The 72,089-nt window shown below is 41.5% G+C and overlaps 4 protein-coding genes and 1 long non-coding RNA gene across 5 annotated transcripts; all 5 read left to right on the forward strand.

The window, feature by feature from the left end:
• Positions 1-3,000: 3,000 nt before the first annotated feature.
• On the forward strand, positions 3,001-5,356 carry LOC104214108 (probable galacturonosyltransferase-like 1). The gene is made up of 3 exons (XM_009763732.2): positions 3,001-3,548; positions 4,101-4,656; positions 4,900-5,356. Exons 1-2 carry the CDS (start codon positions 3,015-3,017, stop codon positions 4,653-4,655), a joined length of 1,089 nt encoding a protein of 362 aa, XP_009762034.1. The 5' UTR covers positions 3,001-3,014; the 3' UTR covers position 4,656; positions 4,900-5,356.
• A 540-nt stretch (positions 5,357-5,896) lies between these two features.
• Positions 5,897-7,316, forward strand: LOC138886398 (uncharacterized). Its single transcript, XR_011405117.1, has 2 exons — positions 5,897-6,369; positions 6,452-7,316. It is a non-coding gene; the product is annotated as an uncharacterized lncRNA (long non-coding RNA).
• Positions 7,317-19,626: 12,310 nt separating this feature from the next.
• LOC138885634 (uncharacterized) lies at positions 19,627-22,341 on the forward strand. Its single transcript, XM_070166603.1, has 4 exons — positions 19,627-19,715; positions 19,993-20,108; positions 20,462-21,219; positions 21,751-22,341. The coding sequence occupies exons 1-4, from the start codon at positions 19,627-19,629 to the stop codon at positions 22,339-22,341; spliced, it is 1,554 nt and encodes a 517-aa protein (XP_070022704.1).
• A 7,804-nt stretch (positions 22,342-30,145) lies between these two features.
• LOC138885635 (uncharacterized) lies at positions 30,146-32,860 on the forward strand. The gene is made up of 4 exons (XM_070166604.1): positions 30,146-30,234; positions 30,512-30,627; positions 30,981-31,738; positions 32,270-32,860. The coding sequence occupies exons 1-4, from the start codon at positions 30,146-30,148 to the stop codon at positions 32,858-32,860; spliced, it is 1,554 nt and encodes a 517-aa protein (XP_070022705.1).
• A 7,804-nt stretch (positions 32,861-40,664) lies between these two features.
• Positions 40,665-43,379, forward strand: LOC138885636 (uncharacterized). Its single transcript, XM_070166605.1, has 4 exons — positions 40,665-40,753; positions 41,031-41,146; positions 41,500-42,257; positions 42,789-43,379. The coding sequence occupies exons 1-4, from the start codon at positions 40,665-40,667 to the stop codon at positions 43,377-43,379; spliced, it is 1,554 nt and encodes a 517-aa protein (XP_070022706.1).
• The last annotated feature ends 28,710 nt before the right edge of the window (positions 43,380-72,089 follow it).

Genomic DNA, 72,089 nt, shown 5'->3' on the forward strand with positions numbered 1-72,089 from the left:
AAAGAGTTCAGGTAAACGTGGGATATTATTTGTTGATCTACTACCTGCTCATCTGTACTCAAGTTCACAATCTCTTTTTTAATCCGTTGCAGAATATAGTTTTCATTCTAAAACTATTTCGTTTTTCACTTTTATTCTTCTTCTTTTTTTACACTTTGCTGAATCTTTTTTATTTTGTTTATTGTTAAATTTTAATTGAAAAACATGGTTGTGATTTCCTTTATGTTAAACTGAATTTTTGCTTCAGAACTTACCGTTTTAAAAACTTTATAGAAGAAAACTTAATATCTTAAATTGTTCAACATATATTTTCTATATAAATATCAACAAAAGGATTAAAGCAAAGAAGGTTGTGATCGATTAAGTAACAATCTTTATCTATCTGTCAAGTTGCTTCCTTTTATTAGTGAATATAAAGAAGGTGAATAATGAACTATTATTTCATGTGACTTCGTTCCTTATATATTGTACTCAAAATTTGATGTTTAATTTTTTTTTTGTTGTTGTTGTTGTTTATAGGTTTTGGAGAGCACCATACTTCTAAGTTAACTTCATGGGAAAATTTCTTAGAATAGTAGTGTCATTTGGCCTTAAATCATACTTGGGTCCCAATATTGGCTCCAATGGAATTTATATGTAATTCGATCTTTTGAATTCGATCGCTAAATTTAATTGGCAATATACATATGTTTCTATTATTTCTCTCCGCTCTTTCTTCCTTTAAATTGATTCGCGCATCGCGCGGGTACATATACTAGTTTATTTTTACAGAATTCGACTTTGGTAGCTATTTTGTTTTAATCAGATCTTAAATTCTGTTGAATTAGTTCAAATATATTATCAATTATAATTGAAATGAGAATCGTAAAACTTCTCTTGTTCTTTTGGCCTTCTTCTTTCGCCAAACGAAGTGAATATAAAAGCAGGGAAAACAAACAACTGAGACACCCAAAACGATCTGTTAATAGAGCTACAGTAGAGGCTAAAAGCGCAAGCATGTGAAGGGCACATGCTATTTCAATCATTTGTTCATCGTCCTCGCAATCGCCAACAAATGGCCCTATTTTTAAACAACTCATTCATTAGTGCTGATAATTTTTCATGTGTGAATATACCTTTATCAATAAGTGGTAACATGGATCTAACTAGCCGGAATAAAGTGTTGATAGAAAGGGTTTTGTGGTTGAGAATTGATCTTTCTTTAGATCGTTGTTCCCTCAATTATATATGAGGAGATTTATTCTTGGGTTGCTTTCTCTTACCGAATTTATGTTATATGTAAAAATTTCTTATACGATTAGTGTCATTTAATTTTATTATAAGAGGTCAGTAACGTTTGTATTAAGTGAACAATTTCAGCTTAGCATAAGCACAAACATCTCGCTAAATGGTCATACAACTGTGAAATGTATAAGGAGCTAGGGCAACATATAATTTCAGCTCAGGACGAACATAAAAATCTTGTTCTATATTAAATGGGGCAGCATTTCAGCATTTAATTAAAAGCGTTTGGTCACATGGTATGAAAAGGTGAATATGGCCCTATTAATGACTTACTTTCCTCACTAGTAGTTTCTAGCTTCTTTCTATCATGATCAGCTATATTGACTATTTAACCAGATGTTTGGACGTGTGGATCCCCCTTTATATCTGGTATGTCAAGTAACTTTATTCATTAGATATTCGCAAGTGATGCTTCAATATTATTTGATTAAAGGTAGATGCATGGAGTAAGCTTGGTGAGCCCCGCGTAATTCGTTAAAAAATAAGTGTATATATATAAGTAGATTTTTATATATAGATCTGCAGTAACTATTTGAAGTACTATGGATAGAGATCCGCCTTCTATAACAACCCTACAACTAAAAGTCTGATGAAATCTCACTGTTACAAAAACGTTGAGCAGCTCTTTAATTTCCTCAAACAATTGACATGTGTTGCATGGTTTTACCTTTTCCCTGTTTTTCCTTTTACTTTAAGTTTTAAAAAAAATATATTACACAAACCATTTATAAAATACTAAAAAATATTTCTTTGTGATAAAAAGTACTACAACACGTAACTTGATAAATATGATAACTAATTTGGTATGTATAGCAAATTAAACTACACCTAACTATTTAAATATTTTAACTTATTAATTTTGTTGTAATGTTTGAATTGCCTGAATAAGAGGGTAAAACGTACGATTAAAGAAACGAGGCAGATGTGGAACTACCCTGGAAATGGATGGCTGAACTAAAGAACCCTTAAAAATACAAGTATTTGCTTATCTCTAAAGAAAACAAACCGTATTGACAAGTACATTATGTAAGGCAAGAAATACGTGTTGGCAGCGACATTGCCGCCACATGATACCAACATTTACGCTTTCATCTCCCAAGATTTTCCTACAAGTCAAATATTAGTCTTCTTTCTCATGTCTTTCCAAGAATTTTTTTTCTAATATCTACCCTCTAGGTATTGAATTTAAGTAGTATGCGTAATAAATACTCATACATCATGTCCCTTATAATAAGATAGTTACATGTAAACTTTCATGATAAACATTATTCTTATTTGGTAACCTGGTAAGATTGGTACTAAATGTATTATCACAAGTTAAACTATAGGGGATAATCATAATATGAAAAGTCTATACAAGATCATTGAATATAACTTAATTTTATTGTAGCAATCATTCCTTATATTTACTTGAGTTTACATTATATATTCTCTGGCGATGTAAAAGAATATTTTACACCATTCGGTCATTTATAAGGTAATTATAAGTAAATTTTTAGGATAATCACAATTAGTTAGTAACCTGATAAACATGATAACTAAACTGCTATAATAGGTAATATTATACTTATTAGTTAGTAAGTATATATAGCTTAGATGCTATTTACTTTATTTACTAGGAGTAAGATGATATGTAGAGCCCATTTTGGGATTGACAGATACACTAGGCCTTTGATAGTTTGATATATATATATATGTGCCTGTCTATGTGTTTGTGTAGCTTCTCCATAATGCCAAAACTTGGGAGTTTCAAGATCAAGGCCTTTATTTCTCTTTTATGGACCATCTCCTTTGATGCACTTAGTGCCGGCGCTATCAATACCAAGAACTTGCATTTCAAAGAAGCCCCAAAATTCTACAACTCCCCAACTTGTCCTTCTCTTCACTTCTCCTCCACCGACACAAATAATGCTACCATCAACTCCACCTCCAATGGAATTTGCTTTGAAAATGCAGTAAATGTAGCCATGACTCTTGATGCAGCTTATCTCCGAGGGTCAATGGCTGCGATTCTTTCTGTTCTTCAACACTCTTCTTGCCCTGAAAATGTTATCTTCCACTTTGTTGCTTCTTCCTCCGCTGACACTAATTATCTCAACATCACAATTGCTAATTCATTCCCTTATCTTCATTTCACAATTTATCCCTTCCAAGATTCCGGAGTGGCAGGATTAATTTCTACATCCATTCGTGCTGCATTAGACTGTCCTCTTAATTATGCTCGAAATTACCTCGCTGATCTTCTTCCTGGATGTATCCAAAAGGTTAGTTTACCTCGATTTAGACCTTGTTCTATGTTTTAATTAATTTCTTTTTGAATGTTGTTTATTTTCTATGCTGAAATTAAAATGAGTAGCGAAGGGAAATTTAACCCTTAAAATATTATTGCTGAAATTAAAATTCGATCTTTGAAAACACTTAGAGGAACTGGATTTATATCGAGACCAAAGGTCGTTTGTAATGACCGAAATGATAAAATGCGAAGAAAAAAATGCCATCGCTAAAAGGAGGTATATGGCAAGAATTCAGGTACAGTAGCAGGCATTCTTGGTCACTAAAGGGCTTTTTAATTATCGACCAGAATAAATTCCTGTCGTATACTTTACGTGGCTTTTAGACTGGCAATGAATGAATTTTTTGTCGGTCGAAAATAGCAACCGGAAAAAGGAATTTTAGCGGCTGCATTTTTACTTGCTAAAGGGCATTATAAACCAAGTTTAGTATTACTCTACTAGAATTTAATAATTATTTAAAGGAGAAAATTACACTTAATTATTAGTATCAATCCCTTTCTAACATATTTGTTATCCATGTAGGTTGTGTACCTGGATTCAGACCTTGTTCTCGTAGATGACATTGCCAAGCTGGCAGCAACACCTCTAGGTGAAGAAGCAGTTCTAGCAGCACCAGAATACTGCAATGCAAATTTCACTACTTATTTCACCCCCACTTTCTGGTCAAACCCTTCGCTTTCTTTGACTTTCGCGAACCGAAAACCTTGTTATTTCAACACGGGTGTTATGGTCATTGATCTTGAAAGATGGAGAGCTGGAGATTATACAACAAAGATTGTAGAATGGATGGAACTTCAGAAGAGAATGAGGATTTATGAGTTGGGTTCGTTACCACCTTTTCTGCTTGTTTTTGCTGGAAATATTGCTCCGGTGGATCATAAGTGGAACCAACATGGTCTTGGAGGAGATAATTTCCGAGGTCTCTGCCGGAATTTGCACCCTGGTCCAGTGAGCTTATTGCATTGGAGTGGAAAAGGGAAGCCGTGGGTTCGACTCGATGCGAGCCGGCCTTGTCCATTAGATACCCTCTGGGCACCTTATGATCTGCTGCAAACACCTTACGCTCTTGAATCATGAGGTAAAGACTCTACACTATATATCGGCATACTTTAACCTGTTGTATCAAATTATTTGTCTTATATTCTAGGTTACTGATCCCACTTATTACAGACGATTAATTATATATAGCTATACATAAAAGTTATTTGTTTGCAAACTTTGCATTTTCTATATGCACCTTTCTTTTTTTGTTAAATCACATATCTTATTGAAATATTCTTACAGTCCGTTAATGTACTTAATTGATTTCTTTGATCTTCAGATATCCCAGAAGTTGGAGCACAAGAGAGAGTATAGAGATCGATCTGTATCTTGAGATCCTCCTCGATTGTGTTGTGTACAGTAGTAAGCTAGCGTTTCTTTTTATGGAACGGGAATGACTAAGGTGAGGGCTGTTTCTTGTACGTATATTGGAGACGAGTGCACAGTTATTGTTGGGAATTTTACTTTGCTATACTTATTAGATCGAAGAGTACTATTTTTGAATACTCAGTGAGGAGAAAACAGTAAATGACACTAAAGTTTACTGAAGAGAAAATTGGCAGTCAATGTTTTTCCCCTTTTTCGGTAGCATGGCATTGTTCGCCAGTATTCAGAAACAAATAGATCAATACTAATTATAGTATACTCGAGTACAAAAGAGAATTTGTATTTGTTTCTTAGAAAATTGGATAAGTAATTTGGATCATTGTAGTAAGATTATCATACTACGGCTAGTATATTGAGTCCGAAACCTTTTTAATTATTTTTTGGACAAAAAATACTTTTGTACTACTTTAAAAAAAAAGTTACATAAATGAGTAAAACGCAGTATTATACTGCGAATTACTTTAACGGAAATTTTGCCGTTAAAGTAATTCGCAGTATAGTACTGCATTTTTTTTTTTTTTTTTGTAAATCGCAGTACTATATTGCGTTTTACTAAGATATATTTGTAAAACGCAGTATAATAATGCGTTTTACATTAAATAATTGCGTTGTACTCTGGTTTTTGCCCCCACCAATAATGAACTGACATAACAATAATTCAATACATAAAACGTAGTATTGTACTGCGTTTTACATAGAAAAATTCTACACCCCAACGTCGGACTTGCCTTATTTAAAGGCGTTTCAATTTTATAAAAATTCATTCAATACTTTATTTCAAACTTACGTTCATACTTCTCTCTTCTTCTTATCAATTATTTTTTTACAATGTCTGAAGTGGCAAAAATAAGGGTTTCACTATATTGGGGGGTGAGGTTGTGTTGGAGAATAACTCTGTGAGGTATAACTCACCTCCACAATGTCATGTTAAATTGCCGCTTACTATGGAGTACGATAAATTGGTATCGTTGTTACGTAAAAAAATGAATGAGAGGAGGCGTTCGGTTAACCTTAAAATAACCGGTAGATTTCCGTATTCAGTGATTCCACAGGGGTTTGCTTATTATTCTGAGTTTAACATCGAGGATGATGAAACTCTTAGAGATTTTTTGCTGATTCCGGCTGAATATAGGGAATTTATTGTAATAAAATTATTGGAAATGTACGTCAAGGTGGAAGACGTTCCCAATAATGAGGGCGTGTATAGTAGGGATAACCCCCAGTCACCGGGTGGTTATTTTGGAGCAGTTTTTGCCGGACATATTGGTGATGAAAAAGCTTGCCTTGATTTAAACTTGTCACCACCGGCGAATGAGCAGCCACAAAATAATTTTTTGACTTTAGATAATCAACAAGACGACTGGTAAACTTCAATTTTACTATGCTTTAGCGATGTTTAATTTATGTTTTAATTGGATTTGTATTAACACTCATATTTTTCATAGGGGGTACCGTCCGGATATGAATTTTACAAGTTATGACCCTGCCCCTAGTTGGAATATGCGTAGTTCTGGAGTATTGGACCATGGTGGTCCATCTGGGAGTCATCACCAACAAGAAAATATCCATCATGAAACGTCAAGACAGTACGACTTGTAAGTAAAGTGATATAGCTATATCTAAAGTATTTATCTAGTTGGGTAACTTATCATTTTGTTCTTTATGTGCAGTGAAAACGAGCTTCTTGAAGCTCCTAACCTCACACAATTGCCCATAGACGATGTATTTACTCGTGATTTGGCAGATGCGCAGAGTCAGGAAGATGATAGTGATTATGACAACAATGCGGATGAGTCTGGGGATGACACACCCTTCCATGATGAGGGTGATGAGGAGGAGGAAGTGAATGTTGAACCTGAGTTGACCAGGGAGCATGTTCCTCCACCTCTAGCTAGACCAAGAGTGTACGAGTCCCACGTGCCATTTCATGAGCGGAATATTCCCTACCTTGATAATTTGCCAAGCATGCCGAACGTGGATGCCCTCACAAGGGATGATGATGAATTTCGGTCAGTGATGTGGGATGAGTCTAGACCAGCTGTTCTGACAAAGGGCATGTATTTCCCCGATAAAGCTCGCCTAATTAGGGCTGTAAAAATCTACAATATAAGAGAGTGTCGTGAGATGACGGTAAGTGAATCAACTAGGGAGAAATACAAGACTGTATGCCGTAGAGACTTTATGGGTTGTCACTGGATGTTGCATTCCACCAAGATGAAATCAGATTTGTGGAAAGTGGGTAAATTTATTAGCGAGCACAGATGTGAAAGGGACACATACAATGAGAATCACTTCAACTTGGATGTGGAATTGATTTCTCTTGTCTTGATTCCATATTTGGAAGTGTCCATTAGGTTCAAGATTAAAGAGTGTATTACAGCCGTCCACCAGGAGTATGGTTGTACTATAACCAAAAGAAAGGCATATCTCGGTCGCAAATTTGCCTTTGAACTTATTTATGTCGACTGAGATAAGTCTTTTTCAAATCTGCCCAGGTACATGGCCGCACTGCAACACTTTAACCCCGGGACTGTTGTTGAATGGAGGCGTGAGCGGAGTCCGGACAGACCCGAATATATTTTCAACTATGTGTTCTGGTCATTTAAACCAGCAATTGATGGTTTTGTGCATTGTCGTCCTGTTATTTCCATAGACGGTACTCATGTCTATGGAAAATATGATATTAAGCTTTTGATTGCAGTTGCAGTAGATGCCAACGGGCAAATATTTCCACTAGCTTTTGCCATATGTGCCAACGAAAGTGAAGAGACATGGATGCTTTTTTTGAACCACTTGAAGCAGCACGTTGTCAACAGTGTTCAGGTATTTGTCTAATATCTGATCGGCATGGTGGTATTTTAAGTTCTGTACGTCACTTGCCTGAATGGCAGGAACCATATGCATACCACCGTTACTGTGTGCGTCACCTGAAGGCCAATTTCCAGAAGAAATATCCTGACAAGGCATTGCATGACTTAATGTGGCTGGCTGCAACTGAGCACCAGCAGTGCAAATTCACGAGGCGCATGGAAGCGATCCGGCAGTTAGAACCACGAGCCTATACTTGGTTGATGGGGCATGAGCTTCACATGTGGACATTGCATGCTGATGGCGGCAGACGATGGGGAGCCCTCACTACAAACGTGTCGGAGTCATTAAACGGCTTGTTGAAGTCTGCCCGTGGACTGCCTGTCACTGCCATGGTCCGCATGATATTCAAACAGAGTGCGAAGAATTTTGTTGAAAGGCATGCAACTGCATCAGCATTGATGGACAGAGGTGTTCAATTTATGCCAATACCCATGAGAAGATTTGAAAGGTCCAGGAGGCAAGCACAGTGGCATTCATTTCTTCAGTACGATCATGAACGGGGTGTTTTTGAAGTTAAGACCGCTATCCGCGGACACCGTGGGAATAATCTACAGACGGTGAATGAAAATAGAAGGTTATGTTCATATGGGGAATGGACCATCTACCACATGCCGTGCACACATGCGTTGAAGTGCTTTCAACAAGTTGGATATGGGGCAACAAACTATATTGATAGGCAATACAATGTTGCTGCATACATAAACACGTATAGTGGGAAGTTGCAGCCATTAGGTGCTGAGCATTATTGGCCATCAGAACCTTTTAAGATGGTATGTAATAAGGACTATTTGCGCAAGCTGCAAGTGCAAAAGAGAACGCGTATACGGAACCAAATGGATGTTGGTGACACCGTTTATGCGCGTAAATGTGGCATATGCTCGCAAACAGGACACGACCGTCGTAAATGTCCTTCAGGTGGTGTGCGTGGCGGTGGTAATCCGGCTCCTGGTGCAAGTTCGTCGAATGTACCCAACTATCAAGGATACCCCTAGTCTTTTATTTTGGTATTGTTTTTTGTAATACATGTTTTTACTTGTGTATGTTGCAATATATATCAAATAAAATTATGTTCCACAATTTGAAATGAGTGAAGAAAAAGCTGTTTAATTGTAGGAAATGTAATATGTAAAGCGTGGTTTGATAGTTTCATATGCGCAACACAAGCACTTAAACTTAACTTGCACTTCAATTAAAATAAAGCATTACTACAACACAAACACAAACATAACAGGCCAACATAATAAAAATACATGAAATATGAAAAATACACTAAACACATACAAGCAAATGTTTAGTCCCGGTTGCCATTTATTCTCCGCTCCAACCACTTAAATCGTTCTTCGATTCGTTCTTTTTCTTCTTCTACCTCTTTCAGTTTCGCCTTCACCTCCGCAAGTTCCCGTTTATATTTTTCTTTTCGTTCCTTTTGTGCTTCACAATTCCATTGTGCTTTCCATTTTTCTTCTCCCACCTCCTTCAGTTTCGCCCTCATTTCTACAATAATTCTATCGCTTTCTCTTTGTGTTTCCCGTTGGCATAAACACATATTATGAAGAAACTGCAGTTGTTCTCTGTAGCATTCCTGATAACATGGTTCATCAACCCATTCCTGAAAATCACAAATAGGTTCGTCGGAAACCTTGTATAACTGGTTCATACAGCACCAGTAGCGGTGTCCAACTTCACCATCATCCCAACAATTTTGCATCGAGCATTCTTTTCCACAGTTGCACTTTGGTGCACGAAGAGGTTGAGCCATTTGATGAAATATTTGCTTTTAGTAAAAAAAAACCTTACTTTTAATGAAATATTTGTTTTTACTAATTTTTGAGCACACAAAATAACTATAATGATGCCGTTATTTATAGGCGAGACAAAATACATAAAGCGTAGTATAGTACTACGTTTTATGGAGTTGTCTTGTCGTTCTGAAAAAGATGAAAACCATGTGAAAAAGCTGGTTTATCGCAGAAAAATTTAACACATAAAGCGTAGTATAGTACTACATTTTATGGAGTTGTCTTGTCGTTCTGAAAAAGATGAAAACCATGTGAAAAAAGCTGGTTTATTGTAGAAAAATTTAACACATAAAGCATAGTATAGTACTACATTTTATGGAGTTGTCTTGTCGTTCTGGAAAAGATGAAAACCATGTGAAAAAAGCTGGTTTTAGTTATCCTTTGTGCAGTGATGGTTTTAGTTCTAGTATAGTACTACGTTTTGCAATGTTTGTGTTTCTTGTGTACTGTTTAAGTAAAACTGCTGTTCAAATGCAATTAAAATATAAATGTTGTTAAACGATAATTGTTATCATTATATACATAATGCACTATTTACACAAACTAAAAACCTAAGTAAATCAGTGAGTCCCGCAGCCTGTGTGCTTCAGTGCTGTTGCTGGCCTGAGTCGCATCCCCTGTCGCCCGGGTACACTATCTGGATCATCATCATCAAGCCGCCTCTTTATGTGAGGATGTGCAGCAGCATCGACAACACAACTGGCAGGATCGGAAGAATAGGCCGTCGGGCCGTCAGCAACCTACAAAACAAGTACTAATCTTAGCATGTGACAAAGTATATTTGTATTGTACGTGTTAAGTCAAAAAATATATTCCCACCATGGTCTCGTCGGCCTCCTGAATATACGCATCAGTGGTGTCCTCATCAAAGCATGTAGTGGCCTCAAAGATGGGCTGGGACGATGCCTTCATAAGAAAGTTAAAAATTAATTAATGGCAGCTCATTAAGGAAAAAAACAAATTGAAATTTTAAAGTAATACAAACATACATGCGCCTGTGATTGGTCCGCATCAACCATCGGGGATGAGGCATAACACAATCTGCGTTCGCCATCCACGTCCCGGGTGGGCCGATCCTCAGCTGCGGTAGATGGGCATGCAAAGTACTGGTCTACATCCCCGTCGAATGTACCCGTGATCGACAATGCTCCTGATGGGGTGACCTGCGATGCTGGCAGAGATAGCTGAAGGCTGTACGAAGGCATGCTGCTGGAAGGCTCATCTTGCCGAGACATATAACCCGGCTGATCATCTCTAAGCGCCACAACTCCAAAGTCCTCATCTTGTCCCTCAACAGGTGGGTCGACAGGTGCCTCAACGCCCCCTTGCTGGGGACCACCTCCTCGCCGTCCCCTGCGACCCCGTGGAGCACCCCTACCTCGTGGGGCACCCCTCCCTCGTGCCCTACCCCTGCCTCGTGGGACACCCCTACCCCGATGGTAGTCCTCTAGCGCCGCATACTGAGCCTTGTGGTCCAACCTCACGGCATCTCTCGCCTGAAACAGGGTCCGACGAGCCAACTGTGCCACCCGCCGGCCATAGTCAACGACTGCAGAGATGTCGGTATGCTGCTGCATCTCCTGTCCCAACTGGTAGAGGTGATGATGCCCAATAGCCTGTGAAATATTTAAAATATTAATTAAATAACGCAATATAACAATTATACGATATTAATAAGCCAAAAAACATATCAGTGCCTCGTGTCTCCCGGCGTATGGTTTGTAGCGCTCGCCAAGTACATGAATGGGGTTCCCGATAATCAGTCGGGTGTGACGGCGGTACCATGATGCATACATATGAATAGTGGCCTCCTGGGTAAATGTAGGTGCTGGCGGAATACGGTCAACTCGGTGCTCCTCCCAAATAAGGACCTGCTGCTCCAACCATCCCATATATATATCGTCCAGCCTGGCACGGTCATCCCGCTGATAGTGTATAGCCACCCATCCAGGATCCCTAGGTATAGGCTGGGGATGGTGAAACTGGCGAAGCACACGCTCTGTGGCATGATACTCAACCATATCGAAGAAGATCATCGGGACGGAGGTGCTCCAAAGCATTCGATCGACTGAGCAATAAAAGGGCAGCTGAGCTACCAACTCGTCGCTGTATGGCGTCCAGATGAACTGCCAAATAATAACATAAAAGTGAGTATGCGCAACACAACTCAATTTAAACAAGTAAGTGTAGGTACATATCTACCTGTCCGTCCACCACCATATCTAGCACATCCTTGATAAGGGGGAGATTATGATGAGCATCGGTCCCTCGGTAGTTCCCACGCCGGAGAATCCACCTAGAAGCTAGAGGGAGAAACGGATAAGCCTCACCAGGTGCAAGTGCTGGTAGAGGTGGCTGCAACGGCATGATCCGCTGCCAGGCCCAAACCTAAGATAAAAGGTTGATGTAAAATTTATGAGTCATTTCGACCATATAGAATTCGAAGAAATGAATAGAGTATTCGAAAATGTTGTCACCTGTAGGAGGGGCAGAAAACCACATATGTCCACCGCTGGGCCCATGCTCGCCCGACACATGCTCCTATACAGGTATGCGAGAACAGCAATACCCCAACTGTACTGGGGTAAACCATCCAACTCCTGAAGATGATGGAGAAAGCGCATACTCACTTTACTCCCCGAAGTGTTCGGGAACAAGACACACCCAAAAAGCAGGAGCAGCATCAACCGCGTGTACCTCTCAATATGGAGATCCCCCGTCTCGCCGGTAATGTCTGGGTGCAAAAATGCCATAAGATCTCTGATGGCTGACAAAGCAACGCGACTGCCCCCAGCGTCACCCTGAGGTCTATAACCAGTAAAATGCATCATCATATCCAAAAATTGTGCACGCGTCATGGATCTAATGTACTGGGGCAGTGCTACGGCCCGTCCATCTACGCGCAGCCCGTACAAAACCTGAACATCCTCCAGCGTGATGGTGGCCTCTCCAGTGGGCAAGTGAAAAGTGTGTGTCTCCGGTCGCCACCGCTCTACCAAGGCCGTGATGAGAGACCAATCAAGATGCATCCGTCCAAGCTCAAAAATCGTATAGAAGCCCGTAGCCTGTAGGCACGCGACTACGCGGGCATGGAAAGGATGCTCCCCGATGAACTCCCATAAATCGTCAGGTCTCCTGGGGCGGAGAGGCTGCATCGATAGCTGTCCCTCCCATACAAATGAGGACCTATGGTCGCCCTGCAACACTAGTAGCTGATCCTCGGCAGGACCGGGATGCGCAGGCGGAGGAAAGTCCATGTCGTCTACTATAATTTAAACAAAATTAATTGTGTATGTTAGCTTAATAAATTAAATAATTAATTATATTTAAAATTGGACTGATTAATTATGTATGGGTTTCAGGCTCGATATTTGAGGCCCGATAGCACCGAGTTATCCTTAATTATTATGCGTGTCAATTTCAACATTTTTAGAATTGTGTCTGTTAGCTTAATAAATTAAATAATTAATTATGTTTACAATTGGACTGAATAATTATGTATGGGTTCCAGGCTCATTTTTTGAGGCCCGGTAGCACCGAGTTATCCTTAATTATTATGCGTGTCAATTTCAACATTTTTAGAATTGTGTCTGTTAGCTTAATAAATTAAATAATTAATTATGTTTACAATTAGACTGAATAATTATGTATGGGTTCCAGGCTCGATTTTTGAGGCTCGGTAGCACCGAGTTATCCTTAATTATTATGCGTGTCAATTTTAACACTTTTAGAATTGTGTGTGCTAGCTTAATAAATTAAATAATTAATTATGTTTACAATTGGACAGAATAATTATGTATGGGTTCCAGGCTCGATATTTGAGTTAATTTTACAACATATAGGAATTTGTTACTTTTGTAAGTTTATTGTTATAATTAAATAATTAATTTTGTAAAGTGTAATTGGATAGAGTTTGTAGTTACTACATACTTAAACTACATAGACTCTACGTTAAAAGACTCTATATTTTACTACGCTAAAAGGCTCTATATTTTACAACACTAACATGCTTTATATTTTACTACAGTACAAGGCTCTATATTTTACTACGCTAAAAGGCTATTTATTTTACTACGCTAAAAGGTCACTATTACATATAAAAACAACTAACATAAAATACAAATATGAACAACAAACAAAATAAATAATATTAATTTTTTAACAATACAAATAATTTATCAAATTTTAACAATTTTTTGTACCAAAGCTAATAAATCAATCCGGGTATAAATAAGATACAAATTTAAACACAAACATAACACAAATTAACATGGAAACACATTAAACAATACAAATATGCATGTACTATACGAGTTTCGACATAAACAAAATTGAAATACCTCGATTTAAGTTTTTTAAATTTGATTGAAATCGAATTTTTGCACCCGAAAGAAGGAATCCAAAGCTTGTCTTGTATGTGGGACCTACACTCCTTGCTCTTTAGGTGACGGGTGGGGCCCAATTTTTTTTTTTAAAGTTTGACCGGGGGGGGGGGGGACCAGCAGAATCGAAGGTTTTTGGTTTCCTTCGGTTCAGTGGTCCAAGGAAGAAGAAGGGGCTATATTTTATTGAAGCTGTTCGCAGTATTATACTGTGTTTTAAGTAAAACGCAGTATAATACTGCGAACAGCTTTAATAAAATATAGCTGGGCCCAGCATCTTAGTAAAACGCAGTATAGTACTGCGATTTACAAAAATTTTTTTTTAAACAAAAACGCAGTACTATACTGCGAATTACTTTAACGGCAAAATTTCCGTTAAAATAATTCGCAGTATAATACTGCGTTTTACTCATTTATGTAATTTTTTTTAAAGTAGTACAAAAGTGTTTTTTGCCAAAAAAATGATTAAAAAGGTTTCAGACTCCTAGTATATTTGGTGAACTCTTTTAAGACTTCAAGTATTCCAAGTTATATACTCCCCCCGTTTCATATTAAATGAGGTATTTTCCTTTTTAGTCTGTTCCAAAACAAATGATACATTTGTAAATTTGGAAATAATAACTTTAAAATCTTTCATTTTACCCATTTACCCTTAATGATAAGCTTTTATAGTCACACAAATGTCATGGTCCCACAAACTTTTTACCCCTTAAGCTTTTAAGACCACAAGTTTCAAAAGTCTTCTTCTTTTTTCCTTAAACTCCGTGCCGAGTCAAACTAGCTCATCTAATATGAAACAGAAGGAGTAATATTATTTCCTTATTATTCTATTCCAAAAAATTTATTAAATTTTTATATTTAAAAATTTTAACTTTAAACTTCTCATTTTACGCTTAATGAAAAACTTTTGTTGGCAAAGAAATATTATAACATGTTTATCTCATATTTACGACCATATATTTTAAAGGTCTTTTTCCCATATAATATGTGTCAAGTAAATCTGTCACATAAATTGGAGAGAGTGTTATTTCTTCTACTCTAAATGATGGTGAGCTTTAAGGATTTTCATTCTTTAAATTTTTATCAAGTTGAGTTTATGCGAACAGCTCGTAATTTTGTAAACTCATTTTGTTTCTTTATATAAAGCGCTCAGACAACACTCGTGGAACCAATAACACGCTTTCGTTTAACTAAAGCAACTTTCGAACTATTTTTTCGTCGTCAAGCAAAAGGATTAAGCAAGAGATCAAGGGAACTTAGGAGATATAGCATAAGGAATTTCTTGAATCATTTGATGATTTGCACTTCTAATAAGCACTCGTATTAAGAAATATACTAATATTGCATAAAGTGATGTACAATCAAATCTCTCTATAACTGCATCTTTATATAACAACACTTCACTATAAAAGCTAAGTTTTTTCGGAATCAAGCTTCATGTTCTGTTATAACATATGTTTTCTATAACAGCAATTTGCTATAGCATCCAAAAATATCTGGAACAAACGAAGCCGTTATAGAGAAGTTTGACCGTGTAGAAGCTATCAAACGCAGTAAGTTTTATTCTGAAATTCAAGCAAAGCGTAGCTTATAGCGGTATCTAGCTAAACTCAGACTAAAAGTTGTCCCCTTTGCATTTCCCTTCAACTCTTTTTTCCATTTTCTTATATACTTCTCTTTCTTTTTCTGATTGAAAGTAGGGAAAGTGATTGTTCACGCACACAGATCAAGCGGCATTTATTTAGAGAAGTGAAAGAGTTTTTCATTTTAGGTTTCTTTAACAGTAGTAAAGAACAGAAAAAAGAAAAAAGACTTGGTACACTTAGGTGCATAAGCACTATGATGTTCGTCTTTTATTATAAGCTCTTGAGAGAAAAAGAAAAAGAGGCTTGTTCTTATTTAGTGGATCTCGTCAATTTATCATTGCGGTGAAATGGATATGAACCTTCTAGCTTTAACTATAAGTTTTGGGTTAGAGTCATTAGAATGTAAAAATATAATAGGGGATGCTTCTTTTTTAATAGGCCTTACGCGGTATAAATATAATCAGATTAGTCCCAATGCGAGTAGCAGATATCGAATACTTCCTCGGGTCTACATTAGTTGATTTTTAACTGTTTTTACACATATTAAGTAAATCACTTTTTATCATTAATTAACAATTAAATTGATCATATTAATCTTAATTTGTTCATTAAAAATATAATGATACTTTAAGACTCTTTACTTCAAGGATAACTTTAAAAATAAAAATTAATTCCTTCTTAATATTTGAAAAAATTAAATATAGTGAATCACAAAAAATACCAAAAAAATCATTTACACCGGACGAAGTATGAAAAAAAGAAGTTGTTAATTGAAATGATTACTCTGACATCATTTTTCATAAAATAAATGAGAGGAATGAGATTTAATTCCCCGGCGGTGAATAGGACAGAAAAGGAATAGAGAAATTAAAGAAGTGTCGGTAGAGTTTCTCTATATATGTTGGGCGGGACAAGACGAGACCAGCAAATAGCTACTGGAGAAATTAAAAAACACATGGCTAAAACATGCAGCAATCCACATTTGACACGCAGCCCTCTTTGATTTTGGAGAAAGAAAAAGAAGCAGACCAATCATGTGCCACTCCATTGGCTCCTACTAAATTTACTTCTCCCCCTTCTCTTCACCTATCCAAGAGTACTTCTGGATTGACGAAGCTAAGAAAGTTGAATTTATAATAACAACATTAGATAATAATTGAATTCTATTTTTTTAAGAGCAATATTAGATAATAATTGAATTTTGAATATAAATTTTTGTATATACCATCCAACTTTTCTATAACAACCTCGTTTGTTCCAAATATTTTTGGATGTTATAGCGACTTGCTGTTATAGAAAACATATGTTATAACTGAACATGAAATTTGATTCCGAAAAAATTTATTGTTATATAAGAATGCAGTTATAGAGAGGTTTGTTTGTACTTATTAAATTTTTTAATACAAATATAAATTTTGAATTAAAGAAATTAGGTTTGAACGACCCGTACGCATCATCAAAAGACGCTATTAAACTCTTAACTGTTAATGGTTGTTAACATGATAGACGCCATTATAAATTTATAATTATTTCAGATTTTCATTCCCAAGTAAAAAGTCGTCTCGTCCTCCTTCTAAATCGAGCTTATTTTCAAGACAAGAAGTAGCGCCTTTTAAGTCAACTTCTTTGCAGTATTTAAAGACCAAGTTACACGACGAATATTGTTATGTCATTTCTTGTCTATAGAACTTCGTTATTCTAGAGTTATAAGTCAAATTATGTGCCCCTGAACCCGCTAAAGAATGCCCAATGGTACAATACCACATGCAACAAAGAGTGCCTTGTGGTGTTTGTTGTCCATTTATTAGGGAGACTTGACAGATTACGGAAAGAAAAAATTTGTTTAGTGTATGGGTCCAAATTTGAACAACCACGACCCGTTGATGAGTACGACAAACGACGAGATTCTCGTAGCTCGACATTCTGCAGGGGACGACCTACAGGCGAACAAGAAATTATACGACTTTTGTAGCAGTGTAGGCCCATTAGGGGACATAAGGAATATGGGTTTGTCCCTTATATATAGAGTGTAAAACAACCTTGTAAGCTCTCTGGGCGTTTTCCTAACTTATAACACTTGCTTACACAAACGATTGATGTCATTATTGTTCAAGAGTTCGTCTTGACAAGATAAAGAAATCTTATCCTCTGTATTTTTCTTGTATATCTTTCGTTCTAGAGATTATTATACTTAGCTAAGATTTACCCCTTCATTTTCTTTGATTAATTTATTCAAAAAGGTTCCGATATCTTTTGAGTCAAACAATTTGGCGCCGTCTGTGGAGATTTCTATAGCTGAGATCTTAGTTTCGTCTAGATCCTTAAAAGAAATAATCACCTCTTCTTAGCCTCACAAATGCCAACAATGGCAGGAAAGGGAGAAGCAAAATTAAAGGCAATAGTAGGTGTCATGAACAACCTCCTGAATTCCCTCAATGAAGCCGATAGGGAAGACAACAAAAACGCAACGCCAAGTGCTACACCTGAGGGAGAGACCCCCCTCCGCACGAGGGCATGACTGTCTCGCGCGAGAGGGAAACCTCAACATCCACAGGAGGAGAAGCACCACCGGCTGTGAAAAGGCTATTAGAAGAGTGGTTGACAAACACCTTGAGCAACATACTCGACAAATCCGTTCAAAGAGATATCGGAGGCACAATACCCACAGAAACCGCAACTGTCGCCGATGAGCCAAAAATTCCACGAACATGTAACACTCATACTGTCATTGATGCAGGTAACGATGCACTTACGACCATCTTAAATAAAATGGAAGAGATGGAAAATGAGAACAAAACACTCCGCGGTCAGATGAAAGAGCATCAGGAAAGGATTGATAAAATACCGAGTGCTCCGAAGTTGCTACCAAAATGTGACGTGGACCGATTCGTCGAACAACCATACGGTGAAGGGGCGACTCCCCACTCTATTTCGAAAACTTCAAAATGCCGCCATATTTGAAAATATATGATGGCACCATGGACCTGGAAGATCACTTAATCCATTACATTATTGCAGTAAAAGGTAACGATCTATCGAAAGAACAGGTGTCATCGGTGCTGCTAAAAAAGTTCGGCGAAACTTTGACAGGGGGAGCATTGACATGGTATTCCCAACTACCAGCACGATCGATATCAACGTTCGAAGAAATGGCAGATAAGTTCGTCACCGCTCACGAGGGAGCAAAAAAGGCAGAGGCCAAGGTAAATGACATCTTCGCCGTCAGGCAGATGACATGCGAGGGACTTCGGGATTTCCTAGCCCGATTCAACAGGATAAGAATGAGCCTACCAAACGTATCATAAGGGATGTCGGTATCAGCCTTCCAAAATGGGTTAAACAGAAACGGGTCAAAAGCAACCAAAAGGCTGCTAAGTAGACTCATGAAGTACCCCCCACCACGTGGGAAGAAATCTATAATGCCTATTGTGCCGAAGTAAGGGCAGACGAGGATGACCTAAATGGCCCGATCCAGTGGTTAACATCGGTCCAAATCGAAATAAGAAGAGATCGCCGCAACGACGTTCGAAGGGACCAACTACCCCGTTTCAATCGAGAAAGGCACCAGCCCTATATCCGAATATCCAACCCACCTCCTGCACGACATGCAGATGCCGCGCCTCAACACACCGCACCACCCTAAAACGAAAGAGGTATGCCTCCACTATTATCTGCTCATAACTTTTGTGTTTCTCCTTTAGAAAGAGTATATGCACTAGAAAAGCTCAGCACAAAGGTGCAGTGGCTGCAAAAGATGAAGTCAGATCCGACCACATGGAGATCGAACGTTCTGTGTGAATTCCACTAGGAAAGGGGACAAAAGAGCGAAAATTGCATAGGTCTACGACAGGAAGTGGTAAGAATACTAAACCAAGGACACTTGAAAGAACCATTGAGCGACCGAGGATGGGTAAACTTCGCTCGTGGACGCGATCAACCTCAGGGACCTCCAAAACCCCCGTCATTAACTCGTACCATACAAATGATCATTGGCGGCGGCGACGATACAGTAATCAACCATGTGAAATTCACCACCATACACAAATTCAAACGAACAGTCGCCTATGAACGGTATGACGACCTCGAAGATAGTATTATCTTCGATAAGTCGGATACCAACAGTTTGTCTTTCCCTCACTATGATGCTATGGTTATAACTTTACGCATCGCAGATACCGATGTAAAGAGAATAATGGTGGATGACAGAAGCGTGCGTGTATTATTTACCTACGAGTCCTCATACAGATGAGGCTCGAGGATAAAATAGTACCACGTTGCATAACACTAACAGGTTTTAATAATACAGTGGAATGAACCTCTGAAGAGATAGTGCTACCTGTTTTGGCAGGAGGAGTCACCCTGGAAATGACGTTCCACGTTATGAACCAGGAAACAGCCTACAATGCCATCATAGGGCGTCCATGGATACACACCATGCGAGCCGTCCTGTCAAGTTTCTACCAAGTAATCAAATTTCCTACCTCATGGGGGATATTCAGCATCCGAGGCGAGCAGCGCACCACCCAAGAATACTGCTGAATCGCCCAAGATTGCACATACACCCAACAACTAAAGGGGGCAAGTGCGGAAGCATAGTAATCAGCCATATCGGTAACCAAACCCGACATACAAATAGAGGCCATTAAAGACCCAGATGTCGTAGAAGCCTGCAAGGAAACCATGGAAGACCTCGACCCCATTCAACTAGACAACACCGATAACACAAAAAGGCTTATATAAGACACAACCTCTCAAACCAGGTAAGTACCATGAGTTCTTAACTAACAATGCCGATTTGTTTGCCTCTTCCCATTCAGATATGCTAGGAATCCTAAGGGACATTGCCACACACAGGCTGAATGTTGACCCTCTATACCCGCCAGTACGACAAATGAGGAGAAAGTTCAATGTCGCTATCAATGAGGCGGTCAGCGAAGAAGTTGATAAGTTACTCGCTAATGGTTCCATCCGAGAATCAAAATATCCCCAATGGGTCGCCAATGTGGTCATGGTAAAAAATAAGAACGGGAAATGGCGTATGTGTGTCGACTTCACCGACCTGAACAAAGCACGCCCGAAAGATTCCTTTCCATTATCAAATATCGACCAGCTCATCGATGCAACAATGGAACACAAACTACTAAGCTTCTTAGACGCTTATTCTGGTTACAACCAAATTCTAATGGCTGAAGAAGACCAAGAAAAGACCACTTTCATCACATACCGAGGAACGTACTACTACAAAGTCATGCTGTTCGGACTCAAGAATACAGGGGCAACGTATCAAAGGTTAGTCACCATGATGTTTAAAGAACAACTTGGTAAGACCATGGAGGTTTACATCGACGACATGCTAGTGAAGTCGAAAAAGAAAGAGTATCACATTGGTCATCTGAAGGAAGCCTTCGAGATATTGAGGCAATACGGAATGAAACTGAATCCCAAAAAATGCGCATTCGGCGTAACCTCAGGAAAGTTCCTTGGTTTTCTGGTGTCACAAAGGGGTATCGAAGTCAACCCGGATCAGATCCGAGCCATCAAAGGAATACCAGAGACATTAACCAGCAAGAAGCAGGTGCAAAAATAAACAGGACGAATAGCCGCCCTGTCGAGGTTTATTTCACGTTCATCAGACAGATGCCATAAATTCTTCAATGTGCTAAGGAAACACCACGGACTACAATGGAATTCAGAATGCGTCGACGCCTTGGGAAAGCTGAAAGCGTACCTGTCCTCGCCACCACTACTCGTCAAGGCAGACCTGGGCGAATGCCTACTTGTGTACCTAGCAGTCTCCAAAGTCGTGGTATGTGCAGTCTAGATCCGCGAAAACAAAGGTACGCAATCTCCGATTTACTATATCAGCAAAACCTTAATTGATGCCGAAACAATGTACCCTCACCTTGAGAAACTATCTTTGGCATTAGTCCTAGCTTCACGAAAGCTTAGATTATATTTTTAATGTCACCCCATAAAGGTGGTGACAACCTTCCCCCTCAGGGGCATCCTACACAAACCTGAACTATCGGGTAGGTTGGCCAACTGGGCCATAGAATTAAGTGTGCACGATATAACATACCAACCGCGAACTGCTATCAAGTCGCAGGTGCTCGCCGATTTCTTCGCCGATTTCAGCGCGGAAATATTGCCTGAAGTAGAGCAGGAGGCGCTCCGCGCTTCCACATATTTTGACCTTTGGGTCCTCTACACCGACGGCGCATCTAATGCATTGGGATTGGGACTGGGACTCGTCCTCAAAGTTCCTACGGGCGAAGTAATTCTCCAGTCCATACGATGCCCTGAGATGACTAATAATGAGGCCTTGTATGAAGCTGTGATTGCAGGATTAAAATTAGCACTCAAATATGGCGCTCAACGACTCGTCCTCCATTACGATTCTCAACTCGTGGTAAACCAAGTCACTGGGAGTTTCCAAATAAAAGAACAGAGACTACAAAAGTACCAGTCAGAAATTCACAAACTATTGCCAGAATTAGATGAATGCCGCCTCAACCAAATACCCAGGGCACAGAATATCGAAGCAGATGGTCTCGCCAAGCTAGCGACGGCCACCAGAAATATCAACAAGGAAAATATGGTCATTCTTCTCTATTTCCGCAATAGACCAGGTCGAGGTACATTCTATAAACCTAACTTGGGACTGGCGCAACCGTATCGTAACATATTTGTAGGATAGAATGCTCCCACAAGATAAGAAAAGCCAAAAAGCTTTGAATACAGGCAACCAAATACAACCTCGTAAATTGTGATCTTTAAAAAAACGTTCGGAGGCCCCCTAGCCAAGTGTCTTGGGCCAAATCAAATAAGGCGAGTACTAGAAGAAGTACATGAGGGGCACTGCGGTGCCCACATGGGAAACCACGCCCTCGTCCGATGCCTCATCCGCACCAGATACTACTGGCCTACCATGAAAAAAGAAGCCGTGAATTACATTAGGAAGTGTGAACAATGTCAAAAGTACGCCCCTATGATACACCAAGCAGGAGAACTCCTGCATTCCGTCACTTCACCATGGCCATTCATAAAGTGGGGGATGGATATTGTTGGACCCCTCCCGGCAGGATGAGGTAAGGTACGCTTCCTTTTGGTTTTAACTGACTATTTTTCTAAATGGGTGGAAGCAGGTGCATACACTCAAATACGTGAGCAAGAAGTTATCGTGTTCATATGGAAAAATATAATATGCCGCTTCGGCATACCCAAAAAAATCAACTGTGACAACGGACCTCAGTTCATCTGAAAGAAAACGACCGAGTTTTTCGAAAAATGGCACATCAAGCGAATACTCTCCACACCATACCATCCCGCCGGCAATGGCCAAGCCGAATCCTCCAATAAAGTGATACTGAATATATTAAAAAAGAAGCTCGAGGACGCCAAAGTGCTATGGCCTGAACTACTTCCAGAAGTACCATGGGCATACCGCACTACGCCAAAAACTAGCATAGGCAAGACCCCATATTCACTATTATACGGGACTGACGCAGTTATACCCGTCGAACTCGGAGAACCTAGCTTGAGATACTCCTACGAAAGCGGACCAAACAACGATGAAAGTAGGCTACAAGTTTTGGATGAAGTCGAAGAACGAAGGGATATGGCCCACGTAAGAATGGTAGCCCAAAAGCAACAAGTAGAAAGGTACTATAACAAGAAGGCCAAAGTACGACCGCTCAAGGTCATAAACTACGTCCTCAAAGCTAAAACACAAGCAGCAAAAGACCTTAACAAGGAAAAACTGAACAACTGGGATGGACCATACAAAATCACGGTGGCAGGAGACAAAGAAGCATTCCAATTAGAGACAATGGAAGGAAAACCACTCCAAAACAATTGGAATGTCGCCCATCTAAAATATTTCCACTTCTGAAAGGAGGCGCCACCTAAGTCGTACTCTTTTCCCCTCATTTGAGTTTTGTCCCAATCAGGTTTTCTCGGTAAGGTTTTTAATGAGGCGGCAAGAGGGACATCTCGAGGTTCGAAGTATTGTTCATTACCCCTCCATCGACGTGATCTCCAGGCTGAGTAATGAAGGGACTGGATATAGATGATCAAATCTCCATTGTATGTACAAAGTCGACATATGTTTCCTATAAGAATATAATCAAATCTCCATTGTATGTATAAAGTCGACATGTGTTTCCTACAAGAATATAATCAAATCTCCATTGTATGCATAAAGTCGACATGTATTTCCTACGGGAATATGATAAAACCTCCAATGTATGAGCGAAAATCCCAAAGGCCAAGGCCATCGACAAAAATATGAGTTCGACCTCATTCGAACTACGACGGGATCCTATTTCGACGACCGTTCGTAGGTAACATCCCAATGGCAAAGGCCATTGACGAAAATATGAGTTAGACCTCATTCGAACTATGACGGGATCCTACTTCAATGGCAATTTGAAAGTAACATCCCAACGGCCAAGGCCATCAATGAAAATATGAGTTCCACCTCATTCGAACTACGACGGGATCCTACTTCGACGCCAGTTCAAAAGTAACATCCCAATGGCCAAGGCCATCGATGAAAATATGAGTTTGACCTCATTCGAACTACGACGAGATCCTACTTCGACGCCAGTTCGAAAGTAACATCCCAATGGCCAAGGCCATCGACGAAAATATGAGTTCGAACTCATTCAAACTATGACGAGATCTTACTTCGATGCCAGTTCGAAAGTAACATCCCAATGGCCAAGGACATCGATGGAAATATGAGTTCAACCTCATTCAAACTACGACGGGATCCTATTTTGATGACAGTTCAAAGGTAATATCCCAATGTCCAAGGCCATCGACGAAAATATGAGTTCAACCTCATTCGAACTACGACCGGATCTTACTTCGATGCCTGTTTGAAAGTAACATCCCAATGTCCAAGGCCATCGATGAAAATATGAGTTCGACCTCATTCGAACTACGATGGGATCCTACTTCGATGCTAGTTTGAAAGTAATATCCCAATGGCCAAGGCCATCGACGAAAATATGAGTTCGACCTTATTCGAACCACGACGGGATCCTACTTCGATGCCAGTTCGAAAGTAACATCCCAATGGCCAAGGTCATCAACGAAAATATAAGTTTGACCTTATTCGTACTACGACGGGATCTTCCTTTGACGCCAGTTTCATAGTAACATCCCAATGGCCAAGGCCATCAGCGAAAATATGAGTTCGACCTCATTCGAACTACAACAGGATCCTACTTCGACGCCAGTTCAAAAGTAACATCCCAATGGCCAAGGCCATCGATGAAAATATGAGTTCGACCTCATTTGAACTGTGACGGGATCCTACTTCGACGACAGTTCGAAGGTAACATCCCAATAGGCCAAGGCCATCGACAAAAATATAAGTTCAACTTCACTCGAACTACGACAGGATCCCACTTCAATGACAGTTCAAAAGTACCATCCCAAAGGCTAAAGCCACTGCCAAAACAAAAAGAGATCGACCTCACCCAAAGCAAAATCAACTTAATAGTTCAACAAGTACCCTGGATACCATAGATATTACAAAGATCATCACCGAATTGGCAAAACAAATTCTACATTACCTCAAAATGTTACTTACACCTATCTTTACAACAGGCTCAAGCATGCCCTTACAAAAGTCCCAAAGCAAAAGTAAGTACAAACAAAAAGTTACACATCATCCCCGGTTGGATACGCATCTTCATACCAAGAGTCAAAAGCAAGACGGTTTGCATTATCAGAGTTGATGCCATCCCCGTCAGGTGTAAGAGGGTCGTACCCGCATGCCTCATGAGTTGCACGAGCATCGGCACACACGCCCTAAAATTCTGCTTCAGATGCCCTCCCTTCAGCCTGAAGAGCCTTGTACACATCAAGTCTGGCCTCAGCATAGACCCACAACTCATATAAGCGACGAGGCACGACTGGATCGGCCGAGGCACGAGACGTAGAAGGTTGTGAGCATCGACTCGCATCCTTTATTCTCAGCGGTCACTTGCCCATTCAACACAGATAGCTCCGCCTCCAACTCCTTAACACGCCCCTCAAGCCCTGCTACCTTAAGCTTAGATGACTCCTTCTCCTCGGTCATCTCCGACCTACAAACACGAAGGGTATTCTCCAAGGCTGCCATTCCAGAAATAGCAGTCGCCAACTTATCAGCACCGACACTCAATTCGCCCTTAAGCCCCTCAATCTCCACTGCCTTCGTACTCAATTCAGCGGTCAATTTGGCCACCTTTGCTTGCAAATCGGCATTCTCGGCCATGACCCCTTTCTTAACTCAAGCTCATCCTCCTTCACCTTAAGGGAGGCCTTAAGTTCACTATTGCGGGCGATAGCGTTCATAAGCTCCATATCTCGCTCCCCCAGCTCCTCGATCTTGCATGCCAGTTGGTCCTCCCTCTGTTTGAGTCCCTCGCGGAACAATTAAAAATCAGGGAACTGATTATAAATGTCGGCCATTGCACGATGCTTAGCGCAATACTGTTGATATTTGGAAGACATTTTCCCGTAGATGGCCGTCTTCTTTCTTTCCCGGCGCTCACGCTCGGTCTCCATGATAAGGGTCTAGCACAAAAAGAAAGAAGTTAAGACAAAAAGATAGGTCGACAATAAAAATGCAAGCCCAACGACGAAAAGGAAAAGAAAGACACCTACCCGCAAGGCCATGCCGGCGACGTTCTGATACAACTCCATTTCGCTCATCACTCTAAGCACCTCGCTCTCAGGGGTAGCACATAGAGGGGCTAAAACAGACGCCACTTGATCGTAGTTCGATAACAGGTTGTAGTCCCCTGGGACAACTATGTGACGATCAGACCCTTCCACTCTGACCTCCACGTGAGTATGTCGAACTACAAACTCGCGAACAACCTCCGAGTCGACATCTGAACCTGAGCCTTTGCCTTTGACATGTCGGCCTCCTCCAACGTTGGATGACGTGCCACCCTCAGCAGAGCACACAGAGCCGGCCCCTGGGTAAATCTCTTCCATTTGGGGAGACCTCCCCGGTAAGATGGCGTCGGCCCTAAATGTGGGTACAGGTGTCGTCTGCGACGCCCTACTTCTACCGGCGTCCACAGCCACATCCTTCCCAATCTCCATTCTCCTCCTTTTTTCTCAGTACTGACTCATCCCCATTAGAGGATTCGTCCAAGAGGTGAGAGGTCGGTACGGAAGAATTCTCCTCCCTCACGACCATATCCTGAGAGGGACCTTTTATTTGAATCAGTTGAGGACAACCCCCTCGAACAGATTCAGTCAAAGTAAACTGCATTCCTGCAACAGCGATAGCCTATCGGAATGCAGGGACTGGTGCCTTCCGCCTGGAAGCTCCTCGACTGTTGTCATGAAGAGTCGTATCAATAGACGATGATATATAACCAACAAAGTGATATAGGGGAAAACATTTACCGGATGAAACTCTCGGGCCATAACGTTTTATGAAGGCGGGCCAATCTCTGGTATCCGTTGCATGGGGCAACAGACGGGCTACCCAATCCCTTATACCCGCAATAGGGTGGGGCAGACGTCCCATAGCTGCAAACGATAAGCAAACAAACCCTAAATGAATGAAGGGGAAGAGAAAGATTAAAATAAGTGGCGACACTTACGAGTCTCGTTCCACCGCTCCAAGAACCTGGCGGGGTCAGAAACAATGTGTTCGGTTTTGACAAAGAAGTACTTATGCTAAAACTTGCGACTTGCTCAGTCGTCGGTCCCAACCACCATCCCTTTTGTTTCACGATGCCTCAAATGCACCATAGTACCCCTGTGGAAGCTGGGCAAGAACAGGTGCAAGAGGTGGTGAATAGTAACCTCGCATCCCGCCAACTCTGCATACTTTGTCAACAGCAGGAGTATCTTGAGCGTGTATGGCGAAAGTTGTGCCGGGAAAACTTATTAAATTTTTTAATACAAATATAAATTTTGAATTAAAGAAATTAGGTTTGAACGACCCGTACGCATCATCAAAAGACGCTATTAAACTCTTAACTGTTAATGGTTGTTAACATGATAGACGCCATTATAAATTTATAATTATTTCAGATTTTCATTCCCAAGTAAAAAGTCGTCTCGTCCTCCTTCTAAATCGAGCTTATTTTCAAGACAAGAAGTAGCGCCTTTTAAGTCAACTTCTTTGCAGTATTTAAAGACCAAGTTACACGACGAATATTGTTATGTCATTTCTTGTCTATAGAACTTCGTTATTCTAGAGTTATAAGTCAAATTATGTGCCCCTGAACCCGCTAAAGAATGCCCAATGGTACAATACCACATGCAACAAAGAGTGCCTTGTGGTGTTTGTTGTCCATTTATTAGGGAGACTTGACAGATTACGGAAAGAAAAAATTTGTTTAGTGTATGGGTCCAAATTTGAACAACCACGACCCGTTGATGAGTACGACAAACGACGAGATTCTCGTAGCTCGACATTCTGCAGGGGACGACCTACAGGCGAACAAGAAATTATACGACTTTTGTAGCAGTGTAGGCCCATTAGGGGACATAAGGAATATGGGTTTGTCCCTTATATATAGAGTGTAAAACAACCTTGTAAGCTCTCTGGGCGTTTTCCTAACTTATAACACTTGCTTACACAAACGATTGATGTCATTATTGTTCAAGAGTTCGTCTTGACAAGATAAAGAAATCTTATCCTCTGTATTTTTCTTGTATATCTTTCGTTCTAGAGATTATTATACTTAGCTAAGATTTACCCCTTCATTTTCTTTGATTAATTTATTCAAAAAGGTTCCGATATCTTTTGAGTCAAACAATTTGGCGCCGTCTGTGGAGATTTCTATAGCTGAGATCTTAGTTTCGTCTAGATCCTTAAAAGAAATAATCACCTCTTCTTAGCCTCACAAATGCCAACAATGGCAGGAAAGGGAGAAGCAAAATTAAAGGCAATAGTAGGTGTCATGAACAACCTCCTGAATTCCCTCAATGAAGCCGATAGGGAAGACAACAAAAACGCAACGCCAAGTGCTACACCTGAGGGAGAGACCCCCCTCCGCACGAGGGCATGACTGTCTCGCGCGAGAGGGAAACCTCAACATCCACAGGAGGAGAAGCACCACCGGCTGTGAAAAGGCTATTAGAAGAGTGGTTGACAAACACCTTGAGCAACATACTCGACAAATCCGTTCAAAGAGATATCGGAGGCACAATACCCACAGAAACCGCAACTGTCGCCGATGAGCCAAAAATTCCACGAACATGTAACACTCATACTGTCATTGATGCAGGTAACGATGCACTTACGACCATCTTAAATAAAATGGAAGAGATGGAAAATGAGAACAAAACACTCCGCGGTCAGATGAAAGAGCATCAGGAAAGGATTGATAAAATACCGAGTGCTCCGAAGTTGCTACCAAAATGTGACGTGGACCGATTCGTCGAACAACCATACGGTGAAGGGGCGACTCCCCACTCTATTTCGAAAACTTCAAAATGCCGCCATATTTGAAAATATATGATGGCACCATGGACCTGGAAGATCACTTAATCCATTACATTATTGCAGTAAAAGGTAACGATCTATCGAAAGAACAGGTGTCATCGGTGCTGCTAAAAAAGTTCGGCGAAACTTTGACAGGGGGAGCATTGACATGGTATTCCCAACTACCAGCACGATCGATATCAACGTTCGAAGAAATGGCAGATAAGTTCGTCACCGCTCACGAGGGAGCAAAAAAGGCAGAGGCCAAGGTAAATGACATCTTCGCCGTCAGGCAGATGACATGCGAGGGACTTCGGGATTTCCTAGCCCGATTCAACAGGATAAGAATGAGCCTACCAAACGTATCATAAGGGATGTCGGTATCAGCCTTCCAAAATGGGTTAAACAGAAACGGGTCAAAAGCAACCAAAAGGCTGCTAAGTAGACTCATGAAGTACCCCCCACCACGTGGGAAGAAATCTATAATGCCTATTGTGCCGAAGTAAGGGCAGACGAGGATGACCTAAATGGCCCGATCCAGTGGTTAACATCGGTCCAAATCGAAATAAGAAGAGATCGCCGCAACGACGTTCGAAGGGACCAACTACCCCGTTTCAATCGAGAAAGGCACCAGCCCTATATCCGAATATCCAACCCACCTCCTGCACGACATGCAGATGCCGCGCCTCAACACACCGCACCACCCTAAAACGAAAGAGGTATGCCTCCACTATTATCTGCTCATAACTTTTGTGTTTCTCCTTTAGAAAGAGTATATGCACTAGAAAAGCTCAGCACAAAGGTGCAGTGGCTGCAAAAGATGAAGTCAGATCCGACCACATGGAGATCGAACGTTCTGTGTGAATTCCACTAGGAAAGGGGACAAAAGAGCGAAAATTGCATAGGTCTACGACAGGAAGTGGTAAGAATACTAAACCAAGGACACTTGAAAGAACCATTGAGCGACCGAGGATGGGTAAACTTCGCTCGTGGACGCGATCAACCTCAGGGACCTCCAAAACCCCCGTCATTAACTCGTACCATACAAATGATCATTGGCGGCGGCGACGATACAGTAATCAACCATGTGAAATTCACCACCATACACAAATTCAAACGAACAGTCGCCTATGAACGGTATGACGACCTCGAAGATAGTATTATCTTCGATAAGTCGGATACCAACAGTTTGTCTTTCCCTCACTATGATGCTATGGTTATAACTTTACGCATCGCAGATACCGATGTAAAGAGAATAATGGTGGATGACAGAAGCGTGCGTGTATTATTTACCTACGAGTCCTCATACAGATGAGGCTCGAGGATAAAATAGTACCACGTTGCATAACACTAACAGGTTTTAATAATACAGTGGAATGAACCTCTGAAGAGATAGTGCTACCTGTTTTGGCAGGAGGAGTCACCCTGGAAATGACGTTCCACGTTATGAACCAGGAAACAGCCTACAATGCCATCATAGGGCGTCCATGGATACACACCATGCGAGCCGTCCTGTCAAGTTTCTACCAAGTAATCAAATTTCCTACCTCATGGGGGATATTCAGCATCCGAGGCGAGCAGCGCACCACCCAAGAATACTGCTGAATCGCCCAAGATTGCACATACACCCAACAACTAAAGGGGGCAAGTGCGGAAGCATAGTAATCAGCCATATCGGTAACCAAACCCGACATACAAATAGAGGCCATTAAAGACCCAGATGTCGTAGAAGCCTGCAAGGAAACCATGGAAGACCTCGACCCCATTCAACTAGACAACACCGATAACACAAAAAGGCTTATATAAGACACAACCTCTCAAACCAGGTAAGTACCATGAGTTCTTAACTAACAATGCCGATTTGTTTGCCTCTTCCCATTCAGATATGCTAGGAATCCTAAGGGACATTGCCACACACAGGCTGAATGTTGACCCTCTATACCCGCCAGTACGACAAATGAGGAGAAAGTTCAATGTCGCTATCAATGAGGCGGTCAGCGAAGAAGTTGATAAGTTACTCGCTAATGGTTCCATCCGAGAATCAAAATATCCCCAATGGGTCGCCAATGTGGTCATGGTAAAAAATAAGAACGGGAAATGGCGTATGTGTGTCGACTTCACCGACCTGAACAAAGCACGCCCGAAAGATTCCTTTCCATTATCAAATATCGACCAGCTCATCGATGCAACAATGGAACACAAACTACTAAGCTTCTTAGACGCTTATTCTGGTTACAACCAAATTCTAATGGCTGAAGAAGACCAAGAAAAGACCACTTTCATCACATACCGAGGAACGTACTACTACAAAGTCATGCTGTTCGGACTCAAGAATACAGGGGCAACGTATCAAAGGTTAGTCACCATGATGTTTAAAGAACAACTTGGTAAGACCATGGAGGTTTACATCGACGACATGCTAGTGAAGTCGAAAAAGAAAGAGTATCACATTGGTCATCTGAAGGAAGCCTTCGAGATATTGAGGCAATACGGAATGAAACTGAATCCCAAAAAATGCGCATTCGGCGTAACCTCAGGAAAGTTCCTTGGTTTTCTGGTGTCACAAAGGGGTATCGAAGTCAACCCGGATCAGATCCGAGCCATCAAAGGAATACCAGAGACATTAACCAGCAAGAAGCAGGTGCAAAAATAAACAGGACGAATAGCCGCCCTGTCGAGGTTTATTTCACGTTCATCAGACAGATGCCATAAATTCTTCAATGTGCTAAGGAAACACCACGGACTACAATGGAATTCAGAATGCGTCGACGCCTTGGGAAAGCTGAAAGCGTACCTGTCCTCGCCACCACTACTCGTCAAGGCAGACCTGGGCGAATGCCTACTTGTGTACCTAGCAGTCTCCAAAGTCGTGGTATGTGCAGTCTAGATCCGCGAAAACAAAGGTACGCAATCTCCGATTTACTATATCAGCAAAACCTTAATTGATGCCGAAACAATGTACCCTCACCTTGAGAAACTATCTTTGGCATTAGTCCTAGCTTCACGAAAGCTTAGATTATATTTTTAATGTCACCCCATAAAGGTGGTGACAACCTTCCCCCTTAGGGGCATCCTACACAAACCTGAACTATCGGGTAGGTTGGCCAACTGGGCCATAGAATTAAGTGTGCACGATATAACATACCAACCGCGAACTGCTATCAAGTCGCAGGTGCTCGCCGATTTCTTCGCCGATTTCAGCGCGGAAATATTGCCTGAAGTAGAGCAGGAGGCGCTCCGCGCTTCCACATATTTTGACCTTTGGGTCCTCTACACCGACGGCGCATCTAATGCATTGGGATTGGGACTGGGACTCGTCCTCAAAGTTCCTACGGGCGAAGTAATTCTCCAGTCCATACGATGCCCTGAGATGACTAATAATGAGGCCTTGTATGAAGCTGTGATTGCAGGATTAAAATTAGCACTCAAATATGGCGCTCAACGACTCGTCCTCCATTACGATTCTCAACTCGTGGTAAACCAAGTCACTGGGAGTTTCCAAATAAAAGAACAGAGACTACAAAAGTACCAGTCAGAAATTCACAAACTATTGCCAGAATTAGATGAATGCCGCCTCAACCAAATACCCAGGGCACAGAATATCGAAGCAGATGGTCTCGCCAAGCTAGCGACGGCCACCAGAAATATCAACAAGGAAAATATGGTCATTCTTCTCTATTTCCGCAATAGACCAGGTCGAGGTACATTCTATAAACCTAACTTGGGACTGGCGCAACCGTATCGTAACATATTTGTAGGATAGAATGCTCCCACAAGATAAGAAAAGCCAAAAAGCTTTGAATACAGGCAACCAAATACAACCTCGTAAATTGTGATCTTTAAAAAAACGTTCGGAGGCCCCCTAGCCAAGTGTCTTGGGCCAAATCAAATAAGGCGAGTACTAGAAGAAGTACATGAGGGGCACTGCGGTGCCCACATGGGAAACCACGCCCTCGTCCGATGCCTCATCCGCACCAGATACTACTGGCCTACCATGAAAAAAGAAGCCGTGAATTACATTAGGAAGTGTGAACAATGTCAAAAGTACGCCCCTATGATACACCAAGCAGGAGAACTCCTGCATTCCGTCACTTCACCATGGCCATTCATAAAGTGGGGGATGGATATTGTTGGACCCCTCCCGGCAGGATGAGGTAAGGTACGCTTCCTTTTGGTTTTAACTGACTATTTTTCTAAATGGGTGGAAGCAGGTGCATACACTCAAATACGTGAGCAAGAAGTTATCGTGTTCATATGGAAAAATATAATATGCCGCTTCGGCATACCCAAAAAAATCAACTGTGACAACGGACCTCAGTTCATCTGAAAGAAAACGACCGAGTTTTTCGAAAAATGGCACATCAAGCGAATACTCTCCACACCATACCATCCCGCCGGCAATGGCCAAGCCGAATCCTCCAATAAAGTGATACTGAATATATTAAAAAAGAAGCTCGAGGACGCCAAAGTGCTATGGCCTGAACTACTTCCAGAAGTACCATGGGCATACCGCACTACGCCAAAAACTAGCATAGGCAAGACCCCATATTCACTATTATACGGGACTGACGCAGTTATACCCGTCGAACTCGGAGAACCTAGCTTGAGATACTCCTACGAAAGCGGACCAAACAACGATGAAAGTAGGCTACAAGTTTTGGATGAAGTCGAAGAACGAAGGGATATGGCCCACGTAAGAATGGTAGCCCAAAAGCAACAAGTAGAAAGGTACTATAACAAGAAGGCCAAAGTACGACCGCTCAAGGTCATAAACTACGTCCTCAAAGCTAAAACACAAGCAGCAAAAGACCTTAACAAGGAAAAACTGAACAACTGGGATGGACCATACAAAATCACGGTGGCAGGAGACAAAGAAGCATTCCAATTAGAGACAATGGAAGGAAAACCACTCCAAAACAATTGGAATGTCGCCCATCTAAAATATTTCCACTTCTGAAAGGAGGCGCCACCTAAGTCGTACTCTTTTCCCCTCATTTGAGTTTTGTCCCAATCAGGTTTTCTCGGTAAGGTTTTTAATGAGGCGGCAAGAGGGACATCTCGAGGTTCGAAGTATTGTTCATTACCCCTCCATCGACGTGATCTCCAGGCTGAGTAATGAAGGGACTGGATATAGATGATCAAATCTCCATTGTATGTACAAAGTCGACATATGTTTCCTATAAGAATATAATCAAATCTCCATTGTATGTATAAAGTCGACATGTGTTTCCTACAAGAATATAATCAAATCTCCATTGTATGCATAAAGTCGACATGTATTTCCTACGGGAATATGATAAAACCTCCAATGTATGAGCGAAAATCCCAAAGGCCAAGGCCATCGACAAAAATATGAGTTCGACCTCATTCGAACTACGACGGGATCCTATTTCGACGACCGTTCGTAGGTAACATCCCAATGGCAAAGGCCATTGACGAAAATATGAGTTAGACCTCATTCGAACTATGACGGGATCCTACTTCAATGGCAATTTGAAAGTAACATCCCAACGGCCAAGGCCATCAATGAAAATATGAGTTCCACCTCATTCGAACTACGACGGGATCCTACTTCGACGCCAGTTCAAAAGTAACATCCCAATGGCCAAGGCCATCGATGAAAATATGAGTTTGACCTCATTCGAACTACGACGAGATCCTACTTCGACGCCAGTTCGAAAGTAACATCCCAATGGCCAAGGCCATCGACGAAAATATGAGTTCGAACTCATTCAAACTATGACGAGATCTTACTTCGATGCCAGTTCGAAAGTAACATCCCAATGGCCAAGGACATCGATGGAAATATGAGTTCAACCTCATTCAAACTACGACGGGATCCTATTTTGATGACAGTTCAAAGGTAATATCCCAATGTCCAAGGCCATCGACGAAAATATGAGTTCAACCTCATTCGAACTACGACCGGATCTTACTTCGATGCCTGTTTGAAAGTAACATCCCAATGTCCAAGGCCATCGATGAAAATATGAGTTCGACCTCATTCGAACTACGATGGGATCCTACTTCGATGCTAGTTTGAAAGTAATATCCCAATGGCCAAGGCCATCGACGAAAATATGAGTTCGACCTTATTCGAACCACGACGGGATCCTACTTCGATGCCAGTTCGAAAGTAACATCCCAATGGCCAAGGTCATCAACGAAAATATAAGTTTGACCTTATTCGTACTACGACGGGATCTTCCTTTGACGCCAGTTTCATAGTAACATCCCAATGGCCAAGGCCATCAGCGAAAATATGAGTTCGACCTCATTCGAACTACAACAGGATCCTACTTCGACGCCAGTTCAAAAGTAACATCCCAATGGCCAAGGCCATCGATGAAAATATGAGTTCGACCTCATTTGAACTGTGACGGGATCCTACTTCGACGACAGTTCGAAGGTAACATCCCAATAGGCCAAGGCCATCGACAAAAATATAAGTTCAACTTCACTCGAACTACGACAGGATCCCACTTCAATGACAGTTCAAAAGTACCATCCCAAAGGCTAAAGCCACTGCCAAAACAAAAAGAGATCGACCTCACCCAAAGCAAAATCAACTTAATAGTTCAACAAGTACCCTGGATACCATAGATATTACAAAGATCATCACCGAATTGGCAAAACAAATTCTACATTACCTCAAAATGTTACTTACACCTATCTTTACAACAGGCTCAAGCATGCCCTTACAAAAGTCCCAAAGCAAAAGTAAGTACAAACAAAAAGTTACACATCATCCCCGGTTGGATACGCATCTTCATACCAAGAGTCAAAAGCAAGACGGTTTGCATTATCAGAGTTGATGCCATCCCCGTCAGGTGTAAGAGGGTCGTACCCGCATGCCTCATGAGTTGCACGAGCATCGGCACACACGCCCTAAAATTCTGCTTCAGATGCCCTCCCTTCAGCCTGAAGAGCCTTGTACACATCAAGTCTGGCCTCAGCATAGACCCACAACTCATATAAGCGACGAGGCACGACTGGATCGGCCGAGGCACGAGACGTAGAAGGTTGTGAGCATCGACTCGCATCCTTTATTCTCAGCGGTCACTTGCCCATTCAACACAGATAGCTCCGCCTCCAACTCCTTAACACGCCCCTCAAGCCCTGCTACCTTAAGCTTAGATGACTCCTTCTCCTCGGTCATCTCCGACCTACAAACACGAAGGGTATTCTCCAAGGCTGCCATTCCAGAAATAGCAGTCGCCAACTTATCAGCACCGACACTCAATTCGCCCTTAAGCCCCTCAATCTCCACTGCCTTCGTACTCAATTCAGCGGTCAATTTGGCCACCTTTGCTTGCAAATCGGCATTCTCGGCCATGACCCCTTTCTTAACTCAAGCTCATCCTCCTTCACCTTAAGGGAGGCCTTAAGTTCACTATTGCGGGCGATAGCGTTCATAAGCTCCATATCTCGCTCCCCCAGCTCCTCGATCTTGCATGCCAGTTGGTCCTCCCTCTGTTTGAGTCCCTCGCGGAACAATTAAAAATCAGGGAACTGATTATAAATGTCGGCCATTGCACGATGCTTAGCGCAATACTGTTGATATTTGGAAGACATTTTCCCGTAGATGGCCGTCTTCTTTCTTTCCCGGCGCTCACGCTCGGTCTCCATGATAAGGGTCTAGCACAAAAAGAAAGAAGTTAAGACAAAAAGATAGGTCGACAATAAAAATGCAAGCCCAACGACGAAAAGGAAAAGAAAGACACCTACCCGCAAGGCCATGCCGGCGACGTTCTGATACAACTCCATTTCGCTCATCACTCTAAGCACCTCGCTCTCAGGGGTAGCACATAGAGGGGCTAAAACAGACGCCACTTGATCGTAGTTCGATAACAGGTTGTAGTCCCCTGGGACAACTATGTGACGATCAGACCCTTCCACTCTGACCTCCACGTGAGTATGTCGAACTACAAACTCGCGAACAACCTCCGAGTCGACATCTGAACCTGAGCCTTTGCCTTTGACATGTCGGCCTCCTCCAACGTTGGATGACGTGCCACCCTCAGCAGAGCACACAGAGCCGGCCCCTGGGTAAATCTCTTCCATTTGGGGAGACCTCCCCGGTAAGATGGCGTCGGCCCTAAATGTGGGTACAGGTGTCGTCTGCGACGCCCTACTTCTACCGGCGTCCACAGCCACATCCTTCCCAATCTCCATTCTCCTCCTTTTTTCTCAGTACTGACTCATCCCCATTAGAGGATTCGTCCAAGAGGTGAGAGGTCGGTACGGAAGAATTCTCCTCCCTCACGACCATATCCTGAGAGGGACCTTTTATTTGAATCAGTTGAGGACAACCCCCTCGAACAGATTCAGTCAAAGTAAACTGCATTCCTGCAACAGCGATAGCCTATCGGAATGCAGGGACTGGTGCCTTCCGCCTGGAAGCTCCTCGACTGTTGTCATGAAGAGTCGTATCAATAGACGATGATATATAACCAACAAAGTGATATAGGGGAAAACATTTACCGGATGAAACTCTCGGGCCATAACGTTTTATGAAGGCGGGCCAATCTCTGGTATCCGTTGCATGGGGCAACAGACGGGCTACCCAATCCCTTATACCCGCAATAGGGTGGGGCAGACGTCCCATAGCTGCAAACGATAAGCAAACAAACCCTAAATGAATGAAGGGGAAGAGAAAGATTAAAATAAGTGGCGACACTTACGAGTCTCGTTCCACCGCTCCAAGAACCTGGCGGGGTCAGAAACAATGTGTTCGGTTTTGACAAAGAAGTACTTATGCTAAAACTTGCGACTTGCTCAGTCGTCGGTCCCAACCACCATCCCTTTTGTTTCACGATGCCTCAAATGCACCATAGTACCCCTGTGGAAGCTGGGCAAGAACAGGTGCAAGAGGTGGTGAATAGTAACCTCGCATCCCGCCAACTCTGCATACTTTGTCAACAGCAGGAGTATCTTGAGCGTGTATGGCGAAAGTTGTGCCGGGAAAACTTATTAAATTTTTTAATACAAATATAAATTTTGAATTAAAGAAATTAGGTTTGAACGACCCGTACGCATCATCAAAAGACGCTATTAAACTCTTAACTGTTAATGGTTGTTAACATGATAGACGCCATTATAAATTTATAATTATTTCAGATTTTCATTCCCAAGTAAAAAGTCGTCTCGTCCTCCTTCTAAATCGAGCTTATTTTCAAGACAAGAAGTAGCGCCTTTTAAGTCAACTTCTTTGCAGTATTTAAAGACCAAGTTACACGACGAATATTGTTATGTCATTTCTTGTCTATAGAACTTCGTTATTCTAGAGTTATAAGTCAAATTATGTGCCCCTGAACCCGCTAAAGAATGCCCAATGGTACAATACCACATGCAACAAAGAGTGCCTTGTGGTGTTTGTTGTCCATTTATTAGGGAGACTTGACAGATTACGGAAAGAAAAAATTTGTTTAGTGTATGGGTCCAAATTTGAACAACCACGACCCGTTGATGAGTACGACAAACGACGAGATTCTCGTAGCTCGACATTCTGCAGGGGACGACCTACAGGCGAACAAGAAATTATACGACTTTTGTAGCAGTGTAGGCCCATTAGGGGACATAAGGAATATGGGTTTGTCCCTTATATATAGAGTGTAAAACAACCTTGTAAGCTCTCTGGGCGTTTTCCTAACTTATAACACTTGCTTACACAAACGATTGATGTCATTATTGTTCAAGAGTTCGTCTTGACAAGATAAAGAAATCTTATCCTCTGTATTTTTCTTGTATATCTTTCGTTCTAGAGATTATTATACTTAGCTAAGATTTACCCCTTCATTTTCTTTGATTAATTTATTCAAAAAGGTTCCGATATCTTTTGAGTCAAACAATTTGGCGCCGTCTGTGGAGATTTCTATAGCTGAGATCTTAGTTTCGTCTAGATCCTTAAAAGAAATAATCACCTCTTCTTAGCCTCACAAATGCCAACAATGGCAGGAAAGGGAGAAGCAAAATTAAAGGCAATAGTAGGTGTCATGAACAACCTCCTGAATTCCCTCAATGAAGCCGATAGGGAAGACAACAAAAACGCAACGCCAAGTGCTACACCTGAGGGAGAGACCCCCCTCCGCACGAGGGCATGACTGTCTCGCGCGAGAGGGAAACCTCAACATCCACAGGAGGAGAAGCACCACCGGCTGTGAAAAGGCTATTAGAAGAGTGGTTGACAAACACCTTGAGCAACATACTCGACAAATCCGTTCAAAGAGATATCGGAGGCACAATACCCACAGAAACCGCAACTGTCGCCGATGAGCCAAAAATTCCACGAACATGTAACACTCATACTGTCATTGATGCAGGTAACGATGCACTTACGACCATCTTAAATAAAATGGAAGAGATGGAAAATGAGAACAAAACACTCCGCGGTCAGATGAAAGAGCATCAGGAAAGGATTGATAAAATACCGAGTGCTCCGAAGTTGCTACCAAAATGTGACGTGGACCGATTCGTCGAACAACCATACGGTGAAGGGGCGACTCCCCACTCTATTTCGAAAACTTCAAAATGCCGCCATATTTGAAAATATATGATGGCACCATGGACCTGGAAGATCACTTAATCCATTACATTATTGCAGTAAAAGGTAACGATCTATCGAAAGAACAGGTGTCATCGGTGCTGCTAAAAAAGTTCGGCGAAACTTTGACAGGGGGAGCATTGACATGGTATTCCCAACTACCAGCACGATCGATATCAACGTTCGAAGAAATGGCAGATAAGTTCGTCACCGCTCACGAGGGAGCAAAAAAGGCAGAGGCCAAGGTAAATGACATCTTCGCCGTCAGGCAGATGACATGCGAGGGACTTCGGGATTTCCTAGCCCGATTCAACAGGATAAGAATGAGCCTACCAAACGTATCATAAGGGATGTCGGTATCAGCCTTCCAAAATGGGTTAAACAGAAACGGGTCAAAAGCAACCAAAAGGCTGCTAAGTAGACTCATGAAGTACCCCCCACCACGTGGGAAGAAATCTATAATGCCTATTGTGCCGAAGTAAGGGCAGACGAGGATGACCTAAATGGCCCGATCCAGTGGTTAACATCGGTCCAAATCGAAATAAGAAGAGATCGCCGCAACGACGTTCGAAGGGACCAACTACCCCGTTTCAATCGAGAAAGGCACCAGCCCTATATCCGAATATCCAACCCACCTCCTGCACGACATGCAGATGCCGCGCCTCAACACACCGCACCACCCTAAAACGAAAGAGGTATGCCTCCACTATTATCTGCTCATAACTTTTGTGTTTCTCCTTTAGAAAGAGTATATGCACTAGAAAAGCTCAGCACAAAGGTGCAGTGGCTGCAAAAGATGAAGTCAGATCCGACCACATGGAGATCGAACGTTCTGTGTGAATTCCACTAGGAAAGGGGACAAAAGAGCGAAAATTGCATAGGTCTACGACAGGAAGTGGTAAGAATACTAAACCAAGGACACTTGAAAGAACCATTGAGCGACCGAGGATGGGTAAACTTCGCTCGTGGACGCGATCAACCTCAGGGACCTCCAAAACCCCCGTCATTAACTCGTACCATACAAATGATCATTGGCGGCGGCGACGATACAGTAATCAACCATGTGAAATTCACCACCATACACAAATTCAAACGAACAGTCGCCTATGAACGGTATGACGACCTCGAAGATAGTATTATCTTCGATAAGTCGGATACCAACAGTTTGTCTTTCCCTCACTATGATGCTATGGTTATAACTTTACGCATCGCAGATACCGATGTAAAGAGAATAATGGTGGATGACAGAAGCGTGCGTGTATTATTTACCTACGAGTCCTCATACAGATGAGGCTCGAGGATAAAATAGTACCACGTTGCATAACACTAACAGGTTTTAATAATACAGTGGAATGAACCTCTGAAGAGATAGTGCTACCTGTTTTGGCAGGAGGAGTCACCCTGGAAATGACGTTCCACGTTATGAACCAGGAAACAGCCTACAATGCCATCATAGGGCGTCCATGGATACACACCATGCGAGCCGTCCTGTCAAGTTTCTACCAAGTAATCAAATTTCCTACCTCATGGGGGATATTCAGCATCCGAGGCGAGCAGCGCACCACCCAAGAATACTGCTGAATCGCCCAAGATTGCACATACACCCAACAACTAAAGGGGGCAAGTGCGGAAGCATAGTAATCAGCCATATCGGTAACCAAACCCGACATACAAATAGAGGCCATTAAAGACCCAGATGTCGTAGAAGCCTGCAAGGAAACCATGGAAGACCTCGACCCCATTCAACTAGACAACACCGATAACACAAAAAGGCTTATATAAGACACAACCTCTCAAACCAGGTAAGTACCATGAGTTCTTAACTAACAATGCCGATTTGTTTGCCTCTTCCCATTCAGATATGCTAGGAATCCTAAGGGACATTGCCACACACAGGCTGAATGTTGACCCTCTATACCCGCCAGTACGACAAATGAGGAGAAAGTTCAATGTCGCTATCAATGAGGCGGTCAGCGAAGAAGTTGATAAGTTACTCGCTAATGGTTCCATCCGAGAATCAAAATATCCCCAATGGGTCGCCAATGTGGTCATGGTAAAAAATAAGAACGGGAAATGGCGTATGTGTGTCGACTTCACCGACCTGAACAAAGCACGCCCGAAAGATTCCTTTCCATTATCAAATATCGACCAGCTCATCGATGCAACAATGGAACACAAACTACTAAGCTTCTTAGACGCTTATTCTGGTTACAACCAAATTCTAATGGCTGAAGAAGACCAAGAAAAGACCACTTTCATCACATACCGAGGAACGTACTACTACAAAGTCATGCTGTTCGGACTCAAGAATACAGGGGCAACGTATCAAAGGTTAGTCACCATGATGTTTAAAGAACAACTTGGTAAGACCATGGAGGTTTACATCGACGACATGCTAGTGAAGTCGAAAAAGAAAGAGTATCACATTGGTCATCTGAAGGAAGCCTTCGAGATATTGAGGCAATACGGAATGAAACTGAATCCCAAAAAATGCGCATTCGGCGTAACCTCAGGAAAGTTCCTTGGTTTTCTGGTGTCACAAAGGGGTATCGAAGTCAACCCGGATCAGATCCGAGCCATCAAAGGAATACCAGAGACATTAACCAGCAAGAAGCAGGTGCAAAAATAAACAGGACGAATAGCCGCCCTGTCGAGGTTTATTTCACGTTCATCAGACAGATGCCATAAATTCTTCAATGTGCTAAGGAAACACCACGGACTACAATGGAATTCAGAATGCGTCGACGCCTTGGGAAAGCTGAAAGCGTACCTGTCCTCGCCACCACTACTCGTCAAGGCAGACCTGGGCGAATGCCTACTTGTGTACCTAGCAGTCTCCAAAGTCGTGGTATGTGCAGTCTAGATCCGCGAAAACAAAGGTACGCAATCTCCGATTTACTATATCAGCAAAACCTTAATTGATGCCGAAACAATGTACCCTCACCTTGAGAAACTATCTTTGGCATTAGTCCTAGCTTCACGAAAGCTTAGATTATATTTTTAATGTCACCCCATAAAGGTGGTGACAACCTTCCCCCTCAGGGGCATCCTACACAAACCTGAACTATCGGGTAGGTTGGCCAACTGGGCCATAGAATTAAGTGTGCACGATATAACATACCAACCGCGAACTGCTATCAAGTCGCAGGTGCTCGCCGATTTCTTCGCCGATTTCAGCGCGGAAATATTGCCTGAAGTAGAGCAGGAGGCGCTCCGCGCTTCCACATATTTTGACCTTTGGGTCCTCTACACCGACGGCGCATCTAATGCATTGGGATTGGGACTGGGACTCGTCCTCAAAGTTCCTACGGGCGAAGTAATTCTCCAGTCCATACGATGCCCTGAGATGACTAATAATGAGGCCTTGTATGAAGCTGTGATTGCAGGATTAAAATTAGCACTCAAATATGGCGCTCAACGACTCGTCCTCCATTACGATTCTCAACTCGTGGTAAACCAAGTCACTGGGAGTTTCCAAATAAAAGAACAGAGACTACAAAAGTACCAGTCAGAAATTCACAAACTATTGCCAGAATTAGATGAATGCCGCCTCAACCAAATACCCAGGGCACAGAATATCGAAGCAGATGGTCTCGCCAAGCTAGCGACGGCCACCAGAAATATCAACAAGGAAAATATGGTCATTCTTCTCTATTTCCGCAATAGACCAGGTCGAGGTACATTCTATAAACCTAACTTGGGACTGGCGCAACCGTATCGTAACATATTTGTAGGATAGAATGCTCCCACAAGATAAGAAAAGCCAAAAAGCTTTGAATACAGGCAACCAAATACAACCTCGTAAATTGTGATCTTTAAAAAAACGTTCGGAGGCCCCCTAGCCAAGTGTCTTGGGCCAAATCAAATAAGGCGAGTACTAGAAGAAGTACATGAGGGGCACTGCGGTGCCCACATGGGAAACCACGCCCTCGTCCGATGCCTCATCCGCACCAGATACTACTGGCCTACCATGAAAAAAGAAGCCGTGAATTACATTAGGAAGTGTGAACAATGTCAAAAGTACGCCCCTATGATACACCAAGCAGGAGAACTCCTGCATTCCGTCACTTCACCATGGCCATTCATAAAGTGGGGGATGGATATTGTTGGACCCCTCCCGGCAGGATGAGGTAAGGTACGCTTCCTTTTGGTTTTAACTGACTATTTTTCTAAATGGGTGGAAGCAGGTGCATACACTCAAATACGTGAGCAAGAAGTTATCGTGTTCATATGGAAAAATATAATATGCCGCTTCGGCATACCCAAAAAAATCAACTGTGACAACGGACCTCAGTTCATCTGAAAGAAAACGACCGAGTTTTTCGAAAAATGGCACATCAAGCGAATACTCTCCACACCATACCATCCCGCCGGCAATGGCCAAGCCGAATCCTCCAATAAAGTGATACTGAATATATTAAAAAAGAAGCTCGAGGACGCCAAAGTGCTATGGCCTGAACTACTTCCAGAAGTACCATGGGCATACCGCACTACGCCAAAAACTAGCATAGGCAAGACCCCATATTCACTATTATACGGGACTGACGCAGTTATACCCGTCGAACTCGGAGAACCTAGCTTGAGATACTCCTACGAAAGCGGACCAAACAACGATGAAAGTAGGCTACAAGTTTTGGATGAAGTCGAAGAACGAAGGGATATGGCCCACGTAAGAATGGTAGCCCAAAAGCAACAAGTAGAAAGGTACTATAACAAGAAGGCCAAAGTACGACCGCTCAAGGTCATAAACTACGTCCTCAAAGCTAAAACACAAGCAGCAAAAGACCTTAACAAGGAAAAACTGAACAACTGGGATGGACCATACAAAATCACGGTGGCAGGAGACAAAGAAGCATTCCAATTAGAGACAATGGAAGGAAAACCACTCCAAAACAATTGGAATGTCGCCCATCTAAAATATTTCCACTTCTGAAAGGAGGCGCCACCTAAGTCGTACTCTTTTCCCCTCATTTGAGTTTTGTCCCAATCAGGTTTTCTCGGTAAGGTTTTTAATGAGGCGGCAAGAGGGACATCTCGAGGTTCGAAGTATTGTTCATTACCCCTCCATCGACGTGATCTCCAGGCTGAGTAATGAAGGGACTGGATATAGATGATCAAATCTCCATTGTATGTACAAAGTCGACATATGTTTCCTATAAGAATATAATCAAATCTCCATTGTATGTATAAAGTCGACATGTGTTTCCTACAAGAATATAATCAAATCTCCATTGTATGCATAAAGTCGACATGTATTTCCTACGGGAATATGATAAAACCTCCAATGTATGAGCGAAAATCCCAAAGGCCAAGGCCATCGACAAAAATATGAGTTCGACCTCATTCGAACTACGACGGGATCCTATTTCGACGACCGTTCGTAGGTAACATCCCAATGGCAAAGGCCATTGACGAAAATATGAGTTAGACCTCATTCGAACTATGACGGGATCCTACTTCAATGGCAATTTGAAAGTAACATCCCAACGGCCAAGGCCATCAATGAAAATATGAGTTCCACCTCATTCGAACTACGACGGGATCCTACTTCGACGCCAGTTCAAAAGTAACATCCCAATGGCCAAGGCCATCGATGAAAATATGAGTTTGACCTCATTCGAACTACGACGAGATCCTACTTCGACGCCAGTTCGAAAGTAACATCCCAATGGCCAAGGCCATCGACGAAAATATGAGTTCGAACTCATTCAAACTATGACGAGATCTTACTTCGATGCCAGTTCGAAAGTAACATCCCAATGGCCAAGGACATCGATGGAAATATGAGTTCAACCTCATTCAAACTACGACGGGATCCTATTTTGATGACAGTTCAAAGGTAATATCCCAATGTCCAAGGCCATCGACGAAAATATGAGTTCAACCTCATTCGAACTACGACCGGATCTTACTTCGATGCCTGTTTGAAAGTAACATCCCAATGTCCAAGGCCATCGATGAAAATATGAGTTCGACCTCATTCGAACTACGATGGGATCCTACTTCGATGCTAGTTTGAAAGTAATATCCCAATGGCCAAGGCCATCGACGAAAATATGAGTTCGACCTTATTCGAACCACGACGGGATCCTACTTCGATGCCAGTTCGAAAGTAACATCCCAATGGCCAAGGTCATCAACGAAAATATAAGTTTGACCTTATTCGTACTACGACGGGATCTTCCTTTGACGCCAGTTTCATAGTAACATCCCAATGGCCAAGGCCATCAGCGAAAATATGAGTTCGACCTCATTCGAACTACAACAGGATCCTACTTCGACGCCAGTTCAAAAGTAACATCCCAATGGCCAAGGCCATCGATGAAAATATGAGTTCGACCTCATTTGAACTGTGACGGGATCCTACTTCGACGACAGTTCGAAGGTAACATCCCAATAGGCCAAGGCCATCGACAAAAATATAAGTTCAACTTCACTCGAACTACGACAGGATCCCACTTCAATGACAGTTCAAAAGTACCATCCCAAAGGCTAAAGCCACTGCCAAAACAAAAAGAGATCGACCTCACCCAAAGCAAAATCAACTTAATAGTTCAACAAGTACCCTGGATACCATAGATATTACAAAGATCATCACCGAATTGGCAAAACAAATTCTACATTACCTCAAAATGTTACTTACACCTATCTTTACAACAGGCTCAAGCATGCCCTTACAAAAGTCCCAAAGCAAAAGTAAGTACAAACAAAAAGTTACACATCATCCCCGGTTGGATACGCATCTTCATACCAAGAGTCAAAAGCAAGACGGTTTGCATTATCAGAGTTGATGCCATCCCCGTCAGGTGTAAGAGGGTCGTACCCGCATGCCTCATGAGTTGCACGAGCATCGGCACACACGCCCTAAAATTCTGCTTCAGATGCCCTCCCTTCAGCCTGAAGAGCCTTGTACACATCAAGTCTGGCCTCAGCATAGACCCACAACTCATATAAGCGACGAGGCACGACTGGATCGGCCGAGGCACGAGACGTAGAAGGTTGTGAGCATCGACTCGCATCCTTTATTCTCAGCGGTCACTTGCCCATTCAACACAGATAGCTCCGCCTCCAACTCCTTAACACGCCCCTCAAGCCCTGCTACCTTAAGCTTAGATGACTCCTTCTCCTCGGTCATCTCCGACCTACAAACACGAAGGGTATTCTCCAAGGCTGCCATTCCAGAAATAGCAGTCGCCAACTTATCAGCACCGACACTCAATTCGCCCTTAAGCCCCTCAATCTCCACTGCCTTCGTACTCAATTCAGCGGTCAATTTGGCCACCTTTGCTTGCAAATCGGCATTCTCGGCCATGACCCCTTTCTTAACTCAAGCTCATCCTCCTTCACCTTAAGGGAGGCCTTAAGTTAACTATTGCGGGCGATAGCGTTCATAAGCTCCATATCTCGCTCCCCCAGCTCCTCGATCTTGCATGCCAGTTGGTCCTCCCTCTGTTTGAGTCCCTCGCGGAACAATTAAAAATCAGGGAACTGATTATAAATGTCGGCCATTGCACGATGCTTAGCGCAATACTGTTGATATTTGGAAGACATTTTCCCGTAGATGGCCGTCTTCTTTCTTTCCCGGCGCTCACGCTCGGTCTCCATGATAAGGGTCTAGCACAAAAAGAAAGAAGTTAAGACAAAAAGATAGGTCGACAATAAAAATGCAAGCCCAACGACGAAAAGGAAAAGAAAGACACCTACCCGCAAGGCCATGCCGGCGACGTTCTGATACAACTCCATTTCGCTCATCACTCTAAGCACCTCGCTCTCAGGGGTAGCACATAGAGGGGCTAAAACAGACGCCACTTGATCGTAGTTCGATAACAGGTTGTAGTCCCCTGGGACAACTATGTGACGATCAGACCCTTCCACTCTGACCTCCACGTGAGTATGTCGAACTACAAACTCGCGAACAACCTCCGAGTCGACATCTGAACCTGAGCCTTTGCCTTTGACATGTCGGCCTCCTCCAACGTTGGATGACGTGCCACCCTCAGCAGAGCACACAGAGCCGGCCCCTGGGTAAATCTCTTCCATTTGGGGAGACCTCCCCGGTAAGATGGCGTCGGCCCTAAATGTGGGTACAGGTGTCGTCTGCGACGCCCTACTTCTACCGGCGTCCACAGCCACATCCTTCCCAATCTCCATTCTCCTCCTTTTTTCTCAGTACTGACTCATCCCCATTAGAGGATTCGTCCAAGAGGTGAGAGGTCGGTACGGAAGAATTCTCCTCCCTCACGACCATATCCTGAGAGGGACCTTTTATTTGAATCAGTTGAGGACAACCCCCTCGAACAGATTCAGTCAAAGTAAACTGCATTCCTGCAACAGCGATAGCCTATCGGAATGCAGGGACTGGTGCCTTCCGCCTGGAAGCTCCTCGACTGTTGTCATGAAGAGTCGTATCAATAGACGATGATATATAACCAACAAAGTGATATAGGGGAAAACATTTACCGGATGAAACTCTCGGGCCATAACGTTTTATGAAGGCGGGCCAATCTCTGGTATCCGTTGCATGGGGAAACAGACGGGCTACCCAATCCCTTATACCCGCAATAGGGTGGGGCAGACGTCCCATAGCTGCAAACGATAAGCAAACAAACCCTAAATGAATGAAGGGGAAGAGAAAGATTAAAATAAGTGGCGACACTTACGAGTCTCGTTCCACCGCTCCAAGAACCTGGCGGGGTCAGAAACAATGTGTTCGGTTTTGACAAAGAAGTACTTATGCTAAAACTTGCGACTTGCTCAGTCGTCGGTCCCAACCACCATCCCTTTTGTTTCACGATGCCTCAAATGCACCATAGTACCCCTGTGGAAGCTGGGCAAGAACAGGTGCAAGAGGTGGTGAATAGTAACCTCGCATCCCGCCAACTCTGCATACTTTGTCAACAGCAGGAGTATCTTGAGCGTGTATGGCGAAAGTTGTGCCGGGAAAACTTGATATAATCTACAGAACTCTTCCGCTAATGGAAGGAGGGGGAAAGAATAACCAATCACGAAAAGGTACTCCTAAAAAGCACAGTACCCAGGTCTATGAACTTCCACAAAATCTCTTCCCGCTGGAACCATGTCAATATGAGCGGGGATGTCATACTTTGCACAGAAAGCGTCAATATGAACTTGTTCCATTTCAGAGAGTACGGGGGTAGGAGTAGGAAGAGGATCTTTGAGGAAGTCACTTCGAGACATGAGGTGTCTCGGCAGCAACTCCTCCACCGTAGGAAGACTATCCCCTTCTTCCACCATCATATCCTCATCACCTACGGGGGCGCCACGGACAACGGGGCGGCCTCAGAAACCCTCTCACGAGATCGATGTGATCTTGGCATGTTTTCGATGAAAAAGGTGTTAGAACAGCAGAAAAGGTTGTGACGAAGAATGGGAGAAGAAGAAGCAGAAGGTTGTTAGAACAAACTCGGGAGGGATGAGAAAGGGTAATCAGAAATGAAATGGCCAAGAGTTTTTGAAAAAATAAACCCTCCATCTATTTATAGGATTGGGTGGCGCAAGAATCGAACTGGAAGGTCATAGAGTGGCACCGAAATCGAAGCGACAAGCCATCAACCCCCTGTCTCGAAAACACGCATAATGATGACGCACGTGGAGATGACGTCATTTCCCGGTAAAATACACTACCTGGTGACTTGCTGAGCACGCTGACTGCTCGTTATTGGCCAAGCCATAACGCCTCGTAGGATCAAATTTCTCCATAAGAACGTGTGGTGTCCGCTTATCGAGGACGCACCAAGTTGCAACCTCGACAAGCGGAGGGACTAACTGTATGGGTCCAAATTTGAACAACCACGACCGTTGATGAGTACGACAAACGACGAGATCCTCATAGCTCGACATCCTGTAGGAGATGACCTATATGCGAACAAGAGGCTGTACGACTTTTGCAGCAGTGTAGGCCCATTAGGGGATATTAGGAATATTCTTTCAGATATTCCCTATGATTTGTCTTTTAGGGCTTAGAAGAGGTTTGTCCCTTATATATATAGCATAAAACAACCTTGTAAGCTCTCTGGGCGTTTTCCTAACTTATAACACTTGCTTACATAAACGATTGATGTCATTATTGTTCAAGGGTTTGTCTTGACAAGATAAAGAAATCTTATCCTTTATCTTCTTCTTGTATATCTTTCGTTCTAGAGATTATTATACTTAGCTAAGATTTACCCCTTAATTTTCTTTGATTGATTTATTCAAAAAGATTCCGATATCTTTTGAGTCAAACATTTAGCTGTTTAATTTTCCAGTTCCACATTTTATAATGTTAGAAATTCTTGAATTGGCTTTGTGAATTTGGAATATGTAAATTTTAATTTAAAAACAAAAAATCAACATCTCATGAATTAATGCTGAATATTGAATATGTTGAACTTTACATGTTGAAGGCAGCCATTTCTTTAGGAGAAAGGAAGCACCAATTATCTTCTGTGTATGGAGAGCAGTTATAACGGAGAAAACTGTTTGAGTTGGGAAGTTTTCGTAAATACAACTTCTTTTTTCTTAAAGTAGTTGTAACTTATTTAAATAAATATTATATAAATTATATTCTATGTAAAATCCTCGTGTTGTTAATTAAAGCAATTTTATGGCCCATGTTTAGTGATCATGACTCAATAATATTTGGCAAAATACCTTAAACCCTCCTAAACTTGGCACATATTATTGGTTACATCCTTGAATTATCTATATTTATTCGATAGCTGTTACCCCTTTGGATGGTCTCATCCTAGGAAAGTAGGATGCACTAGCCTGCCACGTCGATTTTCCTGTACATGTGACATTTTTTTAAAAATAAAATTTATTTTTACCTTTTTAAGTATGTTACTTTTTTAGATAATCTTTTTCGAATAATATTTATAATAAAACTTGGCTAGAACTACATTATTTAGGCTTTTTTTTATTTGGCTAAAGATAATAAAGTTTTAGTTATTATTTTTTGAATTTGACATGAAAATAAAGATATACAGTTGAAATAAATAGTCAAGACATCTAAAAATATATAAGAAATATAAAGTTTGATTTTTATTATTTTGGCTATAATTTTTTATATAGCTCTAAATTATGGAGCTCTAAATATATAATATTTTACAGATATTACCGAAAAAAGTAAAAAAATACACAGTTAAAATAAATAGTCATTGCATTATTTTAGCTATACCTTTTTATTTGGTAAAAAATAATGGAGTTGTAGCCTTTTTTTAGTGATTTGACTCGAAAATAAAAACATACGATTAAAATAAATAGATATTATATCTAAAGAAAAAAGTAACAGAAAATACAGAACTAATACTCCATTATTTTTGCTAAAAATTTTCTATTTAGCTAAAATGATGGAGTTCCAACCAAACTTTTACAAATTTGGTCCAAAAATGTAGTTGGAACAAATAGACATTATATCTATAGAAGAAATTAAAAAGAATAAAAGTTAAAGTAAACTTCACATTATATGTTAAGATGAAGCAAGAAGAAATACATAGTTGTAACAAATAAATCATTATATGTGACTATATGACACTTAAAAGTTAAAAAATAACCTACTTGGAAGTTGATTTTTCAATTTTTCTTCACTCCCACACGCTTAAAAGAGAGTGCACCCACACTCTTTGCCACATCAGCATCCAGGGAGGTAAAGTGATCGCTGCCAACTCCACTACTAAAAAGTAGGAAGAGAGGGTCGGAATAGCTTTTACCCGATATGAGGGTCGGGATCGATTTCCACAGGGAGCTAGAAATGGAATCGAGTATTTATCTAGACTAGAGTTGTGTAATTGTTCCAAATGTCACTTCCAAACATCTTTTGAATTTTCTTTAACAAACTAATATTATCAATTACTAATTAGAACTAAATTATGCTAATAAGAAAATTGCTAGAGTTGAATCTAATGGGTAGAAAGACACTAGGGTAGTGACTTTCACCTAGGTGGCTAATTGACGGGTAAATGCTTCTAAGGTTCGATTGACATGATTGGGGAAATATGCTATAACCGTTGCACAATTTTACCCACTCTCACACCTCTCGGTAGAGAGAGTGATTTTACCCAATTGACTTTCTCGAGACCAAATGGGTAGGCAAATTAGCTCAAGCAACTAGGGTTCAAGTTGGGTAATTACTTTCTCGAGGTTTAACCCTTTAATTGGGACTATCAATTCTCTTGAGTCCATCCCAATTCCTTGTTGGGTCAATTTTGGAGACTTAGGCTCTTTTTCTCAAGAAGAGCCAAGTCAACTTAGCACAAACCAGTGTTTGCAACCACCAATTCATAGATTAAACCATAAAATTGACCTAAATAACAAACACCAATAGTCAATCTAACAATAGATAGCAACACCAATCAATTACCCATACTAGGGTTGAGCCACAACCCTAGCTAATGGGTTTAGCTACTCATGCTTGAAGGAGAAAATAGAGAAATAGATGAAGAACAAGACATATTAATTTAAAAGCTAATGTAAATACAGAGAATCTATCGTAAAATCTAAGTTAAGATGTCAAAAATGGCTACACAATAACTTCTCACGAGCGCAGCTACGTTCTGGAAATAACTGATGACCTAAGAATGACAAAATGTTCTATTTATACTAGGCTGAAAAAACTGGACAAAAATACCCCTACGAGGTCAGCGCGGGCCGCATAAAATGGACCGTGGCCGCGCTAGGCTCTTGGACTTCAATTCTGGGCTCTCTGAACTTGGGCTCCGCGGACCACGTAGAATGGACCGCGGTCGCGGAGATCTCTAATGCGGTTCGCACAAGTATGACTGCGGACCGCGCAGCTTGAACCATGGCAAATTTCACCTCTCTGAATCTCTCTTCCGCGGACCGCACATAATGATAGGGCGGCCGCGGAGCCTTCACCACGGACCGCGAAATGTGTACTACGGCCGCGTTACCTGAAGCCCATTTTTGCCAACTCTCTAAACCACCAAGTGCGGACCGCACAAAGTCGAATGCGGCCGCGATAGGGCTTTTTTGCTCTCAGATTGCCTTGTCTTTTATACTTGAGCAGGTTTCACTCCTTTTGAGCCGATCTTTGATATTTTGTCACTTTGTCGATCAAACTTATAATCAAGCACAACTTATGAGCCTTTTGGTAATATTTTGTAACAATTTATAATCAAATCATAAGCAAGAAGGAGCATGAAACACATTAAAATCCCTTGTTATCAACTCCCCCAAACTTAATCCTTTGCTTGTCCTCAAGCAAACAAAATAAGACCCACCCCTTAAGGGAAAATCCAAGTATTTCTAGCTATCCTAAAATAACCTCAACAAGCATCAATTGGGACTAACAATTGCCCTCAATACGAATGAATCATTAACAACATTTAAACTTTGAAAAACCATGGATCAAGTGTGGCACAAGAGCATCAAGAATTGACTCATTACATCAAAGAACTCTCTCAATTACTTTGGTCATTGTGGAACCCAAACTCACACATCCTCAAATCTCCCTAAACAAACCTCACCTTTTTAGAGTATTAGCACACAAACCGAGGTTAATGGGAATTCACTCGTCTCTCTTAAGAAAAGGTCACAAGTCCGGCTCTAAGTACTATATGCTTGCCCCTCATGTAAGTATCCACTAATACAAGCGTCATTCAACTCAAGATCATATAGGGTTTTTGTGGAGTCAATGTGAAGGCTTTTGGTTCAGGGTAGGGAATTGGTCTAAATGAGTTCCATCTTCCCTTAAACACTTCTTTTATTTATTTGGCACAATTCTCTTGACTCTTTGAGTATCTCACTTCTTTCTAAGGGGTTAGAGATACACATTGTCTCCCTTTCTTATGCAATTCAAAACGTTTCTCCTTTTTCAACTTTTTCCACACCTTTTTCTCTTTTGCTTTTCTTGAATCCCTTTTTATTCTTTTTCACATTAGGCTTTCTTTTTGTCTTTTTCTTTTCTTTTCTTTTTTCATTGCCTTCCTTTTCTTCACTTTTGTACCTTTTACCACTTTGTTCCCTTTCTCGTCTCTCCCCCAAACTTAGACTTTTGCCATTGCTCAAGGAAAGATCGGGTTCTAAGAGAGGGTATATTTACAAACGGATATAGGCTTATAGCATTGGTTCTTGGAAGAAAAAGGTTTAAGACTCAAAAGGGTTAACTAGGGATTATATCATTGGTAGGCTATGAAATTGTTCAACTATCATTTGGATCAAGGAGAGCCTATAATCACTTCTCAAGTCAAACTTCACTTAAGATTTTACCTCAACAAACATTCAGGGCAAGTTCTAAACCATTGGATCGGGACTTGGAATCACAATTCGATTTCTCACCACACAAGCTCAAGGATTGCTAAAGACATAGAGTCGGGGGCCCACAACAACCTTAGACACGATTTGAGCACACAATGGTCCCAAAAGACCACATGATGATTGTTTGGTCAACACAAGAGTCTCAAGGTCACGACTTTCACCATCCTAAACACAACATTTTTGTCTTTGACCATGGGATCAAAGGCAAATGTGCTAGGCCCAAGTGAAGCTTTGTTTGAGGCACCCTTAACTACAAACTACCAAAAACAAAAAGAAAAAACGGACTCAAACCCTTAAGAAGGTTGTTACGTCATTCATCATCGGGAAAAGCCACCTGGTTCACACAATACTCCACCTTTGGAAAGAACCATGACATTAAGAAAACCAAAGGCTTATTGAAAGCGCCAAAAACGAAACAAAAAACTACGAGCCTATATAAGAATCTAAAAACAAAAAAGATTTTTTTTTTACGAAAATAGAATGAATATGTACAATAGAGGATTTAAATATACAACGGGGGATGAATATATACAATAATGTAAACTTTATATACAGACCAAAGGAAAGATAAAAAGTGCGATAAAAGTAACTAAATGTAAAGTTATATACAGACCAATAGAAAAACAAAAAGGCATAAACTAAATCAGTATATATATACAATCATCTAAGGATAAAATGTAGGGCGCACCCCCTCAAATAAAAGTTGGCATTGTCCCCAATGCCAACTAAACAAATAAGCACAAAAAAGTATAAGGAAAGGATATGAGGACTCCCTAAGACATGTCCGTCTGCATAGGATCATCAGTGGTCCCCAGGTCCTCTGTATGCGTGGGAACCTCAGACTAGTTCTCGGTATCCTGCTGCTCAGCTACTAGGACTGGGGCCTAGACCTGGACAGGCTGTATATCATGTACATCTTGTGGCTGACTGGAGGAGGCCTCCGATGGGTCTGCCAACTGGATGATGGCCTCATCTGCACTAGGGAGCTTCGTCTTCTTCTTTGGAGGCCTCTGTGTCTGCTCCTGCTATGGATCTACTGCTGGTACTGCTGCTGGAGCTGGATCCTCAAATAGCAAGTCTAAAGGCAGCTGGTCTACCTTCAGTTTGTCCACATCCGCTCTAAGCTCCTTCACAAACTTCTTTTAAGCCCGTGTTTTGTGCAGCTTCTTGTGCTTCCTGGAAAGCTCCTTCAACGCCTTGCCATGTGAATCCACTGCCTTAGCCAAGGCAGCCTGAGAATCAAGGATCTTCTGCTGGTTGGCAAGAATCTCCTTAAGTGAATCCTCGATAGACTGGGGCACCTGCACTGACTGTGGTGCCGACTGAGCCGCAATGGTGGAGGTCAATGTAGACAACTTGGACGAAGCAGTCGCCATCCAGTTGTTCAAGCTATGAAGTGTCTGGCTCAGCTGGTGAGCAGTGATAGGATGGGCCCGGGAAGATGGAATCCCCGGGCCAGCTGAAGTAGAGGGACCAACAGTAGTAGAAGGTCCGGGAGGCATGTCAGCAACTATGGAGGCAGGCTCAGTAGAGATAGGCTCAGTGGAGGGCTCTACCGCAACCGGCTCTTCAGACTGGCCAGTTGGGGCAGAAGCAGGCGGCTTGTAATTCTTGTCCTTGGGGTTGTCTGACCCCTTCAAACTATACCACGAAAACGGAGCCACAGGTTTGACCTTGATGTTAAAAGGTCTCTTCTCCACCTTCAGGTCCCGAAAATACATAGTGAGGGTGTTGGGAAAAGGGTAGTTCCGGTCATGCTCAACCCCCACTGAAGAAATGACTCGGGACATCACATTCCCCATGTTGATAGGGTATCCCACCATAATCGATGCAATTAGAACAGCCCGGGCAAGTGGAAGAGTCTGATCATGTGTAGTGGGATCAAGCCGGCTGCATACAAAAGTCAACCACCCCTAGCCTCAAAGTTAAGGGTCCTCCGAAGGATTTTGGCCCCTGCTGTCAACCACTCTGGAACAGTACCCAGGATTGCTAGGTATGAAGCTAACCACGGACGAACCTCCTTGCTCATTGCCAACCTTTCATTGTAAAGGGACTCATCTTCTTCATTGAAGCCTAGGTATTCATTCAGCGCCTTCCCGGTAAACACCACATTTTTGTTTCGCACCTTGGTCACTTTGGTGCCCTTCAAGATGTGGGCCACATTGCTATAAAACTCCTTGACCATGTGCTCATTCGCCTTCACACAATTATCTATAAAGTGCTCCCAACCCACTCGAGCTCAAAACTATCTATGCACATTGGGGTGTAGGGGTAGAAGGTCTCTGTCAATGAAGCTCCTCTCAAGAATCAAATTTTGTGATAGCCACCATTCCCTAAACTTGTAGAATGCCACCTGGCCGACGAATCTATCTTCCCAAACAGCGGGATTTCTAGTCCAGTCAAAACCCCCAACCTGAGGCACACCACCCCCAGGTACCTACTCATCTCCCTCATCCTCTTCGTCTACACTCTCCCCGGATAATGAAGCTGTGAGGGAAATGGAGTAATCACCGCTACCGGCTGCTGAGCCCTCAGATGAATCAGAATGTATACGCTCTGGAGCTTGGGCAGGGGGTGAAGGAGGAGGAGAATCATCAGTCAACCCAAATTTGGAGATGAAGTGAGTTGGCACTGAGTCGGAGAAGATGTCTTGAGAAGGCATGTACTCACTCCCTGATTGGTCACAGGCTCTATCAGCAGCCTTGATTGCTTTCCTTGTGTTCTTTATGTTCTGTCTAGCTTGGGGAGTGAGTTTTACCAGTTTTCCTTTGCCTCCCCAGGAGGACTCACCTCGGCCGGGGTGTTTTGCGCCTCTACCTCTTTGTTTGACCATTGTATGCAAGCACAAACATCTAGCTTTGTTAGTATCAGCACAGACAGTGAAACAAATGTGGAAAATGAATTGCAGAACAAAAGCCACAAGTTGCAGAAAATGTTGCAGAAACAGTGTAGCGCGGGCCACACAAAAAGGAGTGCGGCCGCACTGGGGGCGCCACGGACCGCATAAAAGCAACCGCGGTCCACACTGAGGCAAGGTATATAAAACCACTTCTCTGAATCTAACCACCGCGGCCATAAATAGCACCGCGGCCGTGGTGGGCCAGCGCGGACCGCACAAAATGCAATGCGGCCGCGCTGGGCAAGAGGTCAATTTCCTGAAAAAATCCTCACCGCGGTCAGCACAAACTGTTACTATGGACCACATCACAACACCGCAGACCGCACAAGGATGACCGCAGTCCGCGGAGGGTGCTAAGTCAAGGCACTGAGTTAGGGTGCTCAAATCTTGCAATTAGTTCAAGTTTTTTTTGCCTAATTAACGTCCCTACTCAATTACCCATTTCATTACACTCACAAAGCACACAAAGATTAATAGTTAAACCAAACTAACCTAGAAATTTAAGAATTACGGGAAGAAGAAGAAGCTACAGGCTAATGGACATGAAAATAAAATGAAATTATAAAATTAAACAAAGAAAAATGAGTGAAATGTTACCAGATGTGGAGATGGAATGCAAGGAATCAATCTAAGCAAGGATTTACGTGAAAAGAGAGTGTGAACAGTAGATTTTAGGTCTCTGAGAGTCAATTTTTTGCAAAGGGTAACCGGTGACCCCTGTGGTCTATTTATAGAAAAACATATGGGACCTAGTCTTACCTACCAGCGCGGCCGTACAAAATAGACCGCGGACCGCGCTGGGTTTGTTCAGAAGAAGTCCGAGAAGGCAACCTCCGTGGTCCGCACAAAACAGACCGCGGCCGTGGAGGTCCACCGCGGTCCGCACAAAATGCCATGCGGCCGCGGTGGAAAACTTCAGAGAGTATCCCATTTAGCGTTCACCAGTGCGGACCGCACAAAGTGCAATGCGGCCGCACTGGCAACTTCAGAGACTGTTTAATTTTTCCAAAATGTTTTGCACTGTATCAACACAATCCCTGCAACATCTCACAACCAATTAGCTCAAAAATTTATCCTACACTACAAAGAAAATCAAAGAAAATAAGAAGAAAAAGACATGGGTTGCCTCCCAAGAAGCGCCTGATTTAACGTCGCGGCACGACGCATGTTACCATTACATTACTTTAGATGAAGAAGTGCCACCACGTGGCTGTCATCAAATTTTCCATGATAATGCTTGACCTGGTGCTCATTAACTCTGAAAACTTCACCATTTTTGTTCCTTAGATTAAGAGCACCAAATGGGGTCACAAATACAACTTCAAATGGCCCACTCCACTTTGACTTGAGCTTACCCGGAAACAGACGTAATCGGGAATTGAACAAGAGAACCATATCTCCAACCTTGAACTCCTTACCCCGAGCATATTTGTCGTGAAGGTAACTCATCGAGCTCATTGAGTTGTTCAACACGAAGATTTGCCGCAACATCCCATTCCAAATTCAACTTCCTCAAAGCCCACATGGCCTTGTGCTCTAATTCAACTGAAAGATGACAAGCTTTTCCAAACACAACCGATACGGAGACATACCAATCGGAGTTTTGTAAGCCATTTGATAAGCCCATAGAGCGTCATCCAATTTTTTCGACCAATCAGTCCTATTAGCATTGACAGTCTTTGACAAAATGTTCTTAATTTCCCTGTTGGAGACTTCCACTTGACCACTAGCTTGAGGATGATAGGGGGGTAGAAACCTTATGATTGACACCATACTTGGAAAGCAATGTGTCGAAAGCTTTATTTCAAAAGTGAGACCCCCCATCACTAATCGCACGAGGAGTGCCAAACCTTGTGAAGATGCTCTTTTTAATAAATGCAACAACACTTCGGGCTTCATTGTTAGGCAAAGACACGGCTTCAACCCATTTTGAGACATAGTCAACCACCACGAGAATATAAGTATTCCCACAAGAACTAACAAATGGACCCATGAAATTGATGCCCCAAACATCAAAGATATCCACTTCAAGAATGGTATTGAGAGGCATCTCATCCCTTTTTGAAATTTCGCTCGCTCTTTGGTACTCATCACACGTCTTCACCAAATCGCCTGCATCTTTGAACAAGGTGGGCCAATAGAATCTGCAACTAAGAACTTTTGAGGCGGTCCTCACCCCACCATGATGGCCACCATATGGTGAAGAATGGAAAGCCTCTAAGATACTCAATTGTTCTTCCTCCGGGACACATCTACTAATCACACCATCCGTGCAAATCTTGAGCAAGTATGGCTCATCCCAATAGAAATCCAAACTATCCTTCTTGAGCTTCTTCCTTTGGTTAGAAGAGAGCTCATACGGGATTATTCCGGTCACAAGGTAATTGGCAATATCGGCAAACCATGGCATATCCTTCATTGACACCACAAGGAGTTGTTCGTCATGAAATGAATCATTGATCTCAAGGCCATCACAAGGCCTCCCCTCCTCCTCCAAATGGGACAAGTGGTCCGCCACTTGATTCTCATTACCTTTCCGGTCCACAATTTCTAGATCAAACTCTTGGAGTAGTAGCACCCATCTCATCAATCTTGCCTTGGAGTCTTTCTTTGTCATCAAATACCTAAGGGCAACATGATCGGTGTGCACTATAACTTTGGCCCCCATAAGATAAGGTCGAAACTTTTCCATAGCAAACACAATAGGCAACAACTCTTTCTCGGTGACTGTATAGTTCCTTTGAGCTTCATTTATGGTCTTGCTTACGTAGTACACCGGATGAAACATCTTGTTGATCCTTTGGCCAAAAATATCCCCAACCGCAATGTCACTAGCATCACACATGAGCTCGAAAGGCAAGCTCCAATTTGGTGCGGTAATGATAAGGGTAGTGGTCAACTTGAGCTTGAGAAGCTCAAATGCTTGCATACACCCCTCATCAAACACAAACTTTGCATCCTTTTCTAGTAACTTGCACAAGGGGTTTACCACTTTTGAAAAAGCTTTTATAAACCTCCGGTAAAAACCCACGTGCTCAAGAAAACTCCTCACCCCTTTGATAGAAATGGGGGGGGGGGTGAGCCTTGAAATCACCTCTATCTTGGCTTTGTCAACTTCAATCCCTCGCTTTGAAATTTTGTGACCCAACACTATACCCTCTTCTACCATGAAATGACACTTTTCCCAATTGAGTACAAGGTTGGTGTCTTCACACCAGGCCAACACTCTATCTAAATTTCCCAAACACTCATCAAAGGAATCCCCAACCACACTGAAATCATCAATGAAAACCTCCAAGATATCCTCTACCATGTCGGTGAAAATAGCCATCATGCATCGTTGGAAGATCGGGAGCATTACACAATCCGAACGGCATTCGAGAGAAAGCAAATGTGCCATACGGACAGGTAAAAGTTGTCTTCTCTTGATCCTATGGGGCAATTAAAATTTGATTGTACCCCGATTAACCATCGAAAAAGCAATAAAAAGCACGCCCCACAAGACGATCTAGCATTTGGTCAAGGAATGACAATGGGAAATGATCCTTTCGAGTCACCTTGTTTAGCTTCCGGTAATCCATACACTCTCTCCACCTAGTGACCATCCGTGTAGGAATAAGTTCATTATTGTCATTGGTCACCACAGTCATGCCACTCTTCTTTAGCACACATTGTATCGGAGAAGCCCATGAGCTATCAGAAATAGGGTACACAACCCCGACATCCAACCATTTAATAACCTCTTTATTCACCACTTCTTGCATAGCCTCATTCAATCTTCTTTGATGCTCCAAGGAAGGCTTTGCGTCATCCTCCAAGATAATTTTATGCATACAGAATGCAGGGCTTATTCCCCGAATGTCGGCTAGAGTCCATCCAATTTCCCTTTTCCACTTTTGAAGAACCGCCAAGGTGGCTTCAACCTGCATGTTAGTAAGGCCAGAAGAAAGAATAATAGGTAAAGTAAAATTTGAGCCTAAGAATTCATACCTGAGGTGTGGAGGAAGTGGTTTCAACTCCAACACCGGTGGCTCCTCAATTGATAGATTTGTTGGTGGAGTTTTTAGATTTTCAAGATCCAAAGATAATTTCCTCGGCTCATAAGAATAAGATCCCATCCCATGTAGGGCATTCACGCACTCCACTCTACTAGCATCATCATTGACATCCATGTTTAAGAGCACTGCTTTAAGAGGATCTTCCACGTTGATCATAGCAATGGTATCATCCACAATCACAGCTGTGACAAGGTCTACAAATGAGCACACCTCGGTGCTATTAGGTTGCTTTATAGATTTGCAAACGTGAAAAATGACCTTTTCATCTCCCACTCGAAAAGTGAGCTCACCCGCTTTAACATCAACCAATGGCTTCCCCGTTGCAAGGAAAAGTCTGCCCAAGATAATAGGAACCTCATAGTCCACCTCATAATCCAAAATCACAAAGTTGACCGACAATATGAATTTGTCCACCCGAACAAGCACATGATCAATAATGCCCAAAGGTCGCTTCATCGATCGATCCGCCATTTGAAGTCTCATTGAAGTTGGCCTAGGTTGCCCGATACCCAATGTTTTGAAAACCGAGTAGGGAATCAAATTGATACTAGCTCCCAAGTCACAAAGAGCTTTGGCAACATCCGTTCTCCCAATGGTGCAAGGAATGGTGAAAGCACCGGGATCTTCAAGCTTCGGGGCCATTGAATGCACTATAGCACTAACTTGGTGAGTCATGTTTATAGTTTCACAATCCATAGAACACTTCTTTGTAACCAAGTCTTTCATGAATTTTGCATAACCCGACATTTGTTCAAGTGCCTCCACCAGAGGCACATTAATAGATAAGCTCTTCATCATGTCAATGAACTTTTTAAACTGATTATCATTCTTTTGCTTTCCGAGCCTTTGTGGATAAGGTAGAGGTGGTCTTGGCAAAGAAACCTTTGCTTTTGGCACAACCGGCTCCTGCATGTCAATTATGTGTTCCCTAGACGGGTTCACATCATTTTGGGTTTCCACCTCGACTTCTTGAGTATCAATCCTCACTTCATTGTTCACATTTTCATCAACCACATCTTCAACTACCAAAGGGACTTCGTCATTTTGCAACTCAACATCATCATCCACGACTTGTTTTTGCTTAGAGGTATTAACATCACCGCCTCTCCCACTTCTTGTTGTGACCTCCATAACATGATTGTTCCCACCCTTTAGTTTCACTACCGTATCACTTGGTAGAACACCCTTCGAGCGAGTATTCGATGACTGAGAGATTTGGCCTAATTGCACCTCCAAGTTTCGGATAGAGGTGTTGTGAGAAGCTAATTGTGCATCAAAATCCGCATTCCTCTTCATCATCTGCTCGAACATCATTTTAATTCTACCCATATCATTACCAGAAGAACTAAGACCTTGAGAAGGAAAAGGGGCTGGGTTGTTCGGTTGTTGGTACATTGGGGGCCTTTGAAAGCCTTGCCCCCGGTTGCCTTGGTTTCCATTGTTGTTCCACCCGCCTTGATTGTTGTTGTTGCCCCAATTGTTGTTATTTCCATTCCAATTGCCTTGGTTGTTGTTTTGATTACCCCAATTGTTGTTTTGGTTGTTGTTGTTCCAATTGCCACCACTTTGTTGTTGATTGCCCCAATTTCCTTGGGGTCGCCATTGTTGGTTTGAAGAGTTGGCTCTATTGCCTTGATAGTTGTTGACATATTGTACCTCTTCGTTTTGGTCATCATAACCATCATTTTGACCCCCATCATATTTCATCAACAAATTATTCCTTGATTTTGTTGCCTCCTTTGCCTTCTCTTGCTGACAAGCATACTAACACCCTCCATGGCATTCACTTGGCAAGGATTCTGAACTTGTTGCAACTGTGCCTTAGCCAATTGATTCATCATAGTAGTAAGCTCAGTTATCGCCTGCCCGTGATCATGTAAATCCTTGTGCAAATGGATAACCGTAGGGTCACATTGAGGCACATTTGCTCTACTATGCCATGCTGAAGAAGTGTCCGCCATTTCAGCAAGTACATCACATGCCTCCTCATAAGAAAGTTCATAAAATTGCCCCCGGCCAATTGGTTAACAATGCATTGATTTGTAGTATTTATGCCCCTGTAGAAAGTTTGTTGGATCATGGCCATAGTCATATCATTATTTGGGCACTTCTTCACCATCGTTCTATACCGCTCCCAAATCTCATGCAAAGGTTCCGTTGGCTCTTGCTTGAAGGCTAATATTTCATCTCGAAGTGCCTCCATATGACTAGGAGAGAAGAATTTGGCAATAAACTTATCCGCCAACTCATTCCAAGTTGTGATGGAATGGTTGGGGAGTCTCTCGAGCCAATCCAATGCCTTTCCGCGAAGTGAGAACGGGAAAAGTCTCAATCTCAACACATCCTCAGATACATTCGTCTGTTTGCTCCCCCAGCATGTATCTACGAACCCCTTGAGATGTTTGTAGGCATTTTGATTTGCAGCGCTCGTGAAGTACCCACACTGCTTAATTAAGGTTAACATCACATTAGTTATCTGAAAGTTGCCCGCCCGGATTCGGGGTGGGACAATAGCACTTGCGTAGCCCTGGTTCGGTAATACTCTAGGAGTCACTTTTGGAGGAACCAGGGGAGGGTCTGGAATATTGTCATTTGGATTAACATTGGCATTCCGGCCTCTCCGTTGACTTTGAGGTGCAAGAGTCACCTCATCTTGCTCAAGATCATCTACCTCCTCCCCCGCTATCACGTTTCTAAGAGGATCATTAGCGTTGTTTAAAGCCATGTTAGTACCTGAGTAATGAAACAAACAAGTAAGTAACAAAGAAGGAAAGAAGAACAATACACAAAACTAACTAAATAGATAGCCAAAACCGTTAGCTCCCTGGCAACGGCGCCAAAAAGTGATCGCTGCCAACTCCACAATACTAAAAAGTAGGAAGAGAGGGTTGCAATAGCTTTTACCCGATATGAGGGTCGGGATCGATTTCCACAGGGAACTAGGAATGGAGTCGAGTATCTATCTAGACTAGAGTTGTGTAATTATTCCAAATGTCACTTCCAAACATCTTTTGAATTTTCTTTAACAAACTAATATTATCAATTACTAATTAGAACTAAATTATGCAAATAAGAAAATTGCTAGAGTTGAATCTAATGGGTGGAAAGGCACTTGGGTAGTGACTTTCACCTAGGTGGCTAATTGACGGGTAAATACTTCTAAGGTTCGATTGACATGACTGGGTAAATATGCTATAATTGTTGCATAATTTTATCCACTCTCACACCTCTCGATAGAGAGAGTGATTTTGCCCAATTGACTCTATCGAGACCAAATGGGTAGGCAAATTAGCTCAAGCAACTAGGGTTCAAGTTGGGTAATTCCTCTCTCGAGGTTTAACCCTTTAATTGCGACTATCAATTCTCTTGAGTCCATCCCAATTCCTTGTTGGGTCAATTTTGGAGACTTAGACTCTCTTTCTCAAGAAGAGCTAAGTCAACTTAGCACAAACCAGTGTTTGCAACCACTAATTCATAGATTAAACCGTAAAATTGACCCAAATAACAAACACCCATAGTCAATCTAACAATAGAAGACAACACCCATCAATTACTCACACAAGGGTTGAGCCAACACCCTAACTAATAGGTTTAACTACTCATGCTTGAAGGAGAAAATAGAGAAATAGATGAAGAACAAGACATATTAATTTAAAAACTAATCTAAATATTGAGAATCTATCGTAAAATCTAAGTTAAGATGCCAAAAATGGCTACACAATAGCTTCTCAGGAGCGCAACTACGTTCTGGAAATAACTGATGACCTAAAAATGGCAAAATGTTCTATTTATACTAGGCTGTAAAAACTGGACAAAAATAGCCCTGCGGGGTCAGCGCGGGCCGCATAAAATGAACCGCGGCCGCGCAAGGCTCTTGGACTTCAATTCTAGGCTCTCTGAACTTGGGCTCCGCGGACCGCGTAGAATGGACCGCGGTCCGCACAAGTATGACTGCGGACCGCGCAGCTTGAACCATGGCAAATTTCACCTCTCTGAATCTCTCTTCCGCGGATCGCACATAATGATAGCGCGATCGAGGAGCCTTCATCGCGGACCGCGAAATGTGTATTGCGGCCGCGAAACCTGAAGCCCATTTTTTCCAACTCTCTAAACCACCTATCCGCACAAAGTCGAATACGGCTGCACTAGGCCTTTTTTGCTCTCAGATTGCCTTGTCTTTGATACTTGAGCAGGTTTCACTCCTTTTGAGCCGATCTTTGACATTTTGTCACTTTGTTTATCAAACCTGCAATCAAGCACAATTTATGAGCCTTTTGGGACTATTTTGTAACAATTTATAATCAAAGTATAAGCAAGAAGAAGCATGAAATACGTTAAAATCCCTAGTTATCAATGACTCTCAAAAGGCCAACTTCAGAGGGGTAATTAAGACCACAAAGAGTTTAGAAATATAACTGATAATTCGTGTCAAGTTTAGGGGGGGGGGGTTTAGGTATTCTGCCATAATATTTTGACAACCGATCCAAATCTCTATTAGACATACAACACTTATCTTAGTACATTTCTGCATGTGTATTCTTTTTTATTTTCTATTATATTGAGGGATAGGGGTGTCAATGGTTCGGTTTGGCCGGTTATTTTGTAAAATTTGTACCATATAAATTTTTGGTTATTTTATTATATATGTATAACTAAAATTAGACTTTTTGGAATCATCCCAATCATGACGGTTTCTCTTCAACATCAGTATGGTTCGGTATTTTTTTAAAATGTCATATAAAAGTCACTAGTAGATGTAGAATGTAATAACATACGTACTTTTATAGGACTTCGCAAAACTCTATAGATATTTTTACTGTTTAAACGTTGATGAATTAAGAAAAGATGAAGATGACCAGAGTATAGATTCATTAACTATTCTACAACAAGGTAAAAGATATCAACCAAGTTGGGACTCAACATTAAAGTCTATGGAAGATTAAATATTCAAAAATATAATCTAAATCATAAGAAAGGAAACATATTCAACACATTACAGTTTTCTATTTATCATCGCTAGAATATCTTGTGTCTTGCTAGTGAATATGCTGGAAATAATTTAGTTTCAATAGGAGTAACATAATAAGTTTTGAATTAGGATTTTGAGTTTAATTACTTGTTGGCTTGTAACCATTTTTATAATTCTAAGGCCCAAGAAAAAAATTAGTGCTTTATTATTTTGAAACTTAATATATAAATATATTTTCTACATGTAAATTTATTCGGTACGGTTCGGTATTTTTCGGTTTATTTTCACAAAATAAAAAAAAATCTATCCTAATTATAGGTACGGTTATAGATTTATATAAAAACCTACGGTTTATTAAAAAAACCTGAAAATCGTTTTGGTATGGTACGATTTGGACGATTTAGTCAATTTTTAAATATACATTGACACACCTACTGAGGGATCAGGAAGGAAAAGGGAGAAAGAGACAGTAAAAGTATACTAATGCTCATGCCTATTACATTTGCTTGTATTTTTTTTTTAGCTCTTTGTTAAGATTAATTATGTAAATTAGTAAGAGCTTCTCAGTTAGTTAGTTAGCGTAGCAGTTAGTTAGTATAATAGTGAGTTGATAGTTGTAGCCAAGTCACTCGTTAGTTTGTCGATTATGTTTAGTTTAAGCTTAACTCGTTCATTTTTTACTTTTGTATATAGTAGGTTCTCCACTTAGAATTAAATCAGAGAATAAGAATTCCAGAAGATTCATTTTCTCCTCTCTCTCCTTCTTCTCTCCATTGTCTTCTCTCAGGGCGAAGAGCTCAAGCTCTCATTACCATTGAAGTTCAACCGAGGTTTGAGCTACTGTTCCATTGATAAATCATATGGTGTCGTTGAAAGAAAACATAAGTATACAGAAGAACTTGCCCCTATACATCACAACAGAATGGTGTGGTGGAAAGAAAATATAATTATCTCTTTGAAACAGCCAGAGCAATTCTCTTCCAATCTAAATTGCCCTTAAAATATTGGGGTGAGTGTGTTCTTTGTGTCACCTACATTATAAACAAACTGCCTTCCATCTCTATTAGAAACTAGACTCCATATGAGCTATTGTATAAGAGAAAACAAAAATATTCTCACCTAAAAAGCTTCGGTTGTCTGTGCTATCCTACTGTACCAAAAACACATAGGGACAAGTTTGATCCTAGAACAACACCACACGTCTTTGTTGGTTATCCTTTCAACACAAAGGGTGCAACGTTTTGAGTCTAGCTACTAAAAAATTCATATTTCCAGAGATGTAGTCTTTATTGAGTCCATTTTTCCCTTTGCAATCAGCATGAATGCATCCTCTCAATCATGTGTTCCTCATTCAATTCCCTTTATTGAATATTTATATGAACAACTTTCTGGTGACACAAACATTGCACAACAACTGTCTGATGTCCTCACTGGTCAAAGGAGCCCTGATAGCACTTCCAACTCTATGTCATTTGCACCTATTGCTCCCCCATCACCTTCTATAGTACCTATTTCTCCACTACCTTTTTCGCCACAATATTACACTGGACAATCTTATGCATAACCTCTACAATTGGGACAATCTCAAAGAACACATAGGTCACCTGGTTATTTGCAAGACTATGTACGCCTTCCTAACCTTAAACCAAATTCTATTTCCCTTAATGCTTTGTTCTCTAAGAATCACCACATTTACTTTGATCTACTAACTCCTAATAGTAAGGTTCTTGTGAAAAATATTTGTTATGACATGGAACCATCATCATATGAGGAGGCAACTATTGATCTTTCATGGCAAGTTACAATGACACAAGAGTTTGAAGCATAATATTCCAATCACACATGGGACCTAGTAGCTTTACCACCTGGGAAGCATGCAATAGGTTGCAAATGGGTATACAAGGTGAAACAAAAATATGATGGTAGTATTGAAAAGTTTAAAGCTAGACTAGTCGTCAAAGGTTTCACTGAGCAGGCAGGAATTGATTACACAGAAGCATTCTCACCAGTGGTGAAAATGACAACAGTGAGAGCATTGATAGCCACAACATTTAAGAAAGGTTGGTCCATATCTCAGCTAGATGTGAATAATGCTTTCCTTCATGGGGATCTTAATGAGGAACTATATATGCAAGTTCCATCTAGACTTGTTGTAAATAAACCTGGACTGGTTTGTAAGCTAAATAAATCTCTCTATGATTTAAAACAAGCTAGTTGACAGTGGTATGCAAAGTTGACTGAAGCATTGTGTTCCAATGGTTATACACATTCCACGAATGACTACTCACTCTTATACAAAAGGAATGGAGAATCCTCAGTATATGTTGCAGTATATGTGGATGATGTGTTGCTTACTGGGATTGATTAGCAGGTAATTGGACAACTCAAAGCCTTCTTACATGAGCAATTCAAGATCAAGGACTTGGGCCAATTGCATTATTTCTTGGGGTTGGAAGTCATGTACAAAGATGATGGTGCCATTATATCCCAAAGAAAGTTTGTGCTCGACTTGTTGAAAGAATACAATTTCTTAGATCACAGCTCTTGTTCTTCACCCTTAGATCCCACTATAAAGCTAAAGGCCAGGGAATGCACTATTTTACAGGATCCTACTTATTATAGAAAGCTGGTAGGTAAGCTGAATTTCCTAACTAATACAAGGTTGGATATTGCATACAGTGTTCAACACTTGAGTCAGTTTATGAAAGAGCCCAAAGAGACTCATTTGAAAGTAGCATTTCACTTGCTTAGATACCTGAAAGTGATCCTACTTTAGGGATTTTCATGTCAAAAGATACGGATCACATAGTTAGAGCTTATTGTGATTCTGATTGGGCAGCTTGTCCCGACTCCAAGAGATCCATTACAGGTTATTTGGTGCTTCTAGGCAATAGTCCCATCAGTTGAAAGTTTAAGAAATAAGAGACTATATCTTTGTCCTCTGCAGAAACAGATTATATAGCCTTGAGAGAAGCAGTAGGGGAATTGGTATGGTTGAACAGATTTTTTGAAGAACTAATTATCACTTTTTCCTTGCTTGTTTCAGTGTTTTATGATAGTCAGTCTGCACTCCACATTGCCAAAAATCTAGTTTTCCACGAAAGAATCAAATATATAGAAATAGATTTCCATTTTGTGCATGATCAACTGCAAGCAGGCTTGATTTCACTCCACCACATCAGAACAACTAATCAACTAGCATATATTCTCACTAAAGCTCTGACTGGAATCAAACATAGTGCTATATTATACAAGTTGGTTGTGTTTACTATACCTCCAACTTGAGAGGGGGTGTTAATATTAATTATGTAAATCAGTAAGAGCTTCTCAGTTAGGTAGTTAGCCTTGCAGTTAGTTAGTGTAGCAGTGAGTTGACAGTTGTAGATAGCGCACTCCTTAGTTAGTCGGTTATGTTTAGCTTTGGCTTAGCTCTTTTATTTTTTACTTTCGTATATAGTGGGTTCTCCACTTAGAATTCAGTCAGAGAATCAGAATTCCAGAAGATCCATTTTCTCCTCTCTCCTTTTTTTCTCCATTGTCTTCTCTCATGGCGAAAAGCTCAAGCTCTCATCACCATTGAAGTTCAGCTGAGGTCTAAGCTACTATTCCATTGACAAATCTGATACTCTTTCAGCTTTAACAAAAGTATTTACAGCGAATTCATAGAAAAAAGATTTACTCCTCCTTCTCCTTTCTACCTTTACTTTCTTGAAGAAAAACATTATGCTGACGACGGATAAAATCTGGATCCGTACAAGCACTACTTCCTCAAGCTAAGAATACGAATTGCATTACCCTTCGAATATTGCTTTATGAAAGCTTTAAGGAAATATACCTTAGCCCTAACTCAACTTTTAAAATTACTGAGAGAATTATCCAGGACCATCATATATATGAGGAAACATCTTTCTCTCTCAACAAATATGGGATATTCTAATATAGAGAAATATTTATTCGCAACCAGTGCTTATAGCAAATCAATGAATGCAATACACAGGTCTTCCATAAACTGATTTATCACTTAACATGGTTAACAATACATATTCTCACTTTATTTTATAACAGTGATATTAAATTTCTTGATTAGGTCGTGTAAACACTACGTATGGATAAGGAATAGTTTAGGCAAACTTGAACCAGCATTCTAAGCTTCATAATCTCCCCTTAAATTAACCAGCCTCCACTCCAGTATGAAATAAGCACATACTTAGGCAGTATAATCAAGCGCTAGTCTCCAAAACAATTACGTGTCTTTTGAAGAATTAAGAGAGAGTGACGAAGAAGATGACATGCATAGATAGAGAGAGAAGAGAAAAAGAAGACTCAGTATTAGAACTATTTTATGGAAGCTCTAAAAAGGAAATAAAGTACACATGACTAATATATAAACTACTGATCCACGACCAATCCGCACTCAATAGTGAGTGGAAACGGTCGTTGGAAGAATATTACCCAATAAGAGCCGGAGGCGATTTACACAGGGAGCTATAATGGATGTTAGGGGTATACATTTGACGAATGCGAATGGAATAACTAATTGCACTTCCACAAAATTTCTGATTTCTAATTCTACTTTTACTCTAACAATTATAAGCTAAGAGAAGAAACTAGAAAGCGAATGATTATTTTTGGTATTTTTCCAAATAGTTAAAGAGCCTAGGGATGTGACCATAACCTAGGTATTCGCCTAATGAGTTAAATACGTTTATACATGTTTTGTTGATTGGGGTATATTATAACTCTCAGCTCTATGTTACCCACTCAATACCTCTCGGTCAAAGAGTTATTTTGTCCAATTTGGCATTCTCAAGTCCAAATGAGTATAAAAAAAATAGTTGATATGAGCTCAAGTCGGGTTCTCACTATCTCTAGTTTGAACCCTTTAATGAGGCTAATCAAACCCTCAATTAGCCTAATTCCTTGTTATCTAAATTATCCTAGACTAGGTCCCTCTTTCTCAAGTAGAGACCAAGTCAAAAAGGCATGAATCAATGTTTGCAACCATTAATTCTAAAATTGAAGCATAAACTAAGCTAAATAATCAACACCCAATCATAAGCAATCATTAAATTAAATACCCATAAGGTTTACACAATAGGATTAGGTCACAACTCTAGTAAGAATCTAGCTACTTATAGTGAGAATTGAAGAAAATAAAGAAGAAATGCTAATTAAACTCATAATCTAAGATTAAAATGATAAAATATAATGTTTAATCACTAAAATAGTCACAAACTTCCTAAAATGGCAAAAGTTAATGGCTATAATAGCTCAAACTTCAAAACATGAACTAAAATGTGAAACTCGTCTATTTATAATGGCCCAAAATTCGCTGACATAAATGCCCCTTGGGAGGTTCTACGGCTGCACATTTCCATGTGTGGTCCGTAGATTTCTTTAGTTGGCAAGATCTTGGATTATGTAGCCGCACAATTCTAGATTGCGGCTGCGAAACATCTTCTGCGATCGCCCAATTCTTGTGCGGTCCGCACTTCAACAAGGCTTCAGGTCTTGGTCTTTTGCACACTCTCTAAACTTTGAATCATTTTGTTAGTGCAACCTTTGTTCTATGTCGGCACAATTCATATGTGATCCACACATTGGCCAAAGTCCTACTGGGCTCTTTCACTTGATCTGCAGCCGCATATAGAATTCTGTGGTTCGCACTTTCTTCTGCGGACCACACTTCTTTAATTCTGCGCTTTTTATTGCCTTGTGATTCGGAACACTCCTTTTTGAGTCATATTTCATTATGAGAGACCAAACTTCCAATATTTCTACAATTTGCACACTTTCATTAGTTTCTGGAACATAAATCAATACTTTCTGACTAAATCAAAAGCAAAAAGGTACTAATAAGTAGTCAAAATCTCTACTTATCAACTACCTATGCTTAGTTGTCACCAACTAATTAGCTACTCCACTAACTACTTACGTAACAAACTAACCAACTCATAAATAGTACAAAGTTCAACTCCTTATTTAAGTTCTATTACTCTTAACACTTTCCCTCAAGCTAGGTGGTGCAAACAAATTAAGCATCCCTAGCTTGGAACAAAGATATTCGTGTTGAACTTTGTTGAGCCCTTTGGTTAGCAAATCTGCTGGTTGCTCTTTGGTGGGAATGTACTAAGTTCTTATCAGCCCCTTTTGTATTTTTTTCTCTTACAAAATGGCAGTCAATCTCTATATGCTTGGTTCTCTCATGAAATACTAGATTGGCTGCTATTTGCATTGCTTCTTTGC

Source organism: Nicotiana sylvestris, chromosome 2 (genome assembly GCF_000393655.2).
Source record: "Nicotiana sylvestris chromosome 2, ASM39365v2, whole genome shotgun sequence".
Taxonomy (NCBI): Eukaryota; Viridiplantae; Streptophyta; class Magnoliopsida; order Solanales; family Solanaceae; genus Nicotiana; species Nicotiana sylvestris.

Bases quoted from the DNA above. Each gene is read 5' to 3' on its own strand.
- LOC138885635 (XM_070166604.1), top strand. From the start codon at position 30,146: ATGATCATTGGCGGCGGCGACGATACAGTAATCAACCATGTGAAATTC. The intron at 30,628-30,980 runs GTAATCAAATTT...CTTCCCATTCAG, and splicing joins TCCTGTCAAGTTTCTACCAA to ATATGCTAGGAATCCTAAGG. The intron at 31,739-32,269 runs GTGCAAAAATAA...ATCAAGTCGCAG, and splicing joins CATTAACCAGCAAGAAGCAG to GTGCTCGCCGATTTCTTCGC.
- LOC104214108 (XM_009763732.2), top strand. From the start codon at position 3,015: ATGCCAAAACTTGGGAGTTTCAAGATCAAGGCCTTTATTTCTCTTTTA. The intron at 3,549-4,100 runs GTTAGTTTACCT...TTATCCATGTAG, and splicing joins TTCCTGGATGTATCCAAAAG to GTTGTGTACCTGGATTCAGA.
- LOC138885634 (XM_070166603.1), top strand. From the start codon at position 19,627: ATGATCATTGGCGGCGGCGACGATACAGTAATCAACCATGTGAAATTC. The intron at 20,109-20,461 runs GTAATCAAATTT...CTTCCCATTCAG, and splicing joins TCCTGTCAAGTTTCTACCAA to ATATGCTAGGAATCCTAAGG. The intron at 21,220-21,750 runs GTGCAAAAATAA...ATCAAGTCGCAG, and splicing joins CATTAACCAGCAAGAAGCAG to GTGCTCGCCGATTTCTTCGC.
- LOC138885636 (XM_070166605.1), top strand. From the start codon at position 40,665: ATGATCATTGGCGGCGGCGACGATACAGTAATCAACCATGTGAAATTC. The intron at 40,754-41,030 runs GTATGACGACCT...CTGTTTTGGCAG, and splicing joins CGAACAGTCGCCTATGAACG to GAGGAGTCACCCTGGAAATG. The intron at 41,147-41,499 runs GTAATCAAATTT...CTTCCCATTCAG, and splicing joins TCCTGTCAAGTTTCTACCAA to ATATGCTAGGAATCCTAAGG.